At 41.5% G+C, this 72,089-nt stretch overlaps 1 protein-coding gene across 2 annotated transcripts; it reads right to left on the reverse strand.

The window, feature by feature from the left end:
* Positions 1 to 11,951: 11,951 nt before the first annotated feature.
* On the reverse strand, positions 11,952 to 39,091 carry OGFRL1 (opioid growth factor receptor like 1). 2 transcript variants are annotated; one of them, XM_042451583.1, is made up of 7 exons: positions 38,601 to 39,091; positions 25,926 to 26,012; positions 24,583 to 24,661; positions 21,982 to 22,060; positions 21,818 to 21,884; positions 20,906 to 21,051; positions 11,952 to 18,778 (listed from the first exon to the last, which is right to left on the reverse strand). In XM_042451583.1, exons 1-7 carry the CDS (start codon positions 38,985 to 38,987, stop codon positions 18,019 to 18,021), a joined length of 1,605 nt encoding a protein of 534 aa, XP_042307517.1. In that variant the 5' UTR covers positions 38,988 to 39,091; the 3' UTR covers positions 11,952 to 18,018. The 2 variants fall into 2 exon arrangements, with proteins under 2 accessions (XP_042307517.1, XP_042307508.1); XM_042451574.1 differs by having other exon boundaries at positions 24,583 to 24,664.
* Positions 39,092 to 72,089: the final 32,998 nt, after the last annotated feature.

Raw genomic sequence — 72,089 nt, forward strand, 5'->3', positions numbered from 1 at the left:
GATTCTTGTGTGTCGAATTTAAGCTCCAATCCCTAGGATATCTGAAACTTGGCATGCCTAATAGGGTCCTAAGGGGTGCAATGGAGGGAGAAGTAGATATTAGTTAAAAACAATTATTTAATTTTAGATAATTTTTGAGTGTCGTGCATCTGAAGCACATAACACTAATCTTCTGTTCCAGTAGGGGTCCTTTTTCCTTTTTACTATCCCTCTGTAGAGCTCTGATTCACTTCAGCTTCCATGGCAACATCCCTACAGAATCTCGGAATTTGCAGTTTAGGGAGGGGCATTTAGAAATTCTTTAGCCAGATAATTCTTGCAAACCCCCAGGATTTCAGAGGCTGTGTCAGGTCTATCACCGTAAAGAGCAATCAAAGTGCCTAACTACACTACAACTATGTACTGTGAAAGGGCCGTAGTTGACTTTCCCTAAACCAGTGCATAGGGCTTCGTTGATGTACTATGAAGCCCAATGGAAAGGGACCAATGATAGGTCTGTTTGCTCTCACCTCCTGTCGGAAAGTCCCTCATCATTAGCCGAATGGAGCAAATCACCCTTCAGGAGGACCAAAGGGCATGCAACCATGTTGTGAGCATCTCCCACAAGTGGGCACAGCAATTGGCACTGTGCCCAGACATCTCTTACAGATTTACTTGAATGTTTGGCATATCAAGCTATAGGACAAATGTGCCAAGGTAAGCACTTTAACTAGTAGTTAATGTAAACGATTAGCTACCAGTTTAAGCGTTTCCCGGCTTGGCACAGTGTATCGCCTAAATACCCCAAAAGACAACATCCAGGATCCTGCTGATCTTGGACAAGCTAAAGTCAGATTGGCCCTGGTAGTACTTGGCGGTAGACCACCAATGGCCTACCAGGTGCTCTAGGCTCTTTTCATAGGAGGAACTGGAAAAACCAACCTCTTTGCCTAAGGAGTTTATCACATGGGGAAAATTGGAAGTTTTTTTGAAACATGTAAGAAACCCAATGATTCTCCCGTGTAGTAGGCCGCAAATGTGTGAATGGTTTTCACAGACATTGTGTGGAAACACTTAATAGAATCTGATAAGAAAGTGAACAGTGGAACCAGCAAATAGTATAGGAAACTATCCCCAGCACGCGCGCACGCGCGCGCACTTCATGAATTCGCTTTTTTTGCCACAACTTGCTGCAGTTTATGAAGCTACTTGGGGTTTATTCACAGGAACTCCCTATTTTTAGTGTATGTTGCCATATTTCCCATCGTTCTTGGGGCGAGTTTACTTTCGGTGCTGCAGGGCAATGCTTGTTTGTAATATGCTGATCAGCTCCTAAACTAGTACCACCCTTCCTTTGTAGCCAGAGCTCTTACAACAAACTCACTAATGCAAGGACAGAGAGAGAGGGGAGGAATGACTGCTGCCTCCCAGTCTGAGAACCCCACCTGCTCCTCTCTCTGTCTGTCTGTCTCCCTGCTTCAGCCCTCCTCCCCAAATGTCCCTTTAAGGGATTTTCGGACTCAGCTACCAGCATCCCTGACTATGGCCAAACCTGGTTTGAGGCTTATGGCGAGCGAAGTCCAAAATCCCCTTAACGAAGCCTAGCTGGGGATCACTTCAGCATCCCCTCCTAGCCAGAGCTCTTAAAGAAAGAAACAGCTACTTGAGGCAAAAGGCAGGGTACAGGATGATTTATTTATTTATTTATTTGGGGGGGGGGAAGAACCCAAGAAGGCAGCTGTGGGGGGGAGGGGTGACATCTCTGGGGGAGGTGACATCCCTCTGCCATTTGCCCCTCCCCTCTGAAAGAATAAATTCCGATCTGGCGTTCCCACTCATGGGACTCGTGTCTGAATCGATTCTTTGGGGGAAAACCTCAAAAAAGTACTACCAAACAACCCCAGGCTTTTTGTATTTGCTCCACATTTTTCCCATTAGAACTGGTCAAATGAGGATTGGGATCAATTTCCAGTGGGAACTAGGGGTATATAGCTTGAATCAGGATTCTGAGCTTTTTGTAGTAGGAATGATCCCTCAGAATCACTGTGGTCCAATACAATTCCGAATTATTGTCTCAGTTCAAGCTTCAGATATCTCACAGTTCTGAAAATAGGGCTGCACCTCCTCTCTGTCCTTCTCATTTGATGCTTTAATAAGAATACTAACAAACGAGCAGCAGGCTTACACTAGGACAATCTGAACACGAGGGGACAACAAGAGATCTGTGTAACTGCTAAACTTCTTCTATTTACAAGATATATATATCAGGGTACATAATTATAAAAGATATCAACAATGAACAATTTGCATCAGACCACACAGCCACACAGGACTCCGGAGGTAGCCGTCGCATCATCTATTATTTTTGCCGTCCAGTTGTTGAACTTCAATATTATGTTGCAGCAGTAGAACCATTTTGGCTCAAATTGCAAATTGTTCCAATGGACTGTATTAATCCACTGTCTGATGCAAATGTTTCTTGTTGATAGCTTTTATAATTATGTACCCTGATATATATGTGTAAATAGAAGAAGTTTAGCAGTGTACACAGATCTCTTGTGTCCCCCGGTTGTTCATTGCTTTAATAGAATAACACAAAGCCGTTTTTGCATTTGCAAGCACCATTTGCATTCCTAATGTTTTAATACTCCTTTCCGTTAAAAGGCAACAGCATGAAGACTGATTTCATTTGCTTAATTCTTAGGAAGGACTGCAACTCCTTGTTTTTTAATGTATGTTGTTCAGGACCTTTGCTTTTCCAGATATTTTGGACTTCAGCTCCAAAAAGCCTCAGAGAAAATGGCCAGGACTCAGACATTAAGGGAATTAAACCCAAAATGTTTGCCAAAGATTCCTCAAGATATGCTGAGTTTAATCTGGGTCTGTTTGTAATGTTATTTACACTGCTAACAATGCAAATCTTTTTTTAAAACTTGGAGAAATTCCCAGGTTCATTTGCCCCAGGTTAAGTGGGGGCTTTGGTAGGTCTCCTCCAAACTGGTTCAGGTGCATTTAGGGTACATGTGAACAACAGGGATTTAATCTGAATTCAACCTGGACAATTTTCATCATGTGAATAAACTCCAGGATTACAATTCCTGCTCAGCCATGGAAACCTACTGAGTGACCATGGGCAATTCATACATTCTCAGCTTCAGAAAACCCCATGATAAGTTTGTCTTAGCATCATCATCAGTTGGAAACAACTTGAAGGCACACAAAAACAAATATGTCATCTTGTATAGGTTTACCATATTTTGAAATGCTAAAAGTGGACACATTTACCGACTATTTCAAACCACCAATCATTATGATGACTCTCACTTTAAATACTCTATAAACTCCAGGCAGATTTAAGAGAAACAACTGCTCCTAAATGGTATAAATCCAACAAACAAGACAGACCTTCCTGGTCTGTGTGGCACCATCCCAGCCACAGGGGTGGGTATCATTCTCCACTTCCATCTTCCTCCCTACAGAGCTTTTCTTTCAAGATGGAGGAGGGTGGTGGCCCTGTGGCAACAATGGTGGCAGTGGTCCCAACCCAACTGGAAGTGTGAGTCACTGTAATCCCTATAGGGCTGAGGGCTGCTTCAGGGCTTCCCTTGCCCTGCTTTAGCCTGGTGTGTCTCTTCCTCCTACTCAGAGAACTACTACCTGATTGCCAACTTCCTCCAATCCAGAGCAAGTAGGAAAACTCACATGTTTTAAAAATCTATTTGGACTGAAATTTTAACTCTGGAAAAGAGGACATGTCTGGGAAAAGGAGGATGTACTGTAACACTAATTTAGTGTCCCCTGGGATAAAAATATACTCACTCTGAACAATGACAGGATTGTCATAGCATGGGATGGGGGTGGGTGGGAGAATGAGGATAAAGAAGACATACCATTGCTGTCAGATCTATGTATCTTTATGATCTCTTTAGAAGAAGGTGTGTCTCCAAGTAATGTTATGAAGTAGAGGGTGAAGAGGAATGAAAACACTCATTAAGTCTCATGAGAATCATAGCTGTAAAATTCACTTAGACTCCTTTCTCCAAAGAACCCTGTCTCTTCATATTTTTTTCTGTACCTTTTTCTCTTCTCTTCCCAACACTCTATTGGACAAACCTATATTCAAATGTATAATATTATTAGATGTGTTCTTCTCTCCTGATTTCACAGTCTCCTGGAGACCTGTCTATATGTCTGTTATTTTGTATTAGGACAAAATATGGGTTATAACACAAATTTACTGTTCTACATTGCTAACCAAGGGTGGGTAACGTACAGCCTTGCAAATGGTTTTGGAATATGTAATGTAATGTAAGTATTGCTATAACATATTAATAGTTTCTATCAGAAATTAAAATAGGGTTACCAAAAAAGGGTGAGTCAACTTGAAGGCACATAAGAACAACATATTGGTTAAGGGTACTTGTGTGGTTGTGTGTATACAGTGATTGACAAACTTGAGATGACTGGCTTAGTATTCTTGTATATGGATGGGGAATGGCTGAGAGAACAGGAGTAGGAGGTTTTGAATGGTGTTTTGTGCATGAGGAGGAAAAAGGTAAGTGGGAACAGTGATTTGGAGAGGCTTGTTCAGAAAAGATAATTGAGAAACTGTTGTGAGTTGAGAGGGAAACATACTGAATTTTTAGTATACAGATCTTATCTGACTATTGTTGATGTATGTAGAGAGATCTTGTAGCACCTTTGAGGGCCTGAAACAGATGGGCCAACAGAAGCAGTTTCAGGCCACTTTGGGAACATAGTGTTTAGATGATGCACAAACTCCCAAAGTGGCACGAAACTGTGCAGTGGCCATTAAGTGCATCTCCGATCAGTCCCAGCAAGTGATAAGGGTGAAGGAAGCTGCAGTCAAACAATATTTGGAAAGCCATACTTTCCTCACAGTGCTATAAAACTTCTTGGAGCATATTCCTTTCCATTGGCATGATTTACAAATGATCACATTATTTTTAGTGACCACTGGTAAAATTCCCATTGGAGGACTTGATTCTTGGAATTAAAGTAGTTTCTGAATCACTTTTTTTCTCATAGCTAAACATTATTTATGATTACAGTTATCATTATGCAGATACTAACGGGCTGAACAACAAATATTTTTGTCTACCTATTATTGTTGCTGCTTCAGTCTGGTTAGCTTATTTTGGCTTTCCCATTTTTCAGATTATACAGTATGACCCCCATATCCATGGGACCAGTACAGTGGTACCCCGGGATACGAATTACCCAGCTTACGAATTTTTCGGGATACGAAAAAATCCCATAGGGATTTATTGTTTCGGCTTACGAAGGTTTTTTCGGGTTACGAAAAAACCTCGGCGCTATTTCGCCACCGGAGGGCAGCAGAGAGCTATTTTTTTCCATTAGCGCCTATGGCAATTCAGGTTACGAAGGTTTTTCGGGTTACGAAATTAGCCGCGGAACGAATTAATTTCGTAACCCGAGGTACCACTGTATCTGCAATTTCATTTACCCACACCAAAAAAAAAAGTTTTTAAGGCATTTTCTAGGTCTTGCAGTGCAATTCTATGGCACGCTTCCAATGGGTATTCATAATAGAATTGCGCTGGAAGACTTAGAAATGCCTATAGAGGTTCTCTCTAGAAAACTCTAGGCCCTCCTCTGTGACTATGGTCACCTTCCTCCAGAAGTCAGTAGTGTTCACTATTTATCTGAATTTTCACATTTCCACGGTAAGTCCGGAAATATATCCCCCACTAATATGGAAGTCATACTGTCTGTAAAATAGTATGTTTTGATACTCAGTTCTTGATATCGAAGCAATAAGAAGAACTAAACAAACAAAAGACACTACAATACTCTGCTAGGATGCTTTCCCATTTCATTTGCTAATATTTCTTCTTCAGTAATGTTGACTCTTTTTCTTTCCTTCATACTCTGAATGTTATTGTACAGTGAAGGAAAAGCACATCAAACCTATTTGGATGTTAGAATTGCTGTTCATCAGAAGCATCCTTCCAGAAGGAGACAAAATGGAGAGCAAAATCTTTTTTGGTATTTGACATCTTTTTTTTTAAAACTTATACTCCTTCTGTCATTTAGAACAGATCTTGGAAACTAACTTTTAAAAAAGTTAGTAGCTGAAGTTATAGTTCAAAATCATGGGTAAAGTGGCAGATTTAAGAATTTACTTGCATTCTCAAAAGTAACTAAAATTGTTACATTTAGTTTCTAAAAAATCACCTGCCACATACTGCTACAAAGCACACTGTCCTGTGATCCACCTCATTGTTGTCCCCTTTCTACAATGAAGTGCAAGGCACAGCATAAACCAGCGTTTGACACATGGGGTAGTATTCACCTGCCATTCATTGAGACCTTACATCTTAACGAAAAAATAATTGAAAAGTTACACTTACCAGTGCTTACATTGTAAAACGGAAGCTATTTCTCATGAACATACAGCTGTGATGTATTGTAGTTATACATTACCCATTGCAAACATGAATTGATCCAATCTCTGATGCAGAATAATCTCAGTTTTAAAGAAATGTCTAGGAGGTTGTTCAACCATCAAATATGTACAACTTTTGGAAAGTTGGCTATGCTGGATGGAGGATTCTAGAAGTTGTAGAAACCCAGAAACAGGGCACAGAACCTCCATTGTGTATTCATACCATATTGGATGGTGGGAGAGATTAGAAAAATAATTCCTGCCACAGTATTTATGTGACCATAGCAATCTGCAAGTATCCATAGACTAAAGGGGGGGGGGTGAATCTTGTGGCTCCCCAGATATTGCCTGTCCAATTGTCTCAGTTTGGCAGGGGCAGTCTTGATTAATAATCTGTCATCCCACTTTTTCAGATGCTTTTAAAATGTCCCAAGGCCTCTCTCTCCCTCCCACTTTCCCCCAGTATCCTCTGTTTACTTCGGTTTCTACTGAAGTTGACTGAGTTCAAATTGCAAAAACAGCTTGTACTCAGTTATCTCAGTGGGGGTTGAGGGAGAGATAGAGCAAAAGCAGTCTGCAAAAACAGACTTCTACAAATATTCCAAGCCAGTACAGTTCAGTGAAAGTGGGAATGTTCCATAATTCCTATAAGATACTGAAATTTTCATGAATAAAATTTGTTTTTGTTAATGGGGAAATTTGTTGTTGTGTACTCTCAACAATGCTAATGCTAATTTTAATTGTTCTAATTTTGCAAGCCCACAGCTGCTCACAGATCTTATTTATTCAGAGTATTTATATCCCTCTCTTCAGCCGCAAAGGTTCTGAGAGCACCTTACAGGTTGCCCACAGATTTACAATCTAAAAAGACAAAAGGAGAAGGGAATGGCAATAGGGAAGGGGATCAAGTCCAGCAGATACTGCCAGTTCTTCTCTCCCTCCAAGGCCAGGGTGGTAGCAGTTAAAATGGAGGGAGGGCCTTTCATCTGCCTCTAGGGCTAGGCATGGTGGAGCTGCGCCTGCCTCTCCTCTCCCTACAAGGCCAGGGCGATAGCAGTTAAGATAAAGTTAAGACCTTAATGCACTGGCCAGAATCCTCTATGCACTACATTGCTACATAACCACAATAGTGATATAGCTACCGAGTGAATCCCAGTCCAACACTCACCCACCCCACCATCCCCACTTATCTGTCAGCAGCCACTGAAATCAAGTGAGGGTCCATTCGTCTGTCACTCAGGAAGTGTCTGAATAATGCTCCCACCCCTTTGTCTGAGTAAACTGTTGCAACAGGTAGAAACGGGGCTCCTGTCACAATCTCCCCCCCCCCCCCCCCCGGTAGCAGAGACTGCTTGCACAAATGGGATGAGAATGTGACCACTAAGCAGGATTGGGGGACTTTCACAGTATCCCCTAAATGAGAGGATAAGTAGGGGATCATGAATATGAAACAGTCATGAATGCATAACTCTCGCTTACATGTTTGTAACTACCCGATAGGATTCCAGCTACTCTATGCAAATCCAGAAGCTCAAGCATACATCAAGGTTTAATCTTTCTACCAATAATGGCACTACTTCTGTGCATCTTTGCACAATAAAATGTTTAGGCACTGGAGCAAGTCACCTGGGCTGAGCAGCATTGGCAAATGTGTTTGTCCCAGAAGGCAGCATGAACCAAAAGCTTTTGAAATTAGAGACTTATTCCAAGCCTTTGTTTGCAATTCAGAATTGAAGTTGCTTTCTGTTCCACCCCAACAGCTTGTCAGCATCATAGTGTTGTTCCTTGATCCAGCAAACCTGCATCAGCTTTCCAAATGCAAAGCAATAGTATTAGAGGAAATAAGTGTATTGCTGTGTACTACCACAGAAAAAAAGGAAATGCATGCATTTTAGGTTCATATACCAACAAGATGAGGATAGGATCCAACAAATAAACCAGATCAGAGAAGATGGAACATGTAGTCTAGCATTTGCACTACTGCATTTCATAGGCTTTTCTCTATAATTGAGTGGGACATATAGGATAACAGGGGTGATCACCATGGAACAGCACTGTGAAGTAGGAAGGACAGGGTGCAACTCTCCTAGGCTTACTTTTTAAAGGTAGATTTTTTTTTAAAGCAACACCAGGCCTGTATGAAGAGCTTGTTTCCGTGGCAGATAAATTATTGCTGTCTTCATCCCATTGATTGCTACAAGAATATTTGTTGCACATTAGTGCCAAATAACACTACAATAGTAAGCAAACTTATGGGGAAGCCAGACTTCATTGATATGAACTGACTTTTACAAATTGTACTTAATACAAGATTTGAACTGTATAATTGCAGAAACTTTAGTAAGAAGCAGCTTAGTTTGTTGACCCTGTCCTTTTTTCTCTTACATGTCATCTACATCAATAAATGAACAGATACTTTTTTGAGAGAGTTGAGAGGCAGCATACTGCAAAGCTCTACCTGGTGATCCACCTATACTCTAATGTTAGCACCCATAGCTGAAATGTCAAAAGGTCTGTAAATAACTGAAGAAACCTTTTGAAACAGGAGTGCAGCTGCTGACAGGTTTGTAAAGCTGATGAGACCTATCCAGACCTTCTTGGCTTCCCATAAAAAAAAATTGGATGTGTTCTTTTTCTTAAGTATAACACATTATACTTTGTTGTAACAGGTCACATCACGTGTGGATTGTCTCTTTAAACAGAAAGGGGGGAACTTCCCATATCTTACTCTCTTGGCACAGAGTGAGCATTCCTCAGTTATAGGACCTATGGAAGAATAAATGTTTTGGAACTGGAGTACTAGCAAAGCTCATAGGTTATATGCTGGGACAGCTACCCAGGTGTGCTCTTTTCATTTCCACTGACTGTTTTCAGAGGAAGTAGTTGATTCAAAGTTCAGTCACCTGCCTTCTTAAAGCCTGGTTCATATTATTTGCCAGAGAACACATTGTTAGAAAGAGGAAACTGTGAGTCTAAACAGCAACAGCGGGTTGTTGCTTTCAGTTTGCCGGTAAAGGGATTTGCTAACAATGCTAGAGACTAGGGTAGTAAAACCAAAGGAAGCTTACTCTGGAGAACACACTGAAATCTGTGGGGCATATGTCTGAATAACCACATAGGCTTTGTACTACATCCGGCCTCCCTCTCCCAGCCACCACCTTCCAGCTGTGGCCTACAACTCTCATCAATTCCAGCCAGCAAGCCAAGGTTCTTGAGCCACAGTGTGCCTTATTTATTGATTTTGAGTTGCATAACAGTCGAAGTGTGCTGCTACTGTACCTTCACGCTGGGAGTTTCCTAATACCACATTGCTGCTAGTCAACAATGCCAGGGAATCCTGCTGAGGGAAAAATGGCAATGATAGTATCTAGTCCAATAACCCAGACTATTATTATTCTATCTTTGGGCTCAAAGAAGAGAGGAAATGAAAATTTCACATCAGGCAGCAAAACAATAGCCTTCTCAGATTTGCTTATTACCCATAATGTGGAAGAATGATTAATAGTTACAGATGTCTAAGGGTGGCTTTTTAAAAAAGTATTTTGAAAAGCTGCATCCACAGCCAGTTTACTAGGATACATTCACATTTTTGGTAATACTGTGTAAAATTACGGGAGATGTTGGAAACATATAACCCTTAGAGGCCAGAATTCTGTTAGGAACTTGTGCACATGTACATTGTCCTTATGTGTATATTTTTTTTCAAGCACTGCAGGAACTGGCATTCCCTTTCTCTCTCTGTCCCCCACCCACTGAAAATCCCCTGAAGCCACCCAGCTCAGTCACGCTTTCCTTTGCGGTGAACAGGCAGAATTACGGAAGTGTTTGGCTACATCCACAAAACCAGAAGTGAAATAATGGTATGAGTGCTGGGACCCACCAGGGTCCTTCAGGGGTCCTAGTGCTGCTGTGAGCATTTAGCATCTGGCTATGGAGATACCTTTCTGCTTATTATAAAGCATGGAATGGCTGTGAGGGGCAGCTTCAAGTGATTTTTAGTATGTCAGGGGCAGGGTATATGGCTCAGTGTAGCACTGGTCTGCATACAGACATTTGTGCTACACTGAAGGGATGTAGGATTGAAGTTGAGTCCAGGGCATTGTGCATCTTTGCTAGGGTGCATCTACACTGACCCCCTCATATTATGTTCTGGAGTTGCCTCAACTTGACACAATATGGGCCAAATGTGCTCAGGGGGGCTGCCAGGCAACACACAACATCTTGCTGGCCTATCCCCTGTGCCGTTGCTCCTATATCACTGGCCAAGCAGCAGCATGCCAGAGCCTGGCTGGCACTTCTGCTGAGATCAGAATCAAATGCCCAGACATGTGATCTAACTCCCTCCTTGTTGATTGCACAAGCACCCTCTTCTGACTTCAGCAGAAGCAACAGTAATGGCCAGGCTCTCACAGGGAACTGCTTGGCAAGTGAAGCAGTGACAACTCCAAAGAGGAGCCACCCCTTCCCTACACTGCTCGGTAAAGAGATGGCACCATGTTTGCTGTCTGGACAACTGGAAAATATCAGACTCGATCAGACTTGATATAGAAAGAGGCCATGTTTGCCCAAGCCACTGAACACTTGCTTCAGGAGTTAGCCAGAATGCTCTGTGATCCAGACATATGCCAGTCCCAGCAATGTTTGTATCCTCTGTATAATTCTTTTTGTGTATGTTACCTGCATGAGTAACTAGTGATATGCTCTTACAGGTACCCAGCAGAGTTAAATATTTATGTGAAAACAAGTCCACCTTAGGCATCATCTATACCTGTGGTGGCAAACCTATGGCACAAGTGTGTATGATTCTATGTGAAGCTGTCTCTGAGGGCATGTGGAGACAGTTGAAGGCATGGGAGGGTGGAGGAACAGGTGTGCACCTGTTCCTCTTCTTCTCCCGCCCTTCCATGGCTTCAATTGTCTCTAGGGAAGTCCCATCCCAGGAAGTTTCTGTCTCTGGGGAAGTCCTGCCTCTGGAAGTCCCACCCCAGAAGTTTTGTCCCCCCAGCACTGGGTGATACCCGGTGCAGGAACGCCATTGAGTTGGGTACTCAGTCTCTAAAAGGTTCACCATCACTGTCCTATGCTGTTTCAAATAGTCCCTGATTCTCTGGAACGGATGGGGTGAGTGGAGACTGCAGAATGTGTGAGAGGTGTACAGTCAAAGTCCCCTTACCATCCTTTCCTCTTGATGAATGCCTCCACTAAAGTGCAATGTTTTCCATCAATGGAGATGACAACATAGCTGGAAACAATGCATATTGTATATGCCAAGATGCTGATTATTTTTATAAACAGAAACGAACAAGTTACTTAATATTTCCAACTGTATTAGACTATTAGTCTCCTGCTGTTCACCATTTTTCAAAATAAAAGTGCAACGATTCCCCCCATACCTAAATATGCCACTTTGTCGCAAAGATCTGATTACAGAAACAGCTGTTAAGTAATAAAGCAAATTATTTTTTAAGTTTTATAATGCAGTAATCTCTTGGATATTTCCCTTGAGCAAACCAATGTCACTAAAACAAAAAAGACATAAGTCTAGTTCAACAAATAAGCTTTATTTTATGTAATAGATGCCTGTGTTCCAGTGATCTGTTACATTTACCTTGCTGGATCATATTTCACAAATAAAAATGGACTTGTGACATTAACTGTGGCAGTTTTCATATATACACTAAAGATACTATAGAGCCACAAATTATTACAAGAGTCCTTGTTCAACTCAAGCTGTTGTCTCCATTTACCAATGAACTTGGCCACCTCACTTCTGAGGCTGATGCAAGTGCTTTATTTTACCCTGAGAATATGGGTTGTTAAGCAGGTACAATAGGCGAAGCAGCCTGAAATTAGGCAGTATGCAGGTTGGTGGAGGAGCAAATTCATGCACAAAGTTGCATTCATACATTGCACTTACATACAAACACTTCCATCAATATGGCAATCAGTTGAGGGAATCACCAAGCCTGGAAAGTGTTCCCACATGAAACCCTGCAAGCTGCAGCTGCAAAAAGACATTCTACTTCTGGTTAAGTAGATCAACAAACAAGGCAACTTTGTTTAATGCTCTAATACTGAGTGCATGTGTATACAATTATGCAACACAATTATTTCAATAAATGTCAATCCAATTTCACATACTGACCACTATTATCACAGGAGATATCTGTTGTTACTAGTTTGTGAGGCGGTTTTGCTATCCTTAAAAAAACCTAGATGCAAATTCAAACACTACACTATAGTGTCTGTGCACAGAAAGCTGTATTTCTTAATTGATCAAAATTTAAGTGCTGCAGTTTCAACCATCCTCCAGTAGAACTGGAACCAAATCTAACTCACAAATGTTGTAAGGAATAACTCAGACCCTTGTAAAATGTGTTTAAATGATTCAGTTGGTAAGGACCTTGTGCAAAAGATGGTCTAGATTAGTGCATCTCAAGCTGTCTGACATAGCTGACTGGCAATCTCTCATGCCATTATGCCATGGATCAGTACCATATTTGTGTCCATCAGCTACAAATGTTCCTTTCCTTCCTGGAAATCTAACAGGCAGCCAATCGCTTGGGGACTGGCACTGCTCCATGGACTACCAATTTAAGAGGCACTGCTCTAAAAGAGATCCGACAAAAAACAGACCTCTATGGATCATGAAAACATGTTTCTAATAAGATCCTCAAAGCAGTTTAGAGACTAGGGAAAAAGCTTCACATCATTTACATAGAGAGAAATGCTCAGTCACATAACTGATAGCACAATATGTGTCACAACATTGTACTATACTTTTTATGCAGGAAGAACAAATTCATTTCATCAGTGCATGAGCAGAGAAATTTGAGCAACTGCATATATACACTGTGTGTTCTGAACATAGGGGCAGCACATCAAAGAATAAATAAAGTACAGAGGATAAAAACTCAAGACAACAAACTTATGCTTTTAATATACATACAGATGATCACATAATCACTGTAGATATCCTCGACATGAAAATACTGTAAATAGATTCCACTTGTTGCAAAATAAAAGTATTGGAGCCACCAAAAGGTACTAAACCCTGTTCTCCTGTCTATTATTGTACATATAGAAGTATGTAATCTCTTTTTTTCAATGGGACTTCTTATGATTAACAAATACATCTACTGGGTATATATGTTGGCATCTATGCTCCATGATACAAGAGAAGAAACCAAAACTGTAAAACATATTCCTAAATCTGTGAAATTTTAATCAGCATGAACTTCTAATTAGCATGATGCACTTTATCACTTCTTCAAGTAAATAAAAAGACAAGACAAAACCTCTAATTCTGCAGTTTTAAAAATCAAAAGCATATCTCCTATAGCAGTTTTTCATTAAAAAATATAAGTGTTAAGTGTTTTCATAAAGATTATACACTATGCATGATATGTATTATCACACCTAGGTAAGGATTGTTATAGTGAAAAAGTAACAAGAGACAAAAATAAACTTCTGTGTGATAATAGCTGGGGAGGAAAAGGAACTGATGAGCCACCAAGTCTGATTCGGGAGGAAGATTATACCAGGTTCTCTGGATATATCATCTCTGACATATGTATTGTATTCTATAATCTCTTTTCCTCCTTGTGGCAAGCTTGACCTGATGGACTTCCTGATCTTCAAGTCTCCCTAGGGTCACCATGTCGAGTGTGATAAAAGGAGCATGGGATGTTACGACAGGAAGAGAGTAAGTCCACACAAGCAGGAGCATTTCCTGCTTTCACACACACACGTGTGTGTGTAGAGCATTTCATTTAAAAATGAGCCAGCAGAATTATTGTTATTACTGGCAGATACTGGTGTGTAGAAATCTTTGCTCTCAAATCCACTAACATTACATTTTTAAAACTTTTTTTCTCATACATTTATTTAAAATATTTGTAGATTGTTGTTCTCCTCAAAATGATTAACAAACAAGCTGTAAGTTATCAGCAGAAAAGATATTGATTTTTCCAAGCCAGATACAAAACAAATGAAATTATCTAAGTGCTTGCCGAAATAGTAATGTGTTTTACACGCTCCCCAACCTCAATAAATCTGCTAAATCCTTCACATAAATAGCTCCAGAAGCTGAGTGGTATCATTATGAATGAATCTGTTCTTAGCTGATGCAAGGCTGAAACTATGAGCCATGCCACTGGCCTAGTGTTAACTCATGTGCCGTCTTGAAGGCAGTCTCCTCCAAAATGTGGCTGGGAATTATGGACACTTTCATCTAGGTTGGGAAAGGTCTGCCTTAAAACAGATGAGGCTCAGCTTCTTGATTTAAGCCTATAGATAATTATACACAGCCACAGTTGCCTCAGCACCAATACAAGTATGGGACTGCACCTCCTGCCTGTATTGCTTTAACCAAGAATATCTTCAATCATGATGATTGCCAGCATGGGAATACTGTCCTTTTGCTAGTCACCGCTGCAGGCCAGATTTGACATGAAACAAAAGGGAGCTGAAATGTGTCAAGTACTGTTTCATACAGGGAACAGTGTGTAAGGTCATTCAGTGAAGACCTCTTTGATTTTATACAAGGTATTGCATGAAAGGTGCAAAAGCCCACCCTCATATACTGTTTCTAAGAACTTTAACAGTGGCTTCTGGCCCTCCAGATGTTTTGGAACTCCTCAAAGCCCCAGCCAGCATGGTCAGTGGTCAAGGATTCTGGGCGACAGAAGTCCAAAACATCAGGAGGGGTGAAAAGTTAAGAGCCACTGCTGTAAAATTTCTGCAGTTCCTCCTCTTCCTCTGCACATGCCGTATGCTTGGGAAAGATCTTCTAAAGTGAATCCCAAAGAAAGAAGTGGATCTTTAATGATATTTTTTACACTGCCAAGAAGAAAATAAAATCTGTTTTTTAAAACTACAAAGCTATTTCTGTTCAAAGAATGCATTGAAACTGCCACACTAATGTTCCCATACAAATATATTTTAGATATGTCTCCTTCTCCTCCCACTACACAGGATCTTGCACACAAGTATAACTGCCCAGTCAGAGTTAGCATTTTTGCAAAATCAGTGTTGGTATGGAAGTAAAAAGGAAACCAGAACTAAAAGATCCTGCCTCATGCATATATTGGCTGCACATCACACACACGTGAAAGGGGCAGCTGTGAAGATATGCCAAGCACAGATCTAGAAACAACTGTAGAAAGATGCTGCATTTTATTTGCTTTGAACAACTGATCATGTATGTGGGGTCTAAAACAAAAGTCTCCTTCCTCAGTGCTGTCTCAGTGTCCTTCCAAGAGGGTAGAGTAGCAGTTTTCTTAATGCAGGGAGATGCCTTCAAGCAGGGGTGGGAAATGTGTGCCTCTCCCTGCAAGGATCCCCTGGGACTCCATTCTGCCTCCAGGAGACCCCCCTCCCCCAGAATACCACAGCAACACATGCATACACACATATACATTTGTGTGTGTGTGCGCACGCCCACACACACACATCTGACAAAACAACTGGATGAAAACAAAATTGGAAATGATATAATGTCACTTCCTGTCATTGTGGGAACATTGGTAACTCCACATAGGGATGGTGACAAAATGCCTCCTCCTCCCCTTGGTAGCTTCCCAGAACGCAACTATGAGAAGCTAGGTGCTTCAAGATCATTTCAAGAAACAATGAGGAGAACAGAAGAACTTACAGAGAGAAACCTCACCATCCTCTCAATATTGGCATTCTTCAGTCAATGGCAACACCAAGAAGATATGCAGATAACCACTTCAACATACATATAAACCTTATTATTGTTAAAAACCTTTCTCATAATTTGGCAAGTAAAACCCAGATATGCAGGTGTAGGAATGTTTCATTCTTTGGCATTAGCTTAAGCTGACTCACTAGGAGAGGACTTGTTTTTTTTAGTAAGGGTATTTCTTGCTTTTTGCAAATTATTCATGGTCCCATCTGTCTCAAAGCTTCCCTTCCAAGCTACCTTTCTCACTACAGGGTGGTAATATGTGACTCGTAAGCTGCATGCAAATACACCCTCAACCATTTTTGTGCTCCTACTGCACCTCTGAAATTCAATGGCAAGCTACACTGTCAAATTTGGGTGGCAAACTAGCAATTCCACATTATACTTAAAACAAACAGGGAATGCAATGACAAAACAGGTTTTTAATTTTGTTGCTGAAGTTCAATGTCAGTCCATAGAAGTCTCTTTAAAACAAATATTTGTTGCTTGTTTTCAAGCAGTACTTCCAGTATGGTATTAGCAGTGTAGCACATGGCAGGTTCAATGGGGCAGGACTTAAGTCTAGAGCCTGTCATAATAGTCCACCTGTGCTCTACTCTATGGGGGAGGAAAATTACATTTTCTGGAGAACAGCAAAAAAGCAAATGGGCATACAAGAAAGATGTCTGGATTTGACATGCAAATCTCAGTACGCATGTTTTCCCTCCTGGTCATTCCCTGTATACTGGGAAGGCAAAGTATGAATTTGGGCGCGGGGGGGGATGAGTTGGAGGAAGAATGAAAAGAATGCTGTAGTCTTCCTTTTGCAAAGACTCTTCAAACTGCACCAGTGAATCTAGGTAGAAAGGTCAACTTTGAAATATTGCTTCCTTCTAAGCAGTTGAGTTAGCAATCATCACATCTTTGCCTCTTCAGTGTTTAACCTTTTCCTGTCCTTATATCCTTTACCTGCAGAAGCAGATCTCAAGGAAAATTATTTCCTCCTACCTAAACACAGAAATAAACATTGGTGGGGGAATGCTTTCTCGTGTATTTTTTTAGGTGTGCTAGCTGTAAGAAATGAAAAACCAGGATGGAGTTGGGAAATAGCTGGAATAATAAACAGAGAACAAAGTGAGAAAATATGAGAAGCTAAAGACAACTTAATCCAGCACATTATTCATGACCGGACAGTAAAGGATACACCAAGGGAAAAGACAATGTAAGTTGTTGGCACAGGTTGGCACAATGAATGCTAGTGTGTGAGTACTACTAGTAGTTGGTTCTATAACATTTTTTCAGTATAGAAAGTGGTTTTCTATCATTGTTATATTTTAGACTCACAAGAACTCTAGGAAGTAAATTATGATTCTCATTTTTCAAGTATGAAATTGAGGCTAAGTAAATTTAGCTTGCTTTCCCATGTGACTCAAGGCTGATATAAGACTGCAGTTCAATTCTCCTAGATCTGATCTCTATGCCTAAATGAAGGTACAATCAAAATCTAAATCCTTTTGATTTTTTTAGCAGCGGCAGGCATTGAACACATTAGTATGACAAGCAGTTATCTAGTGAAGAGACATTTTGACCCTGGTTCCTTGGAAATCTATCTGGCATAAAAGATTTACAGTTTTTAAAAGAAAGAGAGACAGTAATCAATATTAAGTGTTTTTACAGAAAAGTCTTGACAAATGAATTCCCTCAGGTTTGAGCGTTATGCAGTTTTAAGCTCAATACACAGCTTTGAAAAGTGCAAACAACAAACCAAGTTAAAAAAAAGAAGAAGACATAACCCCCTCAGAGGCTAAGCTGATGGATTCAGCATTGGAACCAGTATTGAGACGGCTCATTCTGTTTTGTACAAGTGAAGGTGACACCATTTTGTCATGTTCAGTAGATTTAAGTGACTCTTTCTTCTGAGTTATGTTTGAGATTCCTCTTTGTTTTTCATGTTTAATTCCACTGGGTTTTGATCCTTACTTACATTGTCCTGTAGATATGTCGATATATTAGTTGAATCATTTTTACTGTCACAGGAATCATTTTCTGGATTTCTACAGTCCTGGATAAGATTATCATCACTTTTGCCTTTAAGTTTTTTGACATGGGAAGCATTCTCCTTTTGTTTCAAAGGATTACCAGTTTCTTCCAGTTTGGAGTTAGAACATTCAACATCATTGTTCTTTTCACTGTTGCTCTGCTTAGCCCTTTCAGGGCTGCTGGTACATTTGCTACTCTGATCACTGTCTTCATCATTTTTAGTACGTTCTGCCCTTTTCTCATCAGATGCTTTACCACTGGAGCTGCAAACTGTGGAGGCATTCTTGCAGTCTCTTGCCTTTTTATGTTTAGAAGCACAGCTGGTACGATGAGAAACTGGTGATGACAGCTTTTTACTTGATTTGCTCCCTTCCAACTTCTCTTTCCTTGGTGGTCCCCATATGAAGTGTTCAGCAGGTGTATAGTGTTGCTGAGCAAAACGCAGGAGTTTTCTCCTTTCTCTCCGGTCTCTAATGGTATACACAAAATATTCCAAAGCACTTTGTTTAATGTTGGGAATGGTGTCTTCCACAAGAGCCTCATGAAGAATAAATTTCACAAGGTGAGGTTTAAAACTCTCATATCCAAGTTCTCCAAGGCTCTTCAGAATACGAGTGATTCGCAAGTAGTTATGTTGGGACCTGCAAAGAAAGATTGACTGAACTCAAAATGACAGGAAGCAAAAGAAAAAGAATTATTCCTGTCAGAGGAAAAAAGAGGCACAGGAGAAATAATCACCCCTACTTGTTACTTGACATAATCATGGTCATCACCTCTCAAGAGACAAATGAGATGGGATGGCGACTATTATATGAACTATTACATTTCTCTGTAAGCTGAAATAAGCTTTTCACACTGCCAAGGTACCACCAGATAGATGTAGTTACAGATGAATGCTTCATTCTTACCCTTAAAGGGTGTAACTCGCAAGAGATAGTGCTGAATTCCATGAGAAAACGCTACTTTTTCAGGACTGTATTAATATTATATTAATATTTTATTATCAACCACCTTTGGTAATCACCTATGAAGCTTGATATATCTGTCTGTATCTTCCCATGAGAGCCTGCTCAAATTTTGAAGAGTCTCAGGAGGCCCCTTCCTATAGTCCCATTATCTTCACAGTCATATCACATGTGGGGCCCAAAACAGGTCCTTTTTGATTACTACTCCCAGGCTCTGAAATTCCCTTCTTAGGGAGGGTAGAATGTTACTGGTCTTTTCTTGACAGACAATGACTTTTGTATTTTGACAGGCATTTTAGCACTGAATGTTGTTAAAGAATAGGGGATTGTACTGTTTTCAACTGTACTTTTTTCAAACAGCTTTTTGTTATTTTTAGTTGCATATTCTACATTGTTTTTAATTTTATTGATAGTTTAAAACACATTTTAATATTAACCCTTTACATGTTTTGCATACTCTATTTGTATTTAATTTGTACACCATCTTGAATCCTAGCTTTGCCAAGAAAATTTATAATAATAAGTTAATGATAATATGAGTAGGCATAACTGGCCTTGTTTTTCCCTCTTAGGAAGATGTGTAGCGCCAACATAAGCAAATATCAAATATGTGCTTAGCACTTATCCTGTACTGGAACATTTGATATTTCTAAGATGTTTTCAAGATTGCAGGGACAGAATAAGAATTACATAGTAATAACATGGGGTAGATGCTCAAGCTATGCATAAGCATACCCTTCAATAGTCCACAGGACCAGGACACATGTGGCCAAGCAACATCAGTGTGGTTAAGATGGCGAAAGTTATTAATAAGGAAGAAAAAACAAGCTAGCAGAAGCTGCAGCAGTTTGCTTTTGCTTGAGTTTGTAGAATGGCAGGATTCTATCCCTACGTCTTCTCTCCTCTCCTCCCTGCTGAGTTTGAACTCAATTTCCATCAACTGAAGTAAGCTCAGGATGAAGGGGGAAGTAGGAAGAGGAGAGAGAAACTGGGACATTTTGAAAATAGAAGGAAAAGTGGATGACAAAGGATTAATCAGGACTGTCCCTGACATGTTGGGATAGTTAAGAGCGTATGTACAACCTATGGAAAACAACACAAGAATCTCATTTTTAGCATCAGTTCTATGCTTCCAATGATGGATAATCGCATTCACCAATTCAAATAACCAGTACAATTGTATAATGTGGTTAAGTTCTATATTCAGTGACTTTCTGCACCTTGACATGGATAATAAAATATAAAATACTCAGTCACATGGATGAAAAGGTGAAAAAAATTAAATAAAGGATTGACAGTATTCCATCTGCATCTCCCCCCTCCATGTTCTTTTGAATTACCATTCTCTCTTTCTCCTTCTCTCTCTCTCTCTCGTGCACACATGCACATATTCATAAAGGCTTTCTGGGTTGGATCAGACAAATACAGAACACAAATCTTATTCCTTCACAAAATGGAGGAAACAAAATACTGCCTTTCCAGCAAGCACCATCATCCTGCCTTTGAGAGCACTGGATAGCCACACATTTATGTAATATCTGAGTGAGAGACACGCTCATGAAATTAAACGTTTTATAGATGGATGCAAATAGATATCTTGGTTACAGTGTGGGGACTGTCCACATGATGTTGATTTAAATGTGTTGGATTTTTTTTGGCAAGTACAACTTATACAACAGCTTATGCACCTGGGGAATTCGAGCTGTAAACAATCATGATAACTCAATGCAGGGAGAAGTTTGCACTGAGGATTGTTTGATACCTCTGGCAATTCCAAACTATCTATTACTGGAGATTACTTACTCATTCAAGTGCTGGAATCTTTCTTGCCAGTTAGAAGCTCGTGATACATTCCCATTTTTATCTGTAAGTTTTATTCCAAAAAACTCCAGCATCATTTTGTAAGCTAGCAGGAATCTTCGGATTGCTTCCTTTGTTTTTTTGAACTCCTAGAAACACATTTTTGGAAAGAGACAAAAAAGGACATTACATATTTTTCCCCTCTCTAAACCTATTACATCATCCCCACCATTCTAGTGTACTACAATTCCCACCATTGTCAGCCAACATGTTCAATGGTCATGTTGGCTGGAGGCTGTTACAAAACTGAGGACCTTTCACACTATAGTATTATAGCACAATGTTCCACTTTAGCTGCCATGGTTCTATCCCAGTGATGGTGAATCTAGAAGCCAGGGAAGGTCTGGGGGGGAGGGGGGCGATAGGCATGTGTCCATTGCTTCTCCTCCTCCAGCCCTTCCTGCGGCTCCCAGCTGGGGAGGAGTGGGCATGTGCCTGTTCCTCCTCCCCACAACCCTTTTTGACCCCCAGCTGTCTTTGGCTCCTTCTTCCCAGTGCCATTTTCTGGTTTCCAGCTGTCTCAGCAGGGAGGAGGAGGAGGAATGGTGTGTGCCTGTTCCTCCTTCTTCCTGGCCCGTGCTGGGCAAAATGGCGTTGCATGCCACCTGTGGCACACATGCCATAGGTTCACCATCATGGTTCTATCCTATTGAAACCTGGGATTTGCAGTTTAGGGAGGTGTACTTAAAATTTTCTGCCAGAAAGCTCTAGTACTTCCCCGAGCTACAAACCCCAGGATTCCACAGAATGTTACTATGGCAGTTAAGGTAGAATCATAGTGGTATAATTATGTAATGTGAAAGGATCACGGGGAAGGATATATCAGTAAGGTTATACTGTAACTTTAAACTTTACCTCAATTTCATACGTTGTTAATTCTTTGGCATAGAAATTCAACCCTTGTTCTCTGAGTGGGAAAAGCCTGTATTAAAAAAAACCCCACAGATTTGTTATAGATAATTTATTAAATAATAAACCAGATTTATTAAAAGGAATGGAAAAAGTTAAACATTACCAACCACTGTATGTAAGTGTGATTGTGTTCCAGTTTTTCATAGTCTCCCTTCCACTTGTTCAAGACTTCTTCAATGTAAACACCTGCAAAATACATGCACAAATGCAAGTTTTAACACATTTGGAAATCCATAATAAGTGGCTACCCCCTGAACACATGCAAAAGACAACACAAGGCAAGATACATGATGAACTAGGGTTAAAAATAGCTAGCTGCTGACAAGCACATGTTTTGTTGAAAGTACAGAAAATAGCTTTCTTCCATGCTTGGGGAAGCATCAGACTTCATTGTTTTGTTGCCTTGCTCAGAAGGACAGGAGAAGATAATATCTTCACAGACACTTGGAAAGAGAAAAGTTTTTTGTGACTTTTCTGAGCAACTGAGGTTAGTGTACTGCGGATGAACTCTCCTATCTTTTCTCAACTATGCAGGATGATAGGGGCTCACTCCCACAATTGTGCTGGACAAGAGCATGACAAAAATGATGTGTGTCTGAATTTAAGCTCCAAGCCCTAGATATCTGAAACTTGGCATGCCTACTAAGGGATCCTAAGGGGTGCAATGGAAGGGAGAAGTAGATATTAGTTAAAACAATTATTTAATTTTAGATAATTGTGATGTGTCTGTGCATCTGAAGCACATTACACTATCTTCTGTCAGTAGGGGTCCTTTTACTATTCACATCTGTAGAGCTATGAATTCACTTCAGCTTCCATGGCAACATCCTACAGAATCTTGGAATTTGCAGTTTAGGGAGGGGCATTTAGAATCTTTAGCCAGAGAATTCTGCAAACCCCAGGATTTCAGAGGCTGCTGCAGGTATCACAGTAAAGAGCAATCAAAGTGGCATCACTACACTACAACTATGTACTGTGAAAGGGCCGTAGGTGACTTTCCCTAAACAGTGCATAGGCTTCCTGTTGATGTAATATATATGAAGCCCAAGGGAAGGGCACCCATGATAGGTCTGTTTGCTCTCACCTACTGTAGGAAAGTTCCCTCATCATTAGCATGAATGGAGCAAACCTCACCCTCAGGAGACCAAAGGCATGCACCATGTTGGTGAGCATCTCCACAAGTGGGCCCACAGCAATTGGCAATGTGCCCAACATCTCTACAGATTTACTTGAAGGTTTGGCATATCAAGCTAAGGACAAATGTGCCAAGGTAAGCACTTTAACTAGTAGTTAATGTAAACGATTAGCTACCAGTTAAGCGTTCCCGGCTTGGCACAGCTGTATTGCCTAAATACCCCAAAGACACCAGATCCTGCCTGATCTTGGAAGCTAAGTAAGATTGGCCCTGGTTAGTACTTGGATGGTAGACCACCAATGAATACCAGGTGCTATAGGCTATATTTCATAGGAGGGAACTGGAAAAACCACCTCCTTGCCTAAGGAGTTTATCACATGGGGAAAATTGGAAGTTTAAACAGGTAAGAACCCATGATTATCCAGTGTATTAGGCGCAAATGTGTGAATGGTTTTCACACGACATTGTGTGGAAACATAATAGAATCTGATAAGAAAGTGACATGAACCAGCAAATAGGTATAGGAAAATATCAATTCATTTCTGTTTCATTCATGAATTCGCTTTTTTTGCACAATTGCTGCAGTATGAAAGCTACTTGGGGTTTATTCACAGGATACTCCCTATTTTTGTGTATGTTGCCATATTTCCCATGGTTCTTTGGGGCGAGTTTACTTTCAGTGCTGCAGGGCAATGCTGTAATACTGCTGATAAAGCTCCTAAAATAAGTACCCACCCTTCTTTGTAGCCAGAGCTCTTAAAACAAACTACTGATGCAAGGACAGAGAGAGGGGAGAGTGAATGAATGCTTGCCTCCCAGTCTGAGACCCCACATGCTCCTCTCTCTGTCTGTCTGTCTCCTGCTTCAGCCCTCCCTCCCCAAATTGTCCCCTTTAAGGGATTTTGGACTTCAGCTCCCAGAATCCCTGACTATTGGCCAACATGGTTGAGGCTTCTGGGAGCTGAAGTCCAAAATCCCTTAAAGGGCCTAGTTTGGGGATCACTTCAGCATCCCCTCCTAGCCAGAGCTCTTAAAGAAACAGCTACTGAGGCAAAGGCAGGGACAGAGCAAGCGATATAGAGAAAAGATTGAGTTCCCCCTCACTCTTTCCTGTGTATGTCTGTCTGTCTGTCTTCTGCTTCAGCCTTCCCTCATAGCTAGGCCTCTTAAAGGACCAGCTGCTGAGGGAAGGCAGGGACAGACACAGATACACACACACACACTTGTTGCGGTCTACGTGTGAAAATCATTTGCGCATTTGTTCACTTTTGCGTGATGTGTGTGCTTGAATCATTATTGGTGTGGAGGCACATTTGGTCCCATCATGTGAAAACCATCTGCGCATTTGTGCAGGTTAATCTCAGATTCTGCACGAAATAACAGTGTTTTGCGTGTGAAAACCATTTGCACAATTGTGAGCTAATAACGGGTTCTCACAATTTTAAACTTCCAATTTCTCCCTGTGTGATAAACTCCTAAGAAAACACTATGAAATTCATGGGGTCACCATAAATCAGCAGGCAACTTGAAGGCACACACCACAATGCTACCAATAATGCCATGGATAACTTACCATCAGGTTTAAAGGGAATTTTATTCTTGTAAAAGCGAAGGTTGCACAAATCATTCTGGTATCTCAGATCTTTAAAGTTCTGCTGAGCAAAGATGAAGAGAAATACAAAGCATGATCAACCAATCGAGTTTTTGGAATCAAGTCTTAAAAGTCCTATGCTAGAACAGAAGGGATTTCACTATGTTTTTAGTAATGCCCAGATACACTCTAGCCAGACCCAATTTTGTCTAAAACTACAGCTTGAAAACATGGGAGATATATTAAGTGCCTTGCAACTTATCTATGTCCTGTGTGACAAGAGAAGCTTCTGTGGACACATTATAAATTGGAATTTTAAAAAAGAATCGTTTTCAAACTGTACAGAATGTACTTGTGAGGCACCTAATGAAAATCAAGGTAGAATTTCCACCCAAACCAATAAAAGTAAGAACCCAATTTAAAGGTTTGTGGGTTTGTCCCAATACAGCTTGTTAAAGTGTTCACCATTCCCTAATGAATAAGCCTTGATATTTATTTTATTATGCTCTTTCATCATCATGTTAGTCCTCTGGCTCATATATCAGACTTTCCCCCTATATATAATAGTCATGGCTGACTGAAAGTTGGGATAAGGAGGAAAGGCTGAGAGAAGGACTGTTTAACCCCATCCTTGCCAACCATTGACTTGCACACTGTCATCCCAAATGCCAACACACTGGTCTACTGGAAACCAATAAGAGAATTAAATGTAATGCATAGTTTTGACCTTGAGCTTGGGAGAATAAACGACTAAAGCAGGGGTTCCAAACCTTTTTGACTCTTATATCTATGGTGGAGCCCCTAAGAGGCCTACCCTATGTCTTACTAGTTAATGGTGTTTAGAAGTATATATAAGAATATATATGTGTGTAGTATATGTAAGAATATATTCTTATTCATTAATTTCATTCAATTTTTTTTATCTAGTTTGGGACTGGGCAGACACTCTGTTCTACTACACTCCTCAGTAAGCTGCCAACCCACTTGCTGAGGTAGCTATTCAGCCATCTCCGTTCCAGACACCCATTGACTGGAACCATGCATCAGGATTGGTACCGTATTACCATTAGCAAGGCCTGCGCGCTTCCCCTTCTCCCACCTTTTGCTTTGTTAGTTCTTGTGTGTGAGAGAGAGTTTGTTGATTCTTTATTAATAAAAACTACAAGCCCTATTTGGAATTACATCTGGAGTTCTGTGTGATTAACATCTCTTTCAAGACTAGTATTCCAACAGTAGTTTATAGATTTGAGGGACTTCAAGGATTTAAAGTTTCTATACAGTAATTATATCTTAATTAATGACCTAAAACCACAAAATGATCTTACTGGATATTGGTGCCGGTATTTGTACAAGTCCCTTGCTGCATAAAAACTTCTTTTTGGTTTAGCTGTCATTTCAGTTGCATCATCACCCTGGAAGGAAAAGACATATTCAATGGAAGCAGCAGAATGAGCATAACCATTCAGTCACACGGGTATATCTGGCTGTGTGATGCTCCACTTAGAATGTATAGGCTATGTTCCAAAGGGCCACATACTGTATACTGTTTTGCATACATACTAGTGCTCTTGAGTTCCCTTTCCATCACAGTTTCTTGCTTCCCAAAAACTGCTTCTAGATCTTTTAGAATCTACCACTTCAGCATGATGAACAATACAACTAAAATAGATATGATAGAAAGACCGGCAATATGCAAGTTTCATCACACCTTCATCTTCATGTCAAGAGTGAATTCAGAGCGCCTCCATTCAACTGCTTTGTAAGTTGTGTTAGGCTGCTCCCATTTGAAAGCACGCTTCAGATGAGCCATGCTCTTCATACAGCTACAATGGTTTCTATTTTGGAGCTGACAGGCTTTGAAAAGGCTTTTCTTAAGAAAATAAAAGTATATAGCACCATTTTGAGAATATAGTGCACACAACACTTCCATATAACTGCATTCCTATTGCAGATCCCATGATAGCTGGCACATTCTCATAGCAATTGTATCACATTGACTATTATGTAAAGTGGTCCCAAAACGTTTTGAGTAATCAGAGGCAGAGCCTTGAAAACTAACTTTTTTGGGATACAAATCACAGAATTCCATTAACAGCATGGACACTTTCCCCAGCTCTGACCAATAAAAGACAGTCTTCCGTAGTAAAATGTTAACATGTGCTACTGCTACATTAACAAAAATGATATTTTACTCAAGAAAATTTCAGTAGTTTATGAGACTTATGGAATATCCTTACTTTCAACTAACTTTGCTGGACTACACTACAAATACTGAAGTATTTAAATTATTTGACTGATAGACTGATTAAATGATTGATTGATATCCCACCTTTCTTCTGGCACAGGACTGAAGATGGTTTATTCAGTGGCAAGTAGATTTTTTTCTCCAATAACATCCTCTTTCAGCCAGGCTGGAAAGCTGCCTCGCTGTAGTGAGGTATTCACTACTCCCTTTGCCAGAGATGATAAATCTTGATTTCCAGTGTTGAGATCACTAAATCAGTTTTTTGTCCTATAGCTGTCAGGACACCTAGGATCCCTCCTCTGCCCCTGCAATGATGGAAAACTGTGCAGCTTGACAATAAACTGCAGTTTTCCAGAAAGCATGTGGCTTCTCCTGAGAATTGTGCAGCCATCCCTGAAAACTGCAGCTTTCAGCACAGAAAGGAAAGGAGAAAGACTGATTGGGAGCAAAGGGAAGATTCCTCTGACAGGACAAAAATTTGTGCGGTTTCATTCTTTTTCTAATAAACATTGCATAACTGTGCAAGTCATAGGCATGCTGAGGGTATTTATCACTGCTAAGTGCAGCTTCTGTCTCTCCTTTCTGTGTTGGTTGCTCTCCATGCAGGATTTAATACACAATACCTTCCCCCGTTCTCCATTCCACAAGGGTGCAGCTACCCTTCCCGCCATGGACCAAGAGTGGTTCACTCTTCCTCATTCTTTGCATAGTAACATTTATGTTGCAAAACATCCCACTTCAAGTCACCACTGGCTTCGCCACTGTCCCCAATGAGGTTCAGTTACGATATGATATCTGTTTTTCACTCCCAAAAATGACTGAATTCAGGGACGTAGCCGGGGGGGGGGTTCTTGGGGTCCGGACCCCCCCTTCTGTTAGATAAAATGAATGGTGTGTGCTGCCGCGCCGCCGCACCCAAGCCCCATTATAATGGTGGCACTTAGTCTGGACCCCCCCTTCCCAAAATCCTGGCTACGTCCCTGCTGAATTGCAGCCTTTCCCACACAGACTAAGGATCCACCTTTCCTCATTAAACTGTGTGATATTCAAACTGGCAAATGCTGACGTTTCAATGAGCTCAAATTTCTTTTCCTACTCCCATAACATATGGAATGTTTAACATCCAAACTGGTGAAGGCTGAAACTTTACATATTCCTGGTACACGTATGTAACATTTGTTTTCTTCCTTTACCCTTGTAATTTCAAAGTTCCATCTCCATGTGTGTGCAAATGAAAACTCTCAAAAGTCACTCAAATTCTCTTTGCTCCTATCTCTCTTTTGCTTTTTTTCATCACGTTTTCTGCTGACACATTGTTGAACTCCTCACTACATTGTTTGTATAGGAATATAGTGCATAATTCTGTATTGCACTTTCCCCAAGTAGATAGAGAAAAACAACATAAGCTGGTAGGCCTTTTTTTCTCTCAGAAAGCTATGCAATTTAATGAAAAGATTGCAAGCATAGGTTTTTGCTGCAAAACAGCACAGTGTCTCAAACTCCCACATAGTTCTGGAAAAGCGCATAGTTTATGTTGTACCAGAAACAAACCAATAAAAAAGTGCTATTTTTCTTCTTGCATACATTTCTGGAGGGGTCAGAAACTCCAAATTCAACCTCAATTGAGAAATGTCCCTGTCATTACTACCCTTTACTTACTCACCCAGTCCCCCTCTGGCTACTTTCATGAGCCAAGAAGGGCACAGATCCAATATGCATGTTGTGGCTCTCACAGCTTCAAGGATCCTGTCAAGCTATACAAATTCAAATGTACCCAATAACACTGCATACAAAGTTACATCCAATTCATGTATTTCAAGTATAGCACCCAAGTCGCAGTGCAGATCTTTTACCTTGGTTGGTCCCATTCTGCTTCTGCTAAGCAGGAGTTGGACTATTTGAGATCATCTACACAGCCACCACCTATTTTTTCTACTGTACCTCAGTGGGAATTTACCTTGGGTTTCTACTTGCATTTTCCATTTCTGATTTATTCTCCCCACCCCCCTACGTCTGCGGGGGACTGAGACCAAGCAAAAGGTGGAGGAGAAGTACTTTAAAAAGGAAAAGTTAAGCAAGAAATGTACATTATCTTCCCATCAGGCAAATTTAGGAAAGTCACCGTTTATAGATTAGTCTAGATCATCTTCAGCCAGACCAGTAAAATAATCAAAATCCCCTCACACAACTAGATAATGAATTCTCCTATTCTACTCACAGACAGTTGAAATCATGAGTCCTGCATGTCCATTAGGGTAGCTAGGAGTCTGACACTCCCCACGCACCAACCTGAGGTGGGACAGAGCCCTCAGTTCCAAGGTATCCCCTTGTTCTTCAACAAGTTGGTCAACTGAGGCTTTTCTAACCTCTGATAAGAAACATCTAGAAGCTTTGGCACCTGGTCATCTCAATGGGCCAATGGGCCAGTTATCTTTCATGATCAGTGACACTGACCCCAATAAATGTAACTTAATCTCATCACCCTTTGTTACCTTCAGCTGTGTTGACCAGATAATGGAAGGGGCCATTATCACAAGCTTTGGACAATTTTGTCTGCAAAGTGTCATGCCAAGTCTTCACAGTGGGCTGCTGCATGGTCTGTATTCTCTTCCTGTGGGACAGGGCAGAGAATGCTCCTGGTTACTGGAGATAGCTCAGCCAGATGACACGATGCAATGGTGGCAAAGGAGTAGGATTTATTCGCTATGACCATCATCAGTGCATAGGCTTTCTGTTGGCTCTAGCTTGTGATCAGCTGTACATATGTGTGTGCCTTCAAGTTGCCTGTTGACTTATGGTAACCCTATGAATTGCATAAGGTTTTCTTAGGCAAGGAGCATTCAGAGATGGTTTTACCAGTTCCTTCCTCTGAAATATAGCTGCAGCACCTGGTATTTGTTGGTGGTCTTTCATGCAAGTACTAAACAGGGATGACCCTGCTTAGCTTCCAAGCTCAGATAGGATTTGGTGCCATTATGGTACCAGATGTCTCACTTGTTTCAACTCCCTAGTAAACCAGAGAGCTCAGCTGGTTCACTTTGAGACATATATGAACAATTATGTCCATTGCTCTGGTCATTTTTCCATTTGAGATCAGTCAAGACAGGAACAGTCAAGGAAACAGGAAACTCCCCAAGAGCCATCAGTCTCCTGGGGGGCACCATTTTAACCAACTCTCATCCCTTCAGAGGCTCCAGATCCCAGTGCATCCAAATCCCACCAGGTAGTGATCTTTGTAAAAATCATCATCGCCTCCCCCCCACCCCCTGGAATAAAAAACTAGGTCAAACTAACTATTTGCTGAAGTGCTATGTTAGCTACATGCTACTTTTATTGAGATCTCCAGCACCAAGCTTTTAACAAGTTCATCTCTATATGGTCATTTGGTTTGCCCTTCATATTTCACTCTTCCTATTGTTGTTCACACAGGATAGAAGACAGAAATTTAGCGCTGTATAGTAAAAAGAACATAAGGCAGATGTTCACACAAAAGTAGTTTTACAATTCATGTTCAGTTAAAGGAAAAAAAGGTCAGCAAAAATTCATGTTCAGCTGAAAAAAGGGGTCCTGTGCTGCTGGAAATGAAACTCCATTGAATCCACTTCAGAAATGATGAAGAAGCCACAGGTTTCAGACAAGAACTCAAATTGGTATGTGGGATATTGGAAGAAAAGGGCTCTTGTGGGTATAAAGACCAAATTAATAACAATGGCCTGGTACAGACCGCCCAAAAAGGGTGGTCTGTTGGTGCCTAGTTTTGCTCCACGGAGAATCCGCAGCCTCCAGACTGTGGGACTTCCCCACGGAGCAAAAAGAATCTGAAAAAGCGGGTTCTTTTTGTGGCGCGATTATGACGCCGCAGTGCACCAATGGCGCACTCGCAACATCATAATGGTGCCGCAACATGTGGACGCTAGGCATCCTGCACGTAACAATGGCAGCGCCCATCTGTGCAGGGTGCCGCCATTGTTATGCCCTCATCACGTGCTAGGGTTAAGGCATGTGTGGGGAGACCGCCCTCGGCCAACCCCTAGCATGTGAGGAGGGCACCCAATAGTCCTGTCTGTACTGAGCCAATATCATGCAACAATAAATTACACAGATGCTACGTGAGAAGAATGTAGAAACTGTACTCAAGTGAACTAATGAAGAACATCATAGCCCCAGTTCAAACAATCATCTCTCAGATTAACAAAGAGAGATATATGTAAGCATTTTGCTGATGAGCAAAGTCCCTTCTATGTTCTGCTATAAGCAAGGAAATTTCCCACTTCATCTAGAATACGTTGTTATCAACTTCTGAACAAGCTAGATCTGATTAACTGGCCTTGTTCCAAATCAACAATATAGTTACTAATTGGCATATAGTTATCAAATAGTAACTTTGGTTATTAGAGTTAGTAAAGGTAACGGTATTCCTGTTGACAAGGTTGTCAAGTCATGTCTGACCATAGGGGGCAGTGCTCATCTCCGTTACTAAGCCAAAGAGCCAGCGTTGTCAGAGACCATTCTGTGATCATGTGGCCAGCATAATTGTACAGAATGCTGTTTACCTTCCCATCGCAGTTGTACCTATTTATTTACTTGCATTTGCATGCTTTCAACTGCTAGGTTGGCAGAAGCTGGGGCTAATGATGGGAGCTCACCCCATTATGCAGCACCTAGGCCTCGCTAGATGGAGATGAAAGGGGAAATTATGGTTAAATACAGACTTCACTTTCTAAGGCAAACTGCAAAGAGAGGGGAGAATAATAATATCAGATGCCTGGTTTATATTTCAGCCTAATAAGCTAAGATATTATTATGTGAATGCAGCCACAGTGTGTGGAAGCTAGGGATAGTACTGTATTACACTACTTTGGTTTGATAGCTGCAATCCTAGTACTACAAAATGGTGGCCACATTTAAAAACAAAATATAAATATTTGGAACTGGGCTGAGGGAATCTGTGGCTCTTCAGAGTTGGTCTACAAATCCTATTGACTTGACTACTTTACTACTGTTCATGCTGGCTGAACACAATGGACAAATGAATACTGCAATGTTGGATCACTCATGCACACCCAAAAACACACTTATTTTAGGATGAGCATAAACGGTGGATATGAGAGAGCTCTGAGACATTTATCTCAAGTGTAGCAGAGGCTTGTGCTCAAATGTTACCTTGAATATAGAGATCAGGAGACAAGAAAATGTTCCTACAGAAGAGGTGGCTGTTTCTCCACTACAGCAACTTCTTATTTGAAGAAGATAATTTTAATACATGATTGCTTGTGCAGGACTAGGACAACACACCTGGAAAAATCTAGCACTCCAGACTAAAATTTTCACACTTTGCGCCACCCATTTCATATTCCAGCCAAGAAATTTTATACTGAATAAAGGTCACGCTGATGTTTAAGGATGTGCTTGCAGGTACCCTATACTTTATTCTATTAAAGTATTGAAACTTAAAAAAACAAAACAGGTCTTCTACCCATGTCCATAAGAGACTGTTTAACTATTTATTACAAGTTCTGTGGGGCAACTGAAAAGTGTATCTGAAGAAAAACCTGTGGCCCTTTAAGACTAGCACACTATTGGTTAAGATTTCAGATTATGAATGGATCAAGAAGCGTTCTAGTGGCATTAGCCATCTTTTAGCTAATCTTCAAGCAGAGAATCTAGGAGGAGAAAGGGATTGTTACACACTATGGTGACAGAGACATCTTTTCTCCTGCAAGTCTCCTAAATTATTCAGCTTTTCAGATGAGTTCAAGAGACTGTTGAACTAAGATTTGCATGGGTAAGTGCAAGCCGGTCTATTCCGAGTGCCCTGAATTTGACTCTGCAGTCCGTAAAACATTTTGAGTGAAAAAGTTTTAAATATTAAAGAACCTTGCATTAAGATTTCAAATTGTCAAAATAACCATTGTAAAAGGTTAAGAAAAAGAATGCAAATGCCCACCCTTTTATACTTTCTTTTCTTTTTGCTTTCAGTAAATAATAAGGCTTTCACTGCCTTATGTTGGTGTTTGCTTATGTAGAGCACATTAAATAATAATAGGCACCTCATGTGTAAATGCTTGGTAATTCCATATGCTTTATTCTAAGCAATATCTTAATATAAAATATTCTAACAATCTTCCCTCAAATTATAAATATTCCAGATTTATAGGATTTGTAACCTAAGCCTTGGAGGAAAGCGCTATGTTCTAAACACTGTTTATGACTGCACAAGAATTGGTGGTGCAGCAAGGTCTGGTAATATTTGGTAATACAGGTTGAGTCTTCCTTGTCTGGATATCCAAAATCCAAACTTCTATACATGGGTAGATGAGATAGTGGCACCTTTGTTTTCTGATGGTTCAATGTAGATAAACAGTGGCCCCTTTCACACTGGTGCATTTGAACTGGATAGATCCTGGCAGATCCAGTAATCCCCATACCGAATCTGTCCGGAATGATGGGCCCCCTACTTTACCCTGATCAAACCTCCCCGGTGCAATTTACCTCTCCGATGTCCACACTTGCCTCTTTCTTGTTGTCAAATGATTTGCATAATGACTTCCGCTTTGGCAATGGTGATATGCCATGCAGCCATTTGCCAATGGCATGGGTGCTTCCCCCCCTTCTTTTTTAAAAAAAATCTAGCAGGAACGTTCGCATATATTGTCATTTTGACAGATTATGCGAATGCTACATGCTCCAGGGAGGGAATCCCCTCAGCTCCCTATCTAGGCCCCCAGCTCCTACCCGCCCTTGGCAGCCTCACTGGTGGGGAGCCTGGGCAGAGCAGTCCTGGGCCCTCCTCTGCCTCCTCCTCCGCCTTCCTCGGGCTGAGAGAGTGACTTGACCAGAGCATGTGCCTTAAACTGGTGGTGCTCAGTTTCCCTCTTCTCCTCCTCCTCCCCTTGCTGGATCCCTCCTCTGCCTCGTCCTCCTCCTCCCTCTGGCTGAGTGTGACTTGCCCAGAGAGTGCACCAGCACTCTGTTTCCTCCTCCTCCTCCTTCTCTTTCTGGCTCTCTTCCCTTACCTGGGCCTGGGGCCTCCTTGTTCTGGCCCTGCTTCAGTGCCAGGAAGAGGAGGGGAGGAACTAGGAAGAATCCTCCAGAGGACATTCCTGACTGCTCTCAATTCCTCCCTCCCTCCCCGCCACCTCCCTCCCCACTGCCTTCAGGCCCTGGGTTTGCCAAAAAGAAACGGGGAAACCCCCAATTTCAGAAAACCCACATTGAGGGAGATTTCCCCCCAGATCGGGTGTGCAAAACCCCCGATCTGGGTGTGCAAAACCCAGCACCAGTGGAAACAACCCACTTTTAAATCAGGTTCAAAATTGGGGTATATGATAGTATGAATGGCCCCAAAGTTTCATGCACAAAATTGACAAATATATTGTGTATAAAGTTACCTTCAGGCTGTGTGTATAAGGTGTGTATGAAACATAAAAGACTTTCATGTTTAGACTTGGGTCTCATCTCCCAGATACATCATTATATATATGAAAATATTCTCAAATCCTAAAAAATCAGAAATCCAAAACATTTCTTGTCCCAAGCATATCAGGTAAGGGAAACTGTCTTTATTTGCCCAGCAGAAACATCACCATTCACTTTTCTAACCAGTTTTCATAACCATATTCTGGTTCTGTACTTATCATATCAACCAGAGTCCCATGATGGGTCTGTTATATGAAGAATAATTTTAAATGAGAATAATACCACTTCTCATCGCATTGGTGAAGACTGATCACACACTATGCCCTCCCATACTCAACCCATGCTTGAGGTGTTGTTAAGTACTTAAACAAAAGGATACGCTTCTCCCTTTTTTTCTGAAGGTAAAAAACAAGCAACCTATACTTTTTCTTGATGCAAGACCTCTCCGTAGTATTTACTCACACTGACAACAGACTTCTACCTGCATACAACCCTTGATATTCAATGTGGGGTAGATGACAGAATTGTTCAGGGATCCAAGTAACACAGCTTCTATACTGTTAGCACTGTGTGAATGTATTAAAGAGGGTTACTGAAACAGGGATGTGGTGGTGGGGTAGAGTGTGGTGGGGATGGAAGAGATATTCAACACAACGACAGAACTGACATTATTTGAATGATCCCAAAGTCAAGCAGCATCAAACAAACTTAGTCCAATAGAGCCTTGGCTATAATATCATTGGGTCTACAATACATTACCTTGCACTTTACAGGTGTCCAGTGTGTTAAGACTATTCTAACTTTACACTGCTATCACAATACTTTCTGCAGGATTGCAATCAGTGGATGGGATACATGCAAGTTAAGAGGCAATTGCAGTTCATGAGCATCCATAATTTAGTGAGACACTGACAGCTCCAAAGCACTACTGTTTGCTAAACACAGAGAAAGAAAGAATTAACTTCTGGAGTGAGGGGTTGACAGACCACCCCAAAGGGGCAGTGAGACACCACCCCTTTCTTAGCCAGATCGGGGTTGTGGCAACCTCACGCCACGGCCCCAATCTGGCCTTTTGAGGGTGCAAAAAGGAGTCGCAAAAAGTGACTCCTTTTTGCACCCTTGAAAGCATGCCATAGCCACCGCGGTGCAGCTATCTGGTGCTCCTTCGGCGCTGTGTCATATGGATGCAGACCCAGAGGTGTGCAGTAATGCCATGCACCTTGTGGAGCAGCACATGGCGTCAGGGCACCCTGGGGGGGCAGAGTCAGGCGTACGTCGTGAGAACGCTATACCCCAACTCTGACCCCATGCTGGCCTTTCAGGCCGGTCTGTACAGGGCCTGAGTGAGCAAAAGCTGCACAAGCAAATCTAGAATCTACATTGTATTTTAAAGGCTGCATTGCCATTTTCAGTATACTGTCTGTCTAAACTACAAAATTTGTGACATATGAATATTAAATAAAGCAAAGGATATTTATTGCACCATGCTGTAGGTCCTTTTCTTCTATGAAATGTATTGACTAGATTAAAAAGGAAAACAATGACCTTCCAATCTTCTCAGAACATTTTTTATTACACATTTCAATCTTTTTTCTGAATTCCATCATGTTTTCATTAAAAGTTAGATTATGTTGCAGATATTTTATGTTGCCACATTGCTTTCCTTCATTTAAATCCCTATGACTGAAATCCTATCTTCATGTCAACTGAATTCAGTTAGGCTTACTTCTGAGAAAATGTACAGATTATTGTACTCTAGGACACCAGTTAGGAAGCTGTCAAAATATGGAGCCAGGTTTGTATATTTTCAATGTAGAAACAGAAATACGTGGCAAAGCTCCTAATTTTGACTGCTATTCACATGGTCAAAGCTGCATAGCACACAAAGAAGACATATGGTTTCAATTATTTTTCTCTAGCAATAATTAAGATTGTGAGTTAAAAATAACGGGGGAAAGAACCTTCAGTCCACCTTTTGTCTGAGATTCCTGGGAGGGGAAAGTGGTTTAAGAATATGATCTGCATCATATTCTGAACTAAATTTTTATTTAAAAAAGAATAGGAAAGAAAAGCCGAAGACACACAATTAATTTAATACTACAGGTTGAGTCTCCCTTAAACAGAAATATCAAAAACCAAAACTTTTTTCACAGGTGGCTGAGATAGTGACACCTTTGTTTTCTGATGGTTCAATATACACAAACTTTGTTTCATGCACAAAATAATTTAAAACATAGTATTAAATTACTTTCTGGGTAGAATGTGTATATGAAACATAAATGGATTCTGTATTTAGACTTGGGTCCCATCTTCAACATATCTCATTATATACACATACTGTATTCAAATACAGACATTCTAAAATAAAAAAAAAAAGTGAGGGGAAAGAAAAAGAAAAATCCCAAACACTTCTGTTCCCAAGCATTTTGGATAAGAAAGGCACAACCTGTACTAGCAAAGCAGGATTTGCAAGGGGGGGGGGGGGGGGGTTGTTGTGTGCCTTCAGGTTGTTTCCAACTTATGGCAACCCTAAGGTGAACCTATCATGGGGGTTTCTTGGCAAGATTTGTTCAGAAGAGGCTTGCCATTGCCATTCTCTGAGTGTGAGAGCATGCCACTTGCCCAAGGTCACCCAGCTGAGCTGGAATTCGAACCCTGCTCTCCAGTGTCATAGTCCAACACTCAAACCACTGCATCATGCTGGCTCTCTGGGGAGTAAGATGGTATCTCCATAGTAGGTTTATGAGTAATATTAAGTCATGTCCAGGAGTCCCAGTACAAGTAAACACAGCAGCTGTCTCCACAGACAGCATGTCAAATAAACCTTGTTCTGAAGCTGCATTCTGTCACCACAAGTCTCCCTGCAATTTAGGCTCTCTGAACTGGAGCCTGCTGACAGAAAAGATGCGCCACGAGGAATTTGTAGCAAGAAAAAGGAATGGATTAGAACTACTTTGACCTTTGACATTTCAAAAGCTTTTAAACTAGCAGATAGAAACTAGCAAGCTGTTCAGTCAGGGCAAAGGAAAATAATAAAGCCTCTTTCACACACACACACACAATGCCACAGTTCCTCCTTTCTCAACCTGCTATGCAATGGAACAGGAAGAGAAGCAAACACAGCTGGGCAGACCAAGCAGGGTCCTCTACTCCTTCATCCTTTCTGTTTAATGGTTTATTCCAGCATAATAACCAAAGGTAATAGATTTTCCCATAAAACACCTAGGGAGGTATGAGGCCTTCACCCTGCCTTCGGGTTCGTCATACCTCATGCTCAGGCCTGCATCCACACTGCAGAAATAATCCAGTTTGACAACACTTTACCTATCCGAGCTCTGTGCTCTGGAATTCGGGGAACAATAGTTTTGGGAGACACTTAGCCTTCTCTGTCGGAGAGCTCTGGAGCCACAGCAAACTACAGATCCCAGAATCCCATAGCATGGAGCCACGGCAGTTAAAGTGGTGTGAAGAGGCATTATCTCTGCTGTGTGGATGCAGCCCATGTTTACCTTATTGCCTAATGAGGCAAACCCCCCCCACCACCACCACCACCAAGCACCCATGGCACACAGCTGGCACAGGCTCAGAAAGGGGGCAAGGCAGTGAAAAAGAGGAGGTGTGAGCTCGTGTGGACACAACACACCCACACACCCAAACACCTCTGCCTAGCAACCTGGCTGCTAGAAATGCAACTGAGAGCACACAGTCTGGAAGGGCAGCTCCTCTCTGGAGAACTTGGCAGGCTGGCTGAGCAGAGGCCCTCCTTTTCCAGGACAGGCCCTCCATTTCCGCCTCCTGTCCAAAAAGTCCTCCATTTGGAACAGGATTAAGAAGCATGCATTTACTATACATTTATTGCAGTGTTTTTACCACAGGCTGACCAGAAGTCCTCCTTCTCCAGGACAGATCCTTCCTTTCCGCCAGGAGGAATCCCCAAGGGTCCTCCATTTGGAGCATCGCTGAGAAGCATGCATCTACATCTCTACTAGCGTTTTTAGCTCAGGGTAACCTGAGGTCCTCCTTTTCCAGGACATAGTCTACCTTTCCACCTCCTATCCAGGAGGAATCTCAAAAAGGTGCTCCATTTGGAATAGGACTAAGAAGCCTGCGCTTCCATTTCTGAGGTCCTCCTTTTCCCAGGGCAGGCCCTCCCTTCCCTTCCCTCCTCCTCCCTTCTGTCCAGGAGGAATCCCCCAAAGGGTCCTCCATTCTGAGCCTGGCTGAGAAGCCTGCACTTCCATTGGTGGCTCTTCCTTGGCCATGTCCCCCCTTTTCCCTGGAGCCTCCTCCTCCTCCTCTGCAGTGAGGAGCCCTGCTTGCTCCCATTGGGGCTTACCTGCCCCTTGGGGCTTGGGGCCTGGCCTTCCTCGCCCTCTCCTCCTCCTCCTCCTCCTGCTGCCGCCTCCTCCCTGTCGCCTTCCTCCTGCTCAGCCTCAGCCTCCTCCTGAGCATTCTCCTCTCCTTCTCGGCTTGGCGCAGGGAGCGGCTCCCCTGTCTTTGGCGGCTGCTCTTCTTCTTCTTCCTCTTCCTCCTCCTCCTGCTCTTCTCCTTCCTCCTCCTGCTCTTCCTCCTCGGGGCCTCCTTGCCTGCTCCCACCCCCTGCTCCGGGGCTCTCCTCCTCCTCCTCCTCCTCCTCCGGCTCCGAGTCGGTCTCCCAGGTGGAGTCGCAGTCCTCCACCGTGGCGGGCTCCTGGAAGCTGACCCCTCCGAGGAAGCTGCCCATTGGGGGCCCCGCCAAGACCCCACCGAGAGGGGGCTGAGACTAGAGGACCAGGCAGCCGGAGGGAGGGAGGGAGGCTGGAGGCTGGCTGCCTGGCAGCTGGGAGGCGCAGAGGAGCAGCCAAGGCGGAGCAGCAGCGCCAGCCTTCCTCCTCCTCCTCTTCTTCTTCTTCAGAGAGAGAGAGGAGGAGGAGCTGGATGAAGGCAGGGGGCTTGCCACAGGAAGCACGAGCCCAGAAAGCCAAAAAGGACAAGGCGCCTCAAGAGCAGGGCTTGAGAAGCCTGCCTTTTGTTATTCCTATCTATGGCTGCAGCCACACTGAAGAGATAACCCGGTTTGGCACCGCTTAAATTGTGTCTTGGCTCAAGGCTATGGAATTCTGGGGGTTGGAGTTTGTTGTGGGGGCCCAGCCCACAACAACTTCAACTCCCAGAATTCCATAGCCTTGAGCCAAGAGCCTTGGTCATAGCCTTGTGCCTTTAGCCTAATAAAAGGCGGGCTTCTTAAGCCCTGCTCCAAGTGGAGGACCTTCTTGTTGGGGTTCCAGAAGGTGGGAGAGGAGGAGACGTCCTGGGAAAAGAGGACAGCCTAGTCACCCAGCCCTTGCTTCAGGAAAGAGGAGGAGGAGGAGGCAGGCAAGGCATGCTTCTTGTTGTTGTTGAGATAAACAAGGAAGCCTCCCTCCCTCCCTTGGTTGTTGTGCGCCTTCAGTTTCCCCCCCACCTTGAATCATATTGGGCAAGGCACACTCTCTCAGCCTCAGATTAGGACCAGGGCAAACACCCCTCTGAAGAAACCTGCCAGGAAAACCCCTAGATAGGGTCACCTTTGAGAGGCAGCATGGTGTGGTGGTTTGAGTGTTGGTGACTCTGGAGGCCAGGGTTTGAGTCCCAGCTCTGCCAGGAACCCACTGGGTGACCCTGGGCAAGGCACACTCTCTCAGCCAATGGCAAAACTCCTTGCCAAGAAACCCCCCACAGAAATGACTTGAAGGCACAACAAACAAACAAACAAAAGGTTTGTTTTAGGGTCACCATAAGTCAGAAAAGACTTGAAGGCACCTGACAACAACCTTCAGGTCATGTCCCACTTCTGGTGACCATATCCTAAGGATTTCTTGGTAAATTTCTTCAGAGTAGTTCTTTTGCCATGGCCAGCCTCTGAGGCAGAGAGTGACCTAGCTGGTGGGTTTACATGGCTGAGCCAAGGTTTGAACCCAGGTCTCCAGAGTCATAGTCCAACACTCAAACCACTGTGCCACACTGGCTCTCCCCTTTATCCATACACACAGGTAAAATAGTCCCTTATCTCCTGCTTTGATTATTTTAATGTGCATTGATGATGATGCATAAATCATATCTTGCAATGGGTCATGATCAAAAGGAAATGAAAATAAAATATCTGGCCCAGTTCTAAGCAGTATCTAGTAAACTCCATTGAAGTAAGTCTCCACCAAAGCAAAAGAAAACCATTAGCTACCAAGGCTGCAAACCTATGACCTTTAATGTCTATTTTGGGGCACAGAGTTGTTCAAAGTTCCCCCTAGAATTAGATGGAGAGGATGGAACCTTACGTACTACTTCCATAAGGCCACAGAATGTTTCACAGCTGGTTCTCAAATTCAGAGGTTTGATATCAGAGAGCCAAAAAAGCAAAACAAAAAGAAATTTGGAAGACACTGTGGAGCTAATGCTCCTCGGTGTCCCAATCATGGCTCTGGAATGTGGGGAGAACAATGCTGGGCCTACAGCTGGCGTAGTCCATTTCAGAACTTGGAAATAATGCATTACAGTAATTTGTCACTTGTTAGTTATCAATTTTTAAAATGATAATTTAAAATTCATTTGTAGTAGAAAAATGAAAAATTAATTTATAAGTTGTTATTTTAATCATTAAATGTTATTTTTTGTGTACCTTCAAGTCGTTTCCAACTTATGGCAACCCTAAGATGACCTTGGAGAAGTCAAGCCTCATTCCTCTCCTCCCATCTCCGCTGACAAGGAAATGGTTTCACTGATGGGGGCTATCAGTGCTTAACTTACCTCTACTGAATGGAGACTTGCCAAACTGGCTCAGATTGGTACCACCCCCACTCCCCTACCCCCACATTGTAAGGTATTGTGCAGCTTCCAGAGATGCTGGGCAACACTATCTAGATTTGAAAGAGGATAAATATCTATACTTAATTGGTTTTGTCTCATATACACAGCTCCATTGTTTTCTACCACCAAATCACCATATCAGTTCCTTAAGGGCATGTTCACCCTTTTGCAAGTGCCTGTTTTTTGTTTTTTGGAAGAAAAAAAACCACCCCCATAGAACAACACTAAGGTCAGGTTTTGCCCCACCCAGATGTGTTCCCTTCATTTTAGGAAACAGCCCCCAAGTAAGGAAGAGGTTAAATAATAGTGGGCTCTTGGTATCTGCTGGAGTTTGGTTCCAAGACCCCTTGTGGATACCAAAATCTGCAGATACTCAAGTCCCATTAAATACAGTGCCTTAGGAAAATGGTGTCCCTTATAGAAAATGGCAAAATCAAGGTTTGCTTTTTGGCATTTATTTGGGTACAGAAAGATGACTGCACAGAGAAAAAGAGAGTCTTTCTGACTCTGTATTGAACCCCTTCTTAACTTGGGGGCTGTCAAGTCTCTGTCTCTGAGACCTCTGAGATTGGTTAGCAATAGCAGCAATAGCAGCTTCATATATATACTGCTTCATAATGCCTAAGCAGTCTCTAAGCGGTTTACAAAGTGTAAGCTAATTGCCCCCAACAAGATGGGTACCAATTTTAGTGACCTCAGATGCAGCCCTGAGTTAATCCTGAGCCCCTGTGACTAGTATTGAACTCACAATCTCATGGTTGGTGAGTGAGTGGCTGCAGTACAGGCATTTAACCACTGCACCACCAGGGTTTTACTGCTTGTGTTGTTTCCCCCCTCTCACTTTGAGAAACTGCATGCATTGAATATAGACTGTTCTGTTGGTTTCTGCTGCTATCTTTTTATGTCTTTTTAAATAAGGAAATAATTGTTTTTACTGCAAAATCCCCTTTCCCTCAACCTGATTGCCTCCCTTCTATCTCATCCTCACATGGAATCACTCTGGTTAATTGTCCGTTTTTAAAACTTCCAGCCCTCCAAAGAGTTAGTCCCTGGAGGAGCTTTTTATCCCAAGCCAGTAAACACAGTGCATTAATGTTAACAAGAACATCTAGAACTAAGGATTCCATAGGACAGTAGTGTCCCTGGGGGAGTGCGGGGTGTGTGGAGTGCACCGGGTGACACCCCAGAAGTGGGGATGATACCTGGTTGTCCCCTGCGGGGCCTTCCCAGGACCTTAGGCCCACTCTCCCAGCTGCCACAGGGCTTTCTGGGCCACTGGGGGTGCATGGGGCCCACTCTTCCAGCCACCATAGGGCTTTCTGGGCCACCAGGGGCACATGTGGCTTACTCTCCCATCTGCTGTGGGGCTTTGTGGGCCACTGTGGGGCTTTCTGGACTGGTGTGGGGCCACAATGTTTTTCCGGTGCATGCTCTTGCATGTGCACCAGAAGTCCCATCCTGAGATGCCCTGCCCCCCACCCCGCACCGGGTGACAACAAGTCGGGGTACACCACTGCCATAGGATGGAGCTATAGCAAAGTGGTGTCAAATTGCACTATTTCTACAATGCAGATGTACCTCCATCTTCTTTGAAAATATTTAGTACATACAAACATATGTGTTATGCAAACAGAAGCAGCAAGGAAGCTGCTTGGAATTATGAGCAGAGAGTTCAGTTCTTTCTCTCATTCTCCTGCCCACCCCCACAAAAAGAGTATCCATATCTATCAGAACCCCCACTGGGAAGGAGAGAACACATATCCTTCCCACCCCAAGTTAGGTGCAGCAATTGTTTGCACATTGTATGGATTTGTGAATGTAACTAATGTCAAGCTTGGCTCATACATCTGAGTAAACCTGACTCAAGTCCATTTGTGGCAGGATTTAGGCCTAGGTGACTCATGGGTTTTTCTGGAGAACCAGGTTTGGGGGACATTTGAACTATCTCATTATTCATGCTTGTACAGTAATTCTATTTTTTAAAAAACCATTACAGAGATGGGCAGGAATTTGAGGGATTTTCTGCCGCTACCTGTACCAAAATAACTTGGCTGTTTTTGTGCATTGACCATCTCACCTGGGCAGAAGGTGCCATTTGCTACTCTGTCTCAAACTGGAAAATATGTTAAATTGGCTGGCTCTGCTCCCAGCAGCTGCATCTCTACTTTCTAAGGCAAGGGTGGGGAACATGCAGCCCTCTAGATCTTGAAGGACTTCAGTTTCCATGGATCCTCATCATTAGCTATGATAACCAGAGCTGATGGGAATTTCAGTGCAACAAAACCTGGAGGGCTGTAAGATTCCTACCACTGTTATAGGAGAATAGTTGAATGGTCCCACCCAAGATATTCAGTACTCCAGAGAGTAGATAGTGCTTCAAGCATTCTGTCTGAAAATGAAATACAAATTTACTTCATTTAGTGCTACAAGTCAAGCTTGTAAAACAGGACCATAAATAACTTCATGATAATTAACATGTAGGTCCCATCTCTGGTTGATATTCAGCTGATGTGTAATTTTAATTTAATTATTTTTCAATGAGAATCAAATCAAATTCGAGTTATTTACTTTAAAGCTTAAAGCATGCTTTTCGCCTTCCTTGGCTGCACATGTGATTATCAAGAGGCAATCCTATTTTCAGCTGCTTTGCATCTGGAGAAAGCACAACATTACAGTAATTAACTTGAAGGAACTAAGGGGCAGAAAAGTCATGCTATTAGTGGAGAGTGAAGTAAGTTCCCTAAACCATAAGTTCAATTGCACTTTAGTTATTTGTGATAAAGTCAGTGCCTTTCTATACACTAGGAAATAATCAAGATGTGCTGCTATTTGTGATGGATTATTTAGAGGTCTAGCTTTTATTTAAATAAGAGATTTTTTAAATAAAAAATATGAACCAAAATAGTAACTGTGGTTAGAAAGCCAAGAAAAGCTTAGTGATTTATTTATTTAGGCATTGAAACACTTGTTTGAATATTCTAACTAGCTGAGGCCACATAGCAAGATTTCAAAGAGCTGCATCCAGGCTAAAACCATGTGTCAAATAAATTCAGGTTGCCAAATCCTTGGATTCCTTGGAGGTGGAACAAGAGCTGACCCATCATAATGCCCAACAGGGGGATTCTGCTAGAGCTGGCATCTCAGTGACAAAGTCACCTCTTCCTGGATGCCATTAAAAGAAAAGCTACATGTGAACAGGGTCCAACATTTGATATTTTGCTGCCTAGGGCAAGGAGCTAAATGACATCCTATTCCACCCATATATATAGAATCTTACTGGACTGGCAGTTTAACTGTACAGTACAGGCCAAAATCCAATATTATCCACATCTTTGCTTTCTGATAGTTAACTGTTTCATGCACAAAGTTATTAAAATGTTGTGAATAAAATTACCCCCAGGCTATATGTATAAGGTAAATATGAAACGTATATGAATTTCCTGTTTAGACTTTGGTCCCATGTCCAAGATATCTCATTATGTATATGCAAATATTCCAAAATCTGAAGAATTCCAAAATCCCAAACATTTTTGGTCCCAAGCATTTTGGATAAGGGGGGCTCAGCATGTACAGTCAGCCCTCCTTATACACGGATATTTTATCCACGGATTCAAGCATCCACAGCTTGAAGATATTTTAAAAACATATAAATTCCAAACAGCAAACCTTGATTTTGCCTTTTTATATGAGGCACAACATTTTACTATGCATTGTATTTAATGTGACTTGAGCTTCCACAAATTTTGTTATTCACGGAGATCCTGGAACCAACCCCCAGTGGATACCAAGGGCCCACTGTATTTCAAAATAGATGATAGAATAAGCCCTTCACCACATAGGAAGGTAAAAGAATAATTTGTGGAGATGTAGGACAGGCTATAGGGAGCAAATGGTTTTGTTCTTGAAGAAAGAGGACTATCAACTGCTGTTCATCCCTCCCCTGCGTCTGCCTTACTTTGCCTTATGGCCACGCTTGCCTTGCACGTGTTTCACAGTTTCAGGCTTACCTAGTGCATGCTCCATGATAATGGCTTCTGGAGGTGGCCAATGTTGGCTTTCCAGATATTTTTTCTCTCCACAACTCTCTCCAGCCCTAATGGGGAACAATTATAGAAACTGCAGTCCACAAATACCCATAAGGTCCCAGTTGGTAACCTCTGCATGAAATCATATCACATCATAGGCCAAATGCTCCTAAAAGGAGAAAACTCAGTCCATTGATAATGTGTCTGGGAAGATACTCACCCACCAAATATTCAATATTCTTGTAGTTAAAGATGAAAAATTAGAAATTTGTATATTTTATATGAAATGTTACATTTCAAAATGATGAAAAGCATATGCTTCTTTGAAAATGATAGTTGGCAACCTGAGGAAAGTGTTCATGTTACATGATACTTCTTCATATTCCTTCTATCCCTGTAAAGGTTCTCAATTATTTGGCAGAAAATAATCCTTGACCTTTGGGCACTGCACACTGCAGTTAGATAATAAGATAACACAATCTAACTGTAGTGCTGAATGCCATTGTCATGTTCTCTGCATGGAGCATTGAAACTGCACCTGTTTAATGGCTTAATAGTGTACTGTTGATGAAGTTCCCATCAGGGGGAAAAGTGGCAGGCCAAATTATGACTGGAATTCTTTGAAAGTTAAAGACATCAAATATAAAATTGCTATTTGGCTAAAAACTGCTGGCCTTATTTTCTGAATCTATTAGAAAAAGGTGATAGAATTTTTTAAATTGTTTCCTGTCCCATTAAGTGATGATTGCCCTGGAGTGACCATGTTTGCTGGAAAAAGACAAAAGTTATGAATCAACAACCAGAATAGAAAACATTTTAGCATTAAAACTGTGGTCTTTAGCATTCAGAAAACTTATTAAAATACATTTTGTTAGGAAATTCAGCTACCAAATATTAGGGACCCAAGTAGCTGTGTGTAGTTTCCAGAAATTGGTCAACATCAAGGGACACACAATAACCACATTCAATATAATTGTCTTGAATTTCTGTTGAAGAATCAGGAATATGCCTTCTGGTGTGGGAATTTACAGATCTTGTATTCCTTACCAGACCTCATATATTAAATGAAACCAAATTACGTTACTACAGCTGTCACACATTTTCTCTGTTACTCCACAGTTTATCAAGCATGTCGTGGTTCTGCATTTGCACATTTTAGTATATTACAAGAAGTAATTTACATGATCTTGATTAAATCTCATTCTAATAAGACCCTTATATATTGAATTTCTTCAATTTGTTCAGAACATAACATATTCAGTTCTTACCCTCCATGAGATCTGTAACCTTTGCTAGCTTTTTATTACTTTAATATTGAATTGGCATGATTGTCTACCTTAACTTCCAAATTGCTAATGAATCACTGATCCTTGGTATTCCTTTCAGAAGCCCATTTGACACATCCTCTCAACTAGTTATTGCACAATGCATAATTACACTGTTTAATTTTAATCCCATTTTGTATCCATTTGACAGCAGTTCCATCAAATATATATTTTATTAGCTTTCCCAAGAGAAACGTCAAATCCAACATTAACTACATTGCATGCCCTTTATGCTATATACCTTTATCAGAGAATACAATATTAATTGAGGCTTGTATTATTAATCATCGATTCACATTCTCCTAATTATCTATGTTCTTTTTTTGAACAGACTATATATTGATGGTCCTATAAGTAAAGGGCCATATATCTTAAATCAGTAGTACTGGCTTAGAAGAGTTATAAAGCAAATTGGTATATAACCAGTTGTTTATGAGTTTCTCAAAATTGCTTTCTGTTCATCTGAGAATATTCAAACATACCAATAATTTTCATCAAAGAAAATTTAGACATACATTATAACACTTCTGCTGATTTCCCTCTTGTTCAGTGATTTGTTCTTAACTAATTTTTGGAAGGCTTTAATATTCAGAAATTATTCTTGTAATAATTCCTGATAGTATAAAAAAGGCACATTGCTAGGAACAAAAGAATACAGGCAGCACCATTTACAATATTTGTGTATTTTTAAAATTAACAACATTTGGTTCCTCAAAGTTGTTCAGAAATATGTCAGAAAACAACAATAAAACAACTTTCTTTAAAATAAAAAGTTGATAAAAATAGAATTAATTGTTATAATTTTCCTCAGTATCATCTCTGATGGAACCAAATGAGCCTTTGGGCATGTCTACAGAAGCCAATTAAGCCAGTTTACCCCTGCCCTCACCATGACTTGTCTACATGATGCAGGGCCAGATCCCCAATTCTTCATGACATGAGACCAGTTCTGTGCTCAATCTAGTTCATCATTCCCTTAAGCCAATGTAACCCCCACCCCCCCAAAAAAAAAACCAGAAACTCACCTTTTGCTCTTGATTTTGCAGGAAAATTCAGCGTAGTGATGGGATGAGGGGGGGGGGGAGTAGCTGTTTTCACACACAGCTATGTCATCTGTCACTGCTACCAGCAGCATCACTAGGGTTGTTGTCACCCGGTGTGGTAACTCATGGTGTCATCCCACCCATTAACCTCCTCCCATACCACACCATACAGAATCTTTTCTACTAATGTTTTCTACTAATGGAGCCCTGGTGGTGCAGTGGTTAAATGCCTGTACTGCAGCCATTCACTCAAAGCCACAAGGTTGCGAGTTCAAGACCAGCAAAAGGGCCCAAGCTCGACTCAGGCTTGCATCCTTCCGAGGTCGCTAAAATGAGTACCCAGACTGTTGGGGGCAAATTAGCTTACTTGCTGTTCACTGCTATGATCTTTGGAATAGCGGTATATAAATAAAACAAATTATTATTATTAATTATTAATGTTACTCATCAATTGTAATTCCTGTAGCTCATTCAATGTAATGGTAATAGTTGTGACATAAATAACTAGCAAAATTAAAATTATATATTTAATTTTCTAAATCATATGTACACAGATACATTGTTTCATGTGCTTAAAGTAAAAATTTGATAAAATGTGATTTTTTAAAAATTAAAATTAGATAGATAGATAGATAGATAGAGATATAGATATAATTTGAAATATTTATTTTCTTTCTGGTGTCTCTCTTTTCTCCTCCCACTGAGCCTCACCCCACTCACACTAGCATTTCAAAGGGTTACAAGCAAATGCCACAGCCCGTTTCTGTCAAAAAGTATATGTTTGAGGAGCAGCCTGTTTCTGCAAAAAAGCATATGTTTGAGGAGCAGTGGTGTCACCTCCACGTAGGGCATCACCTAGTGATGCCATGGCTGCCACAGCTGTCATGAGTTGCTCCCTTGGAGAGTACAATGAGGCATCCAGCCATGTTATCAACATTGAGCAGCTGATTTCTGACCTCAGAGGGAGCAACGTGTGCCGGCGGTAGTGGTACAGGGTGGCACAGCGGGACGTATGTGTAGACCACCACCCAGCATTGCCATGGAGTGTGACGTTAAGTGGGGGAATCTGGGGCAGCTCTGGAGCCAGAATACTTTTGGGAGCCCTCTGTAGGAAGGAAGTTCTACAAGTTGGGCACTGTCTCCCACTAGAAGTGGTCTTTCTTGTGTCTCACCTGGCAAGATCAGATTTACTATTTTGAAATGATTAAAAGCATAGAAAGCCCTATCCGGATTGGGCTGTGGAAAGATCCCATTAGTATTGGATTTGCAACTGGTAGTGCCATTTAGAAGTGCCAATAAGATTTACAGATAGTGTCAAATATAATGATATACAAATTTGTCCAAATAGTTTTGTTAGCCGGAGCTCATTAAGAAGAAAAATGTAGCTCTGGAAACATGGATGATTTCCTGGGTCATGTTACGGAGTTTAAGAGGGGGTGGGAGGGTGGGGGAGGAATGGAAAATGTTCCAATAAGTGACAGCAAGTAACAGATAGTTAAAAGAGCAGATGCTGTGTTGTAGCTACAGTTGCTATCACAGCCAGGGGAACATTTGTTCACCAAAGAATGCAGGAGATGCACATTGAAGTGACATATTGTATAAAATAATGTAAGCAATACTGTGTAATGGCAGGAAGCAGTGGGTATTGCTTTGTACATGAAGCACATAGTAAGAGTCAATGAGCCTGTTGCATTACTGCACAGAGTGCTAAGGGAATGGTCATATATTATTGAACAAACCAGAGACAAAGAAAAAGACTGTCCCTTTTCTTGTTGTTGATGCTGTCTGCCTTCAAGTTGTTTCTGACATAAGGTGACCCTAAGGAGAACCTATTATGGGTTTTGTTTGGCAAGATTTGTTCAGTGGAGACTGAGACTGAGAGCATGTGATGATTTGCCCAAAGTCACCCAGTGGGTTTCGTGGCTCAGTAAGGAATCAAACCCTGGCTTCCAGAGTCATAGTCAGACCACTACACCATGCTGGCTTGTCCCTTTTCTTCAGAGTATCAAATGGTAAATATGATTTAAGGAAGGGGTCAGTCACCAGAATTCTTACTAAATCAAGGTCCTTTCCATGCACCGAAGGGCAACTCAGGATCCAAGCTCAAAGATGTATCTATTACGAAGCCATTCATTTATCAGCACAACTAAGAAAGTTACTTTTAAAAAGTAATTTAATTCCCATTACTTATTGCAATCTTTGAAAAGTAACAAATGGTACTTGTTACAGTGCTGAGAAAGTAACTCCTTCCATGACCTGTTGTGCTGTTTGTTACTTTTTCATTATATTCCATTTTTAAAGAGGAAAAAGCTCCTTAGGACTGATAAGAGTATGTCATAAAATTTTGAAGAAATCTTGTCAAACGCCTCTAAAAATGACCTTAAAAAGTAACCTTTGAAATATATTTTTAAAAACTGTTACTTGTTGCAACAATAGAATTACATTACTCCTTGAATTACTTTTCAAATGTGACTTTGTTGCATACCACAACACCCTAAAAATAATTAATTACAAATAACTGGATTTCTGGTAGGTGGTCAAGCAGTACGTAGTTACAGGTTACTATGTGACTTGGTTACTTCCACGCTCTGTTTTTCAGAATGTTTTACAGATCTATTTCTGCCTTCTGGACTTTGAAGATATAATTGCGGTAATGAGGAAATAGACATTTACAACAAAGAAATGGAGGATGGAAGTACAAACAAATTGAAAAGGATTTGGTGCCGGAGGAGTGGTAAAATGAGGACCTGAAACTATATGAGTTCAATGATTTTTTTCCCCCATTCAGCCTGGGAAACAGGCCAGACTGTGTACTTTGCTGCTACTCATTAGGACTAGTGAAAGTACCAATCTATATTTATTTCCACAAGCTTACTTTCATGTCAACTTCCCATTCTTTTATTTATTAGTGCTCCCTACCTTCACGTTCCCAGTGTCTAAATCCCCTCTGCCTGCTATCTCAAGCCACCATATTATTACCTGAATTCCCTGCCTTTATATGGAAATGTACAATGATGCACAATCATGGAAGAAATGAAGTCTTATCACTGGCTGACCATTTGGCCTTGAGGATGTAAACCTCTGAACATCCCCTAATATATTTATTATATTAATCCAGCTATAGTTTTGATATAACATTAACCACCTGCATGAGCAGATGCACTTGCAATGGCATACATAGCACCAGAATAGGTAGTGTGAATGGCATGTAAACCCAATCATGTGGAAAGGAATGGGGATGGAGGAGCTACTGGAAGAGTGCCACCACTCCCCCACTTACTCTGCATTTCTGATGGAAACTGGAAGCCAAAATATGAATTCTGCCCAATCAAACAACACTGGAATCCCCCATTCATCTCTTATGTATTCCTAAACACCCCTTCCTGCCCTCTCCTTTCTGGGGACTCCAGATTTTGTCTAGGTGTTGTAAAGTCTATGAAGCATCATTAATCAAAATCAACTCCTCTCATCTCCTAAGTATCAAAACAAAGTTGCGAGACAGTCTGCGGATCGTTGCCGTAGCAACCGCATAGCTGCGGCAATGATCTGGCTCAAAAAGTTGCTCCGAAACAATTCAGCCCTTAGGACGCCACTTCCGGCTAAAGCCATTTGGGCACTCTGGCACCCTTACGTCACAAGGCTGTGCCCCATGTAGACAGGGCCACAGCCTTATGATATAATGGCGCCGTTATAAGGGCTCAGCGAATCTGGACACTGAGCCATGCCAAGCCCTTATATCGCTGCCACCACGCCACTTCATGCTGGTATGTACCGGCCCAAAGTTTCCATTAAAAATAGCATAACTTCACCTTTTTGCTGCAGTTGCCCCCTTGCTTGTCCAGTGATTGTTGCCATTAGCCTTCAGTCTGAGTTGCTATTCCTTTGTTCCCATCTGCTTCCCTAAACCTGCATATCAGGCCTTGTGGGTTAAGCTGCTCCTGCTTTCCTGCTTTCTGTGAACCATCTCTTCAGGACTGATACATACAGTAGCCTGACTAGGGGGTGCAGAGGGTGTGGGCCGCACTGGGTGACAACCCAGAAGGGGGGTGACACCCTGTCGGCTCTCCGCGCCCCACGGGCGCTGTTTCAGCCCAAAGTTACTGCTCTGCCTGTGCAGGCACTCCTTGGGGCCATATGGGTGCTCCTGCAGCCTGCATGGGTGCCCCCCAGGGCTGTGCAGCCACCGCTCAGAGACTGTGTGGATGCTGCTCAGGGCTGTGCGACTGCTGCTCTGGCCCACGGGGGTGCCACTCCAGCCCACACAGATGTCCTTCTGGCCTGTGCAGGCACTCCCATGCACCCCTGCTCCAGAAAACCCACCAGAAGTCCTGGCATTGGAAGTCCCAGCACCAGAAATCCTGCCCCCTGGAAGTCCCGCCCTCCCACACTGGATGACACCCAGTGAGGGGACACTATTGGATAGGTATAGCCCCTCATCCATTTCTCAGGTCTCACTATCTATCCCCTTTCACTTTTCTATATTCAGTTAAATTTATACGCTGTGAGAGAGTGAGTTATTCTAGTGTATGTGTTCTTCATTATTTCTCCCAATAAAAGTTAATTTAGTTTCCCATGCTTGGAGTCTCTATCAGTTATTACCAGTATAGCTGGTGCTCAGTTCCTCCTGCCTATGTCACCCCATCTCACAAAGCCAAGCTAAATACTCCCTAATTAATTAAAGATAGATTGCATCTAACAGTGGGAGGCTCTACAAGCCCCATACATTTTGGGTAACAAGAATGTTTCTCTCATCCTTGATACCTATAGGAAGAATATAATGATTAACTACAATATGTGGGTATTTGGAGGCAAGCATGTTAAACAATAAGGGGTCGTAAAAATGTAGGACCTATCTGTCTGTCTGTGGTCTCTTTCACACTGCACAGTTATAACAATTTGATAGCACTATAACTGCCATAGTTCCATCATATGAAATCCTGGGATTTGCAATTCACAGAGAGAGCTCTAGTGCCTCATCAAAGTACCCATCCCAAGAGTCCATAGGCTGTAACCATGATAGTTAAAGTGGCATCAAACTTTTACAAGTGTAAATACATACATTCTGTTTGTCTATCAGCATGTCCGCCTGTCTGTCCAACCCACCCCCCTGGGGCCTAGGGGTACTACAGAATTTGCAACTTGTCAAAGCAATCCAGTCAAGAGCTTTGAGTATACTGTCCAGACATAAGAGTAAAGTATTATTTAAATATTTTAAATCTGAATTTGGCACATATGATAAACTCTTGCTGACAGGTGTACAATGTCTTACACTATCAACAAAATATAATCTATTAATAGTTTAGTGTTTATCTGATGGCAAAAAGACCCCAGTAACATATGGTTTTTTTTAGAGGCTTGAAATCTCAAAAATGTGCAAATATACAGTTTTTAGTATCTGCATTTTTAATATCAGATAAACACATTGTTAAAATTGGCAGCAGTTACACTGATGTAGGTGATTTGTAGAATTTGGATGCAATTTTCATCCAGTAGAAAATAAAGGTATAACACCTATTCTTTTTTAAAGAATTTCATCCATTGATATGCTTGTTAAAATCTAGATAAACCAAGTTTTCTTTCCCCTTTAGACAAGCAAAAGATATAATCTGAAGTCTCAGAAGCTGCAGATCTATAGAGGCAAATCAATAGCAGTTACATGAATGGAAGAAAGGCTTGTTTTGCATTCATGGATAGAGCAATAAGAAAATAGAATCAGTCTTCAACAAATAAAATATCAGATTAATTTTATCAATTTTGTATTTGGAATAAATGTGTGTAATAATTCTACACATGGGAATCACTGCATTGTAAGCTAATGCAAACAATAACACAGTATCTATGGTAACAGACCAGCCACAGCAGTGCCAAAAGAAGACTTAAGGAACCATTAAAATTCCTGTATCACACATTTTGAAGATGGTGTCAGAATTACACTTCAAGAATAATTATCTCTCAACTTGTTACAAGCCAAGTGCACGCCTAATAAACAATATAAACAGGAAGAAATGTAAAGCTGGAAGTGGTTGTTGTAATTCTTCCATCATTTTTACTACCAAAGGCTAGAATACAGACATTGTGTGCTTCTGTAAAGTACAGCAAAAGATATGAATTGCAAATTACCTCTACAACACTAGTGTATTATCAACTTGTGTCAATTACACAGAGAAAAATCTAGCTATTTTTCTACACAATATTATTGATTGATTGGTTGAATTTATATCCCATCTTTCTTCTGGGATCCAAGGCCCCAATTATAGTAGTCTGATACCACTTTACCATCCATGGTTTTGTGAAGCAATCAGAATCCTTTGCTCAGAGTTTTCTAATATTATATTTTCAAGGACTCCACTAAAGAATGCTAAATAAAGTTTCTCACAAAACTACAGATGCCAGGATTCCATGCGATGGAGCCATGCAGTTAAATTGATACCAAACTGCTGCGGATGTGCAATGTGAATAAAACCACTGATGAATGAATATATATTAATTCATGACACTATATGTCAATTCTTTTTCATGTGCATATCCACAGAGAGATAGTGATGTATGTGAAGTGCTTGACTTTAGGGCACACTTTCTTTTTTCATTGCATGTGAGAATCATGAGGGGAAAAACTCATCTGTATGTGAGCTCTGACAGATAAAGCCATTTATATTATATGCAGATTTGACAGATAAGTTGGCTTTTTGTGTTTATTGCTGCAAACATTTTGTTTTGATTAACAGTTTTAAAGGGTATTTTTATTATTTATGGCAATAAATGTGCACTTTTAATTAAGTCCCTATTGAAGAAGAGGATGCATTTGTTCTTCAGACAGTAGCATTTAATTAAAAAAACAAAACCTGTATTTGCCATGTAAATCCCTCTTAGCAACAGAAGCACCATTTTCTGAGATCTCATTAGGCAGTACTTCTTAATACAGCACAAAGTGTTGTTAGTCTTTTAAAGTATACTTTCATAAAATTACAGCAAGCTTTAAAATCCACATTTTGCACAGAGTCCTGTACTGAGTTAATATCTGAGCGATGAGTTCCTTTTGCTATCATTGCAATAGAAGCTTTTTTTGGGCAACAGAAAGGCACAAATGTGTTCAGAAACACCATGATTATTATGTTGGTGTGTAATGCTTCCTGTATACATGTGCATCTGGGTTTTAATTTGTTTTTATTAGTTTTTTTTGGTGAGAGTGCTTTTATTGATAATGTTTTTATAATTTTGAGATATTTTGGTCAAGGACCATAAATAAAATTACAACTACAATTACACCATGATTATCATTATCATCAACATCATTGATATCATCATGTTTATTGATATCCCACATTTCCCCCAAAAAGTGGGGCCACAAAGTGGCTTACAAATTAACAGTACAATTAAAAACATACAAAACTGAACATTAAAATAGAATTAGACTAATACGATATTAAAACATCACTTATTAAAAGAAAAACATCATGGAACGCTGCTGTGGCACTGTTTTTTTCTTGCTACCCAGACCTTTAAATGGTCCTCTGGAGTATTGAGGCAAAAGCAAGAGATCAGAAAGTGTAGTGGGCAGGGCCTTGGAGAGGCACTTGGAAGATCCAAGGTCTACCTTGCACTGAGCTATTACCTACTGGGTGACGTCAGGCCAGTCAACTCTCAAGCTGACCTCAGAGAGCAGAACAGCTTCAAAACTGTACTGAGCAAATTGGAAGAAAAGCAAATTAAAAGATAACATCTGAATAAACAGACAAATTAGTGCTTCTCCTTCTGCTGTTTTTTTAGTCCTATATTCCTGTGTAACTGGCTGACTTTAACAATGTCATGTTTAGTATGCAATAAAACCTTAGTCATCATAGCAGCATAACAGAGCATGTAGTTATAGGAAATATTTTACATGTTCCTTGCCTGTGGAGCTACCTGCTTTCCATCTTTGTTTTGTTCACCATCACAACATCTTCACAACAACCCCATGTTCACTGATGAATCTCATTTTGATTTTTGAATATGTGTGTGTTGGTGCAGTTGAGAGGAATACTCCATTCTTTCAAGTGAATTCCTTTACAAGGAAGTCCATAAATGTGGAAGGATTTGAAAGTACAGTTAGCTCCAAGTCCAAGAGACTAATCACTAGGGCAGGGGTGAGCAAAGTGTGGCTCCCAGGGCCATTTTGTGGCATCCAAGGCTCCCCAGGGGTTAAAAAATATCACACACACCCCTCTAAATCCACCAAACAGTGATAGCTTTATTGGGCCAAACAAAAATGCACTCAATTGTATTGCCTGGTCCAATAAAGGTATCACTGATTTGTGGATTTTGGATGTTGTTGTATTTTGGATGTTGTCAGTAATAGATACATAAAAGAGGAATTACAAGTTTTGCATTCATAGGTAAAGCCAGAAACAGACACAGTATAAGGTCTACAATTTATATGTTGTAGTGGATTATCTGTATATGTTGTAGTGGAGTATCTGTTTGTATTTGGAGTAATTATATCTAACAGTTTTACACATGGTATTGTGGCACATGGCATATGTACAAAGGTCCACAGTACAGCCTACTTTACTTTTGACCTTCTCAGAATCGGTCCCCTTTTGACACTGCCTTTAACAGCACAGATACATCTACAGCTATTTGATAACATTGGAAATCCAAAGAGACCTCGTCACACCTTTGAGGCTAACTGAGAGAAAGAAGTTTGTAGTTTGTAGTCTAACGTTCTGATATATCATCAGTGAGCTAAATCCTATTTTGGACAATAATGCTGCCTCTTCAAGGGTCCTTGGTGGCAGGGCTTTATTCACCTGTGCACAGCCTCTGAAATTTCGGGTGGACTAAATATCCTAAAGGTACCAAATCTCATCTGATCTTGGAAATTAAGCAGGGTCTATTATTGAAAAAGGTAGGTGGGGGAGGGAATGGTGGTCCTCACCAACTGTGCCAGCTTCTCTTTTAAATGTTTGGAGAATTGCTTAGCTCAAAGAGCCTTGTGAGGGATGGGGGTATGTCATTTCCACCTGTTTATACCAAAACTAACTACTGTTTCATGAAATAAGAAGACTTATTCTAATATTTATTTAGAAATATACAGGAGTGCAACCAAACACACAATAGTAATTCAGACAGGCACACCAGTCAGGCACACCAGTCAGAAATAGAGGTATGGAAATTAAATAGGAGAGGCATACAGTTGTAAAGGGGTGATATTTACCTATTCTGAAGAAGAGACCATGAAAAGCGCAGTATGGCTCAAACGTCTGAGGGTGACTCAGTGAGCAGAAGGCACACTATGTGATGGAGGAGGCTTGATTTGGGACTGATATTTATACCTAAGATCCTAGCCTCGAGGAGTGCTAGGTGCTGTTTTGCAACGTAATAAAGGCCTGGTGGTCTTCCCAGAAAAGCAGCTGAGTAGAAACTAGAAATCTGCCTGAGTTCCTTTTGCATGTTGGCTGTAGCCCTGGACTTCCCATTCTTGTGGCTGTGGTTTATAAGGCTACCACTTACCCTCAGTGGTGGCTCAGCTGCCACCACACTGCAAAATTAATGCAGCTTGACACCACTTTAAGTGTCATGGCTCCATCCTGTGGAATCCTGGGATTTGTAGTTTGCTGTGGCACCAGAGCTCTGTCACAGAGACAGCTAAGTGTCTGACAAAACTACAAATTCCAAAATCCCATAGCATTGTGCCATGTCATTAAAGCAGTGTTCAACTGCTTTAATTCTGCAGTGTAAGTGCAGCCTTAGTATATCACGCAGAAGTATCACATACTGCTTAATACTTGCAATATATGGACCTTGAGCCCCACATGACATTTACTGGCAATCATATTGGAAAGCAAATTAATTATTTGACATAGGAAGGGCACTTTTCCATGATGGAATAATAATGTAGGAAAGGCAGTCAATTGTAATAGAATCCTACGGTCACAAATAAATATGCTGCCTTCATATTCTTCTTCTCCATAAAGCTCAATGATGGCTGCCAATATATTATCTAAATATGATTGGCTAAAATGCGTTTAATTTACATAGTGATCAATTAGCATTGGATTTTATTACTAACATACAAATGAATCCATTGTAAGACATGTGGTTGTAACAGATACATGCTTTCTCCATTATCTGGTTTCTAATTTGTTTCTGGAAGGCTACCAATTCCAGCTATTCAGTATTCACTCATATATTAAAATTAGATATTCACCATTCCTCTAACAGCAAGGTCACCTTAGACTTAATGCAATCTCAGAACAAGTTAATAACTTGTGACAGAAAGATTCTCTCCCCCCCACACACACACACACTTCACAATTTGACTTGCACTTTAAGTACTGTAGGTTAGTGACTCCTCTTATTCCCTCCATATGCTTCAATAGGCAGCTATCTGTGACCTCCTGAAATAATGCAAGACACACATATAAGTGACATAAAGGATGGGGATGAGTAATGTCTCATGCACTTTCATGAAGTCGTAGAGATTAGTAATGAATAGTTAGACATGTGAAGAACAGGGCCAAAATTTGACATCTTGGTGCAAAACTGATGGATGGCAGAAGTCGGAGCAGCCCACCTGTGGCAGATTTTGCATGAGACTTCCCAGCCATACTAAGAGTTGCATTATTCTGCCCGCCCTATTGATTAGTGCCAAAGCCAATACAGTAGTCCCTTGATATCTGCTGGAGTTTGGCTCCAGGACCCCCCATGGATACCAAAATCCATGGATGCTCAAGTCCCATTAAATAGTAAAATGGTGTCCCTTATATAAAATGGCAAAAACAAACTTTGCTTTTTGAGATTGTTATATTTCTTAAATATTTTCAAATTGTGGATGGTTGAATCCATGGATAAATAAGTCGTCGATATGGAGGGCTGACTGTACTGCATTAACACAATTTTCTTTGCACCATGCACAGAGTTTGCTAAGAAAACCTACAGAATTCATGGGGTTGCCTTAAGTTGACAGGTGACTTGAAGTCACATACACAGAGAGAGAGAGCTGGGGCAAAACTTGGGTGTTTTGTTTTTGTTTGTTTGTTTTTGGATTACAACTCATGGAATCCCTCAGCCAGCACAGCCAATGGTCATATTGGCTGAGGGATTCTGGGAGCTGTAGTCCAAAAGAAGAACTTTTTCCTGTCTGATCTTCTGCATAAAAAGGTATCCCACATTTTGCATATGTACCACATTTGGTAGGGATGCGGTGGCTCAAGTGGTTAAGATGCTGACTCTATTGACTGCAAGACTGGCAGGTTGGCAGTTCGAGGCCTGAGTGCTGCATGATGGGGTGAGCTCCTGTCACTAGTCCCACCTTCTGCTAACCTAGCAGTTCAAAAGCGTGCAAATGCAAGTAGATAAATACGTATTATCATTATCATCATCATTATTATTATTAACCTTTATTTATATAGCACCATAAACTTACACAGAGCTGTACATACAATCTTTTTAATTAGACAATACCACTTCGGTGAGAAGGTAAACAGTGTTATGTGCAACCATGCTGGCCACATTATCACAGAGTAGTCTCTGACAACACTGGCTCTTCAGCTTAGTAACAGAGATGAGCACTGCCCCTTATGGTCAGACACAACTTGACAACCTTGTCAGTGGGGAATACCTTTACCTTTATCACATTTGGTACACCTGTCATCCACAACACAGGCTTAAGAAGATGGAAAACTCCCATAGAAATACAGCAACTGTTTTGTTTCAACAGAATAGATCTGTATATCACAGCCACTGCTGGCCAGTCCCTCGGTGTACCTCTTATAAGATGAAGAAAGGAACAAGAACAGAAATTGTAGAGAATCTGGCAAGTGCAACCGGTACCATCTGGCAACTTGGGATTTTATATTCATTGCCACTAAACTCTGAGAGGAACATTTGAACAAAGCTGGCTGAAAGTAGAAATCCTTTGGCTTTTCAGTAGTGCAAAGCCTGTGAGGGACCTTGGCAGGGGTTTGGCATAAATGCTAGCATGGCAGCTATCCAAATGTAACACAGAATGGTCACTTCATTGTTCTGGACAACCTCATGGAACAACTGTCAGCACTTCAGTCAAGGAAGTAAAAGGCTGTTACAGCAGCTAAAATTTGCCTTTTTGAAAAGGAGTGTTGTATGTCTGGTCATCTTGACTGCTGCTATGAATAAGTCTGTGATCAGTACAGTTTTGTGTAAAGTGTTACATGGTGGTAGCCTTGTGGTAAACAAAAGAAAATTATTATTTCCTTGGTGTTCAAGACAATGTCACTCTCCTTCAAATTACACTGGATGAAGGCAGGGGCATGTAAAATCATCTAGTAGGTTTATCCCATCTCTTATCCACGGACCTAGATGGGGCCAAATCAACTGTCAAATTAATGGGCATACATTACCAAGAGCTACAAGGAGTTGATTGCTTCAGTCACTGGGTTTATCCTCACAAGGATGAATGACTTACCTAGGTGCGTGAACTATTCCAACAGAAAGGCTTTTTTCCATGGCAAGGTTGAATGTCTTTCCTTCTAATCTATTAATTGATAGATTTAATAAAACTCAGTAAAATAAGAGATGCTGATCCTGACATAATAAGGAAATTGAAACCATATTGCCTGTATTTTTCCACTGCAATTTTTACCAAGAGGCGAGGAAAGATTATGCAACATTTCCCTGGGTGCTCCCCCAGTCTCTTGCAGTTAGCCTACTCCAGGGTTATTGACGAATCACTCACTCAGCAAAACTGTCTGTTTTGACTAGAGTCTCCTCATCTATGTAATATTACTATATTTAATGTATTATATTTTTATAATTACCAATTTGTTTCAACTATACTAATATTTTTAATGTGAACATCCTAATGTGCTGTTTTAAAATGTATTTAATATGCTGTTTTAATTGCCTTTTGACTGCAATAAAGTAATGTACAGTCCAACTCTGTACCTGTTCAATTGGTAACTGTGGTTTTATTATCTGTGTCCTCCAGCATAACTCTATGATCAACTTCTGGCAGAAATATAGTGTTCACCATTATCTGCAGTTCTTGCTATCCGTGGTAAGTCTAGGAATCTATCAACTGTATGTATGTATGTAATTATTTTGGAACATCTTCAGGTATTTCCATAAAATGGTGATTTACCTGTGAGATCTCTCTCACTCTCTCTCTCTCTCTTTTCTGAACCCTCCTAGTTATATTACATTGGAATTCTTAGTAGTTTTTCTTGGCTTAGATGGTCCCAGAGTTACCCACCTCTTGCAAGCTTCTTTGAGCTAAGCAAAATTCTCCCTACATTTTAAAGATACACTGTAATTATTAGTGGGTGCTTTCCAAGCCTCCCACTTTTTTGGGTAATACTAAGGATGAAAGTCAAGCTGCTGCTGCTCTTGTCAATGTCACTCACATTTTAAAGAATTTAATTTAAACTTTAACAGGCTTCTTATCTCTATAAACAACATTTTCCTCTCTTGTTGCATGTCTGATAACTTGATACCTAAACAATAGAAACTTTAGGCCCAAACAGACAGGCCAAAATAAAGCTGCTTCAGGTCACTTTGGAGGTATGCTGTTTAAATGGCACTTGCATCTTAAGAAGGTAGATGCTGCAACAAAGCTGTGCTCCAATCCTTAGAACTGGAGCATGGCTTTGGCGTGGCTTTCGAACTCTTATGACACATGCATCATTTAAACAGCATACCTCCAAAGTGACCCGAAACAACTTTATTTTGGCCTGTCTGCTTGGGGCCCATAGTTAATATTTAATCAACCAGTTGAACAGAATTATTTTGACTAATCAAATTGTCAGGCTTGCCTCTTTTTTCTGTAACTCTCCCTATTGGTAGACTGGTTTACTGAATCTGTACAGCACATGGAACTTCTGTCTTTAAGAAAACATCACACTTTGGAAGCAGCATCTTTGTTTATAGTGTTAGGAGAAACCACATTTACTCAGATTCACACTTCCATGGCTCTGTTAAGACACACAAATACCAGGAGATCCAGCAGCCCTGGATCAACTGCAAGAAGCATTGCCATTCAGCTGAAGGTTAACCAAGTTAAATTATCTTACAGAATTTAGCATCCCTCTCTGGCAGTAACTCAAAGTTTACTTTGGCCATAATGTGCAGTAAAAAGGCAGCAGCCAAGCTGCAATAAAGGTCAGCATTGCTGCAGATGGAGCTGCTTGTAACATTCCTGGCAAAATGATAGGAAACAAATATTGGTGCAGTACACACAGTGCTAAAGCGTCGTGCTGGCACCGTACTAGGGTTAAGGGACCATGCAGCAACAGCACAGTCCCTAACCCTAGTACTGTGTGGTGCCATAACAATGGCAGCGCCCTGTATACATGGGCGCCGTCATTGTTACGTAAATGCCGTGCGGCATTCACACATTGCCACACAGCGCTTTCATAACCAGTGCGCCAGTGGCGCACTTGTTAGGCCGTCCCTGCAGCTTTAAAAGAACCCGCTTTTTGCGGGTTCTTTTTCCTCTGCAGAGAAGCTGCGTGGTTTGGTGACTGAGGCTTCCCTGCAGAGGATTCGTCAATAACCCTGGAGTGGGCTAACCCTGGCCTCTTGGTAAAAAGGCTGCCGCCACTCCCGCAGCTAAGGAAAGTATGTACCGGGCCATTAATCCAAGGAGGCTCCATTATTGAAATATACACTTACAAAGGGATGCATAGCCCAGAAGGACAATGAGGGCCCTGAAAAAGATCCTGAGAGAACCACATGCAGGTTGCAAGCAGCACTTTGCCCACCTGTCAGGAGTTGCAAACATACCTTGCTGGCCATAAAATAGTGGGAAGGTTATGTGATGAGCAATACAGTAGAAACAAAAGATATGATGATTTCAGCTACAGGTGCTGAGATAAGTCTGGTGAGGAGGCAGGCAGGACTGAAGCCTGTTCAGAGCCATTACTGTGAGAGGAATCTAGCTGGAACAACAAAGAAAGGGTGGTATGGGAACAAAGGGAGCATTTGTGTTTATTAATTGTAACCAGTGAGAACTGAACCTGCCATTAATTTCAAACTGTGTGTAGTTTAATTAGGCAATGTTAATACTTGCTGTTTTAGGCTGGTGACATGGGCACATCCAGAATTGCCCATATTACACCAATTCTAAAATCTCTCCACTGGCGGCCTATCAGTTTCCGGACAAGGTACAAGGTGTTGGCTCTAAACTTTAAAGCCCTACATGGCTTGGGTCCTGACTACTTGCGGAAGCGCCTACTTCCATATAATCCTCCCCACACACTTCAGTCCTTTGGGAAGAATCTGCTACAACTAAGAAGACCAGACTTTCAGTGGTGACCCAGAGGACCTTCTCATCAGCCGCTCCCAGGCTCTGGAACAACCTGCTGGACGAAATCCACCATATTACCACCTTGGAAACCTTTAAAAAGGCTATTAAGATGGATCTCTTCCGGCAGGCCTTCCCAGACTAGGTTAGATCCATTAGATCCATTAGACTTATCTCCCCCTCTATTGACACCTCTATTGCTACTGATACCAAAATTGTTTGATGCCATCACTCCTGTCTCCCCTCCTCTAGAGGAAGATTTGTTTCTTCCGCTAATCTGCCTCAGCAGCACCCAGTTCACCACTGTTTCCTCTTCCTCCTCAGCTCCTCATGTATTAATAGAATAGTGGCAGTGATCCTGCTCCTCCTTCTTTTCCACCAGCCTTAAAGCAAAAGGAAGGATGGCTGGCCAGCTGCTCAATTGCTGTTCCAAGGGTGGCCAGGTGCAAAGGGAGCAGCACTCGAGCAGCTGGTCAAGCAACAACTGAGCAGGGGGCAGCAAGCAAGCTGCTGGCTGACCAGTGACTGAGTAGACTCTCAACCATGCTGGCTTTGTGGCAAAGGCTGGTGCAGGTGAGAGGCTCCTTGGTCACAGCTTGACTGGCTGCTCAGTTGCTGTTCCCTTTGCACCCAGTCACCCTGGGACCAGCAACCAAGCAGCTGGCTGAGCAGCGACTGAGAAGCCTCTCACCTATGCCAGACTTGCAGAAAGGCCAGTGCAGGCAAAAGTTTTATTGGTTGCTGTTTGACTAGCTGCTTGGTTACTTCTCCCAATGTGAATGGATGCAAAGGAAGAAGCTTCTCCCCAGCAAGGAAGGACTCTCAATTCTTCTTTGTCAAGATGGGGAAGGGCACAGCTGGCTTCCCACTTTTCTCTCTGGCAAGATTTTCAATCTGACAGAAGCAAGTGAGGCAAAGGACTCTTTCAAAAAATCATCCCTGGATAGTTCTACCCCTCCTTCCTCAGAGATGTGCCTTCCCCACACAGCTTCAAATCCCTCCCTAAAACACTGTTTCTTCTGCTACCTCATCTCTTGACCATCTGACAAAAGAAAGCAGCAGCAATAGCACAGCTCCAACCTGCCAGCCAAGTCTTGGCAAAGTTCACAAAGCTTATACGGGGTCCTAAATGTGAAAGCTCCTTTCCACTTCACTGCCATGTGCTCTAACTTCTCATCTCCACCATGGTCCTAAAGGTCTCTGGTTCCCCTTGCCATTTTTGCATGCTAATAATTTCACTGAGGGCCCCCCTGTTGCTTCTTTTTTCCTCACTGCCTCCCTGGATCTTTCCACCTCTCACCCCCAGGGAGAGGGTGTACTGCCCACTTTGGGAATCACTGGTTTAGATGATCTTCTGAACAGGGCCTTGAAATCAGATTTTAATCATACACTGGTTCCCCCCCCCCCCCCATGGTAAAGCCTCCTTTCACATTTATCAGGCAAGGGATATCTTAAGCTGAAGTGACTCAGTGTTGAGGATAAAACCTTCTCAAATATGGCTGTTGATTTTCATTTCAGTACAATTAACTGTGCAAAATTAGAGCAAGTGCCAATTTCATCTAGTGGGGGACTGTGTTAAATATTGTTTGAACAATGAGTGATGAGTGAGCAAACTAAGGCCCAGAGAATGAACTTTAAATATGATGCATATCAGGACCATTTTTCTATGTTCATATGAGAAACTCCACTGCAATGAAGGAAGGTTTTCTGGGTGAACATTAAGGAGATTACCGCACTGCGTTCTGAGAACGTTCCGTGTCGTAACGTGATGAGAACGTTCCTGGAACGGATATTACCGCATTAGCAAACTAGAACATGATCAGAATGTGATGAGAACGCATTTTACCACACAGCACTTCCTTTTTCTTGAAACCGTTCCCAGAACATATTCCACCAAGGCCGAGAGAAATCCATTCTCTCATTCCTCCGTCTCCTGATTGGCTGAAAGAATGACAGGCAGGGAGGCAGGCGGGCGAGCGACTGCAGTGAGGGAAAGGTGTGTGTGTGTGTGTGAGAGAGAGAGAGGGGGGGGAAAGAAGGAGGGAGGGGGGGGAGGGAAGAAGGAGGAGCTCCATGCAGGTCTCTTCAAGCCGAAGGAAAGCAAGTTGCCAGGGAGGGGACTGGGCCAAAGGCAGAGCCCGGGCAGTCATAGCAGCTCTTTAAACCGGTTAGAAAAGAAGAGTCCTCTGCTGTCATCCCAATTCCCCTTTTTGGCAGCTTGTCACCCTTTTGCCTCCTGTCTGTGTGCGCATGTAATGTGTGCCTTCATAGAATCATAGAATCATAGAATCATAGAGTTGGAAGAGACCACAAGGGCCATCCAGTCCAACCCCCTGCCATGCAGGAAATCACAATCAAAGCATCCCCGACAGATGGCCATCCAGCCTCCGTTTGAAGACCTCCAAGGAAGGAGACTCCACTACACTCTGGGGGAGTTTGTTCCACTGTCAAACAGCCCTTACTGTCAGGAAGTTCCTCCTAATGTTGAGCTGGAATCTCTTTTCCTCTAGCTTGCATCCATTGCTCTGGGTCCTAGTCTCTGGAGCAGCAGAAAGAAAGCTTGCTCCCTCCTCAATATGACATCCCTTCAAATATTTAAACAGGGCTATCATATCACCTCTTAATCTTCTCTTCTCCAGGCTAAACATCCCCAGCTCCCTGAGTCGTTCCTCATAAGGCAAGGTTTCCAGACCTTTCACCATTTTAGTCGCCCTCCTTTGGACATGCTCCAGTTTCTCAATGTCCTTTTTGAATTGTGGTGCCCAGAACTGGACACAATATTCCAGGTGGGGCCTGTGAGCTTCCCTCCCCGCTTTAATTCTTGTCTGGCTCTTTGCTATGGAATTCTGGGAGTTGTTTGCTTGCTTTTGTGTGGTGCTCCAAACAGAGGAGCTTTTGTGGGTTCCTTCCTGGAGGGAAGGAGGAGAAGGTCCTGGGCATCCCTGCCATCCCTGCCTCCTGCAGGCTGCCAACACAGGAGCCCCGCTGGACATGACACCAGAGCCCTCCCCCCCTGCAGAAGCAGCCAGACCCTCTCCCTCTTGCTCTCTGCCCTGGCCCCCTGTTTCCCTCTCTCTTTCTCTCTCTTTCTCTCCTTTCCTCTTCTCTCCCTTGTCCCAACTTTCCTCCCTTCCCTCCCTCCTTCTTTCCCCCCTCACACACACACACACGCACCTTCCCTCACTGCAGTCGCTCGCCTGCCTGCCTGCCTGCCTCCCTGCCTCCCTGCCTGTCATTCTTTCAGCCAATCAGGAGACGGTGGAATGAGAGAACGGATTTGAGAACAGATAAGAATACCGCACAGACCTCTGTTGGAACATTCTCATCACATTACAGCTTGCTGGGAACACATTCAATCCGTACCCTCCTGGAACACATGTAGAACACATTTAGAACGTTCTGAGAACCCGATTGGAACACAGACGTGCGGTATGCTTAAATGTGTTCCGTTCTCATCACGTTCTCAGAACGTTCTCAGAACGCAGTGCGGTAATCTCCTATGTGTAAAGAACTCATGTTAGTGGGATTGTGGAAGAAATAACTTGACCTCAGTTCAGGAACACCAATGCTAATGTGCCATCCACATGAGTGAGCTCTCCACCCCACATTTGATGCCCATAGCAATTGCCTCCTGTGTCCCACTCCCCTTAGAAAGGCCATGATACAGTTCAGTTGTCAAAGCTAAGTAGGTCTGACAGTGATATATGATAAAACTAGCCCGTTTGAGCCTATGCATATATACTGCAGTGCAGGAAATCTCATATCATGTGGTCTGTTTCCAGATGTTTACCATGCATGAATGTGATGGCACATAAGCTACACTGCAATTTATGCTCATATATAGTATGTTTGTATTGTGATATTGTAACAGTGTTCTGTGCAGTCATGCTGGCCACATGATCATCTGTGTACAACACTGGCTCTATGGCTTAGTAACGGAGATGAGCACTGCCCCCCCCCCCCCAGTCAGTTTAAACTAGTTGGTTAGGACTATTCATGTCAAGGGGAAACCTTTACCTTTATCTTTTTATTGTGATATTAAGTGGTTAAATCTGGTTAATAGGGTGTATGAGGTAGGAGCTAAAATGTGGAATGAGGGCTAGAATGTATTTGCATACAGAAGGTGTTTAGTTAAAAGAGTTGCAGTGGGAGGTGCTGATGGAATAATGTGAGATGGAGTATCAGATAGGATTAGAATTTGAATGAGAAGAATTAGAGAGGCAGTTTCAATTATGAAGGAAAAGAAACTATGGTTTGAAACAGATGGGCCAAATAAAGTGGCTCCTGGCTGTTTCAGGAACATGGCATTTACACATGCCCTCAAAGTGGCCAGAAGCCACACGGAGGCATTTACACATGCCCTCAAAGTAGCCAGAAGCCACATGGAGGCCGCAAAAGCTGGCCCAGAAAGGAGCAGTTAAAAAAAAATGCTCCTGCTGGTGGTCTGTTTGGGACTGTGGTGGCAGCCCAATTTGGGAGTGGACCGTCTGGCTACAGTCCTGGCACAGTCAAGGGTGGAGCAGCCTATGGCTGATCCTTATTGCTGGTCTGCTTCATCCCTGTGTGAGAGAAGACTTATTAGGTATCTAACATTTGGTTTGTTACTAGTGTCTTAAAAGAAAACATCGATTTACAACATATACTTAAGACCTGCCTAAATACCCTAAAGTCATCAGATCCCTTCTGATCTTGGAAGCTAAGCAGTTAGTACTTGGATGGGAGACTGTCAATGAATACCCAGCGGCTGCAGGCTATATTTCAGAAGGAATTGCCAAACCACCTCTGAGTCTTCCTTGCCTAAGAAAACCCTATGAAACTAACTGAGTCACCATAAGCCAACAGGCAACCTGAAGTCATGTATGCACGCGCGCACACACACATTGAACTTAAGATAGACATACTATAAAAAGAGAACTAAAATTGCTATGAGCATGCAGAAGCTCTGCCTTTGTACGTTAAAATCTGAGCCACAGTAACTGGGCAGGTAAGCTAGGAGGAAGAGTGACAATGACATATCCATTATTCAGTTACTCATATGCTAGAGACAGACATTACAATAAAAAAGAGGGTTGACAGCTGTATTAATTGTGCTCTGAGCATTTAAATATTGCATCAGTTCTCAGCTTTCATTTGTGTATTTATTCCAGATGCTAGCCCAGTGTGAATGCACATGAATGTATTACTGGCATGCACACCCACACACTAAGGTTTAGTGTTTCTTTCCCCATGGCCAAGGAGAGGAACAATATCTGTCAGGAATTTGGTCAGGTGGAAGATAACAAATGAATAGATTATCAGTTTTGCCCAGGAATGAAAACAATCATTAGAATTTTATCAGAAACCATGGAGATGAAGCTTGTTTGGTACAAAGGCTTGTTGTTACTTAGCTACACAAGATTGTCTGAGAGAAGTCAATCCAGGAAAAAGAAGAAAGGCTTGGGGCACATGAAATCAAGGCTCTGCAAGAGGTTCAAATAGAATCTGAAAGAAGAACAATAACAAAACAATTGCTGTCACTGTAGATCATAGGTAAAACTAGATTTCACCGGCTAGTTTAAGGTAACTGCAAACTGCACACTGAGGAAGCCTTGAACTATATCCAAAGCTTTGCAAACAAAGATATTCATGGCAATTATGCAAAACTGGAAGACAAATTCTCTGCTAGATGTGTGTGTGTGTGTGTGTGTGTATATATATATGTATCTCTGCCTCTGATATTAAACCAGGAAGTGTCTTTTTGGTCTTGAAATACAAATGTACAGCTGCTATACATGGCTTTAACCATATGTGGGAAGCCACATAGGGCGCAATAGGGCTTGAGCATGTGTAGAATTCGGCTTACACGGGGGGGGGGGGTGTGTGTGTGTGTTCTGGAATCGATCTCCCGCATAAGCCGAGGGCGCGCTGTATTTCTGAATTACCTTTAATGGCAAGCATCCTGTTTCACAGTTACAAATGCACAACCTACAGTTACTTATTCATGACTGTTCTCATTTAGGTCTATGTAGGAAAGTAATTTTATACCAAAATATCAAAAACCAATGCTCTTAAGGTGGGAAGTAGTTTTATACCAATGAGCAAGCAGATAGCTCTGCCTTTGTATGTTAAAATCTGAGCCACAGTAATTGGGCAGGTAAGGCTGGGAGGAACCAAAGTTATGTTCAGAATTGGTATTTGGCATGTTGGTACATTGGTACTGTAACATAGTTGAAAGTTGTCACCTGCCTAAGATTTACAGGGAAAGCCTTTCTCTAGGTCCCACCACCTTGCTTTCTTGCTGAGGACATGAGAGAAAACCTTTTTGGTGTTTGCTCCTGGAACAGATTTCCATGGAAGGCTAGGCTGGCCCCTTTCTACTTTCCTTTCGCTGGCAGGCCAATACATTTTGGATTAAGCAATTTTGATTTAACAAGCTTTTAAGCAGTGAAAGTTCTTATTTAAATATGTGTCTTTCCCCTTAACTTTTGTAAATTTTGTGGTTTTTTTTAAAAATTGTTTTTAATATTTTAGTGTTAAGGTTTTTAAATTGATTCTCTTTGAAAGGTGCCTTGGATCCTGCTTGAGGAGAAAGGTGACATATAAATGAAATCAATCCATCAATAAATTAAATAAAGACCATTAAGACTGGAATTGTTTTTGTTGGGTATGACAATGGAGAAATTTAAAGATATGAATTATAAAGTGATGCATTATTTGACAATAGCTTGGCCAGAACAGGAAAACAGAATGTCTTCCTACAGAAGAGAAGTAGATTTAAAGGTTTTGAATTGGTGGAAATGGCAAAATGGCAATAAAAGAAAAATCCTAACTTCAAACAAGATTGGCATTTATTTCTTTCCTCCATGAAGAAGAAAGATGGGAAAATCATGTTTGTAGATACTGCTAGTATCTATTTGGTAGTAGTTGAGAAATGATATAGACTTTGAGTTAGTATTTTAGGCTTGGGGAGTGGGAAGTCAATATAGTTTGTGCTAGTTTTTATTATAGTTGTGTTTTGGGGAATTTAGTGTTATAGTTTGCATAAGGGGGGTATAGGTATGAGGATGAATTAGGGGGTTGTGTAGTTTAGTAGATTTTAGGGTATGTTTTCAGTATAATTCAGGATGGTATTATTCGTGTTATGTGCTACAAGTTATATATGTAATTTATTTTATGATGTAAAAGCTAATAAAAGTATTATTAAAAATGAAATAAATAAATAAAAGTTTTGTATTCTTGAAGACTAAACACAAAAAACAGACTGGGGAACATAGGAGGAACAAACACAGCTTTAGGAAGTATATCACTCAATGCATTCTACAGACTGCTGCTGCTGATGATAATATATGCAGTGTGACTATTGATCAGGCTCATTTGCTTTCACATCTCCACTTTGAGCATCTCAAACCTCACCTCCATACACTAGCTAACTCACTGATGAGTCAACAATTTTAACCCACACAATCTGGCTCTAAACAGACAAGAAAAGATGTTTGCTCCCTTTTCTACAGAGCTTCTGAGATTTAAAGAGCTATTCTTCAACAGTGGTACTTCTGATAATTAGCCAATAGGAGCCAATAATTCTGGATCTTTTCTGATGGGGTATGTTCAGCTCTCAAAAGATTCACCTGCATTTGTCCTGTCACAGTTGGACACATATTTTATATAGCTCTATAGGATTTTAAGAATTGTCTCTCTGCCTGAAGTTGGAAAAGTTACTTTCGTGGACTACAACTCTCAGAATCTCTGGCAACCATGTCCAGTATATAAGGGATTTGGGGAGCTGCAATCTTAAAGACTACCTTCAACAGGCAGTAAGAGCTGGTGATGTCAACATCAGTGGAGCCATGGATGCTCTCAGATTCTAGCTCCAGCTTTAAAAGAACCATCCAAGGACCTGAGCCAACTTGCAGGAGCACCTTGGAACCAGTGTGGCGTGGTGGTCTCAGCAATGGTTTATGACTCTGGAGACCAGGGTTTGATTCCTACCTCAGTTATGAACCCACCTTGGGCAAGTCACATGCTTTCCACCTCAGGTAAGGTAATGACAAACCCCTCTAAACAAATCTTGCCAAGAAACCCCCATGATAAGTTTGCTTTAGGGTCACCACAAGCCATAAATTACTTGAAAGCACATGACGATGACAGCAGCAGCAGCAACAACAACAACAAACAACAGCCTTGGATAGAAAAGTTCAGACAGTTCAACCCAGAGCAGATTGTGGTTATATTTGCAGTAAATGCTTGAAAAGAAGATGATTTAAACTTGGTGCAAACTGTATAGAATAATTCTGTAGTGGTAAATTTTGAAATGCTGGCACCCATCATGACAGCTCCAGAGCCACATCTCCAAGGAGAGTCACCAGGAAATGCTGTGTTGATCCATCTCAGAGGCCATTTGTAAGAGGCTTATCGCATACATGTTAATTCAGCTTACCTCTATCTGGTTTAAAATTAATTCAAGTGACATCCTGATGTTACCAGAAAGTTTTTACTGCCAAATTTGCTGCCCGAATTTAGTCTAAGTCTATCCCCGCTTCCAGAGCTGCTCTTGCAGCCATTTTCTTCACTCGGAAAGCTGGGAGGAGCAGCTCTGGAAGTGGGGATGGACCAGGGTTGTATTCAGGCAGCAAATTCAGCAGTAAAAACTGTCTGGTAACATCAGGATGCCACCTGACTTAAATTTTTAAACTGGACAGAGGTAAGCTGAAAACATGCATCCAATAAGCCTCTAAGACAAGAGGGTCTCAATTGCTTATTTAGAACCAAGCCACCCCAACCATGTTGTGTTAATGCTGCTGGGAAAATCCATTTATTTCCCTCCCATCCCAGGATTGCAGCTAAACCCAGAAGGAACAGGAAAAATATGGCAAATGACATTTTCTCCTGCTAATCAAAGAGCAACAGTTTTTTTCACTTTACAAGAAGGGCTTTTACTATCAGACAGAGTGAACCAAGATATATGTTTAGTGGTCAAAGAAATCAGATAAAAAAATAATCATGCTCTATTATGGAGGAGGTGCTGGAAACAAATACTTTAAACATGGGGTGCTAGTCTGAATGGAGTGAATGGGCTAGCCTGAATGAAGTGCCTCTAGTCCAGTTTAAGGCTGGAGTGTTCCAAACAACAAGCTGTACGTTTGGATTCAGACTATAGACAGGAAAAGTTGCTTTTTCAGACTACAGTACCCAGATTCAAAAGAGCTATTTTCTATACTTTAATTTGGACATAAAGATCCACATCAACAAGTGGAAAAAACCAATTATCCTAAATTTTCATGGAAACGGGTGCTTGAACAGTTGACTCATCTCCTCTAATCTATTTATTGTATTTTCCTCCATCAGTCAACTTTATGTATCATGTTGTTTTGCTAA

Source organism: Sceloporus undulatus, chromosome 1, assembly GCF_019175285.1.
Source record: "Sceloporus undulatus isolate JIND9_A2432 ecotype Alabama chromosome 1, SceUnd_v1.1, whole genome shotgun sequence".
NCBI lineage: Eukaryota > Metazoa > Chordata > Lepidosauria > Squamata > Phrynosomatidae > Sceloporus > Sceloporus undulatus.

Coding starts and splice junctions, on each gene's coding strand:
- OGFRL1 (XM_042451574.1), bottom strand. CDS start 38,987: ATGGGCAGCTTCCTCGGAGGGGTCAGCTTCCAGGAGCCCGCCACGGTG. Junction 24,665..25,925: donor AATACCGGCACCAATATCCA/GTAAGATCATTT, acceptor ATCTTTGCTCAG/CAGAACTTTAAAGATCTGAG. Junction 21,885..21,981: donor AATCACACTTACATACAGTG/GTTGGTAATGTT, acceptor TTTTTAATACAG/GCTTTTCCCACTCAGAGAAC.